Genomic DNA, 65,544 nt, shown 5'->3' on the forward strand with positions numbered 1-65,544 from the left:
ATCGAATGCAATAAGAATAATCCAAATCGGTTGAGTTTTCGCCGAGATACAGCCGGATGAAGTTGCATTTCCAACTTTTTTTACCCATGGTGCTTCGCGTAAGTTTTGACCCCGTTGGTGCTACAAGTGTTAAGACAGCTTCTGAATTCTGAGAAACTTTGAAAATTGGTCGAAATGGCATTTTATCAGAGAGGAAAATGTTCGCGTGAAATTTCCTACAAGCAGCATGTATTGGTTTTACTGGGAAAAATTGACTACTATGAATTAAATGAGCATTTCTGAAAAAGTACGATTTTTCGACATAAACCCGCCTGAAAGGGGGGTTTGCAGGCCAAGGGTGCATGATACTGATGAAACACCCAGGCGAGGAACATCCCGGAAGGAGCCCAACTACATCCGTAGTGCTGTTTGGACAAAACAGCATGGCTCTGGTTCCTTGCAAGTGTCCTATTTTCTTACCTTCACGTTGTCTTGGTTCAGTCATCATGATGTCAAGGTGTAACCTAGCTGGTGGCCTGTGGAAACGACTCGTAAACCTTTGACCAGCGAGGGTCAGAGTTGAGACGGCTGAAAGAAAGGGGCGCGTCAATGTGGGAAAGGGAAGTTATTTGTGATTGTAGACGGTATTGTTTTGATTCACAGTATGTTGAGTCAACTGCTGTGGATGTACCTGAACGTCGCAGAACGGGGTTTCTCTTCTTTCCATTTCAGCTAACAGCTATCTTCTGTTTATTTTGTTTCACTGATTTTCTAAAACGGCTTCTGTTTACTATCCTCCATTTGATTTCGATTTTACTTATTTGATTCTCTTATTTCTCAACGCTTTTCCACTCTATTTTACCAATTGATGCTGCTGTAACAAACTGTCTGCTTTCCCTTAATTTGGCAGCGATGTCAATTTTGTTTATCATGTGCATTATTCTTTATTAATCTATTTGAATAATTTCTCATCTTCTATTTACTATTGATTCTTTACAAAGAATTTTTCCTTCACTGTCCATTGTTTTGAAACTTCACCTTTTTCTTAAGCAAGTGAGGTTCGAGCCCTTACTCAATTTATGGAATGATTAAAGGATTAACACGAATATTACTATTGTACTTTTGAAAAACTTTTCTAAAATGCTTAGGCCCAAAATATTGTAACAAAACACCGCGACAAAAGAAATAGCAACAGATAAACACAATTCAACAATAGGGAAGATTTCAGGAGAAAACAATACACAGTTGTAGGGATTATGGGTTGCAGGATTGAAAGAAATGAGTATTTATATAAGATTGATATAATTCATAAATAACAGCTTAGAGCGCAACAAAAAGTGCGCACCTTCATGAATATTGCCTTGTTAGCTGACAGATTGCGTATTGAGTGCGAGAGCGCGCTAGCGAGCTGCGAGAGAGAACAACGAGCGAGAAAACAACGAGATGCGTGCGGCCGGCGAAAGAGAGAATGAAGATTGTCAAATCAGTTTTGTGGTTAATTTGTGTGGAATAAGACGTGTTATTTGTTAATTGCAAAATATATGTGTTTTTATTATAAAAGAAAGTCCCCGATCACGACAACAGTAAATAACAATTAGTTTTTGAATTCAAACTAAAAATAAAACAGTTTTTGCTTTAATGAAAGTTAATAGGCACACTATAAATGGTTAGGCGCTTATACTTACATCAAACCCTACGTAATGTACCACCCCCGGCCGAGTTAAAATGCGTAACCGGAAAAGAAGGTGTGCATGCCTGGCACGAACACTCAAAGCGTGTTCTAGCGTGCTGCTCGTACTGACTCAGAGCAAGGGTGAGATGTAGGTGTAAGGGCAGTGCGTGTTCGTCGGGAACCTGGTGCATGAGATCGGTCAAGGCCCGTTCTTACACTGAAAATTGCGAATTACGAATAAACCCGCCTGGAAGGGGGTGGGCCGTATCATCCGACATATCAAATTCAGACTTTCCTTTTGACGGGTGCGACAACGGTTTGCTACGATACCGGTTTTTCTATGCGCACCATTTCTCGTCACGACCCAAAACCTGACACAGCTCGGTAGCTTGATCGGTGCACCGAAACCAAAGTTTGGTGTGACGGCGGTGTGGATGGGACACAAAACTTGACATGGTTTCTGCGCCTACCACACGGGAGAAGTTTGGAACTCTTGATGCCTAGCAAGCCAACTGAAGCCAACAGTTCTTAATGGTGTGGTTGTCTAAGGCACTGCATTAGTATTTTAAAGGTTCTTGGTTCGAATCTCGACAGCTATTATTTTATTTTTTAAATGTTTTTTTATTTGTTAGTATAATTCTTTAGGAATAGAACTTCGTAGTGTCATGAAATATAAAATCTAACTTCTCGTGCATATAATCCTGAAATAGGGATTTTCATTTAAACATGCCTGCATAATACAGAACGTTTTCTCTATTCCACTGCAAAAATCCATTCATTTTTTAACCCTTTGACTAGAGCGTCGCAAGTTCGAAGAAGTTTTTTTTTAATGTATATAGTCACTGATTTTGACAATAAATATTGAAAAAAAAACTCAAAAAGAGGTCGGGCCGAAGGCCCGAATGTCATTCGCCAGAATGTCATTCGCCAGAATGTTGTTTGCCAGAAAACCAAACGGCAGAAAATCAAATGCCAGAATGGATTAAATGCCCGAAAAGTTCAAAAAGCCGAAATTTCATGTGCCAGAAAATGTCATTCGCCAGAAAATCACTTGCCAGAAAACTGAATGGCAGAATGTTTTAAATGGCAGAAAAATCATTCGGCAGAAAAGGTTAAATGACAAAAAGTTTTATTAAAATTATAAAGAATATAACGAAACAATGCACGGTAGAATCATATATTTAACACAGAGCATGAATAAACGAACAGATGAATGTTTGAAAAAATGCAAAGTTGGTAACTTGAACGTTCCTAATTGAAAGTAAGAACATTGCTCGCTTACTTTTTCAAAAGGTTCTATAAACATAGGAAACCCATGGCGCATTGGTGGTTTTGAAAAAGTAATCCAGAATGTTTCTAATTCTAAAGTGGCAACATTGTGAGTTCACTGTTGAAATTGAATTTTAGATGTTTTATTCAAAGTAGTAATCTCATTTATTCAGAAAAATATCAAATAAAACAAAAAATTATAACATGGCCCTATAAACGTCGCAACACATGACCATGGTCATTAGATGACTACTATTAAAAATGGTCTTCTAATTTTCCTAATAAAGCCACATCTCCGAGAATTCGATCTCTAAGTCTTGGTGCTCCCAGGGTTAACTTCAACATGTTAACATAAAGATAAGAAATATATCCACTGACAACTAGAGAAACAACAATTGAACACACTTTTAAACGCGTAGAGGTTCGTGTTTGGGAAATGGCGACCTGTTTAAAACAGAAAAGAAGAACAGCATCATTTTGATAGTCATATATATAATATTTTTATTATTATTATCATATGTTGTCATTATATACAGTATAAGTTTCAGTAATCAATTTATTATTAATCATATTCATTCTTAGTTACCACTTGTTTTACTTTTTTTTTATTCTTTCCATTTTTTCTAGTTTTTTATTATTCATCTACTAACTAGAATTTTGTTTTTTAGTTTTCTTCTTCTTCTTACTTCTTGCTGCTGCTGCTGTCATAATCGATTAATTTATTCGTCTTATTTTTTTGTAGTTGTGTTTTTGGTTGTTTTTTTTCTGTTTTCCCAGTAACATACTAAACAGAAACAACGCGCAGGAAAAGGGAGTGTGTGCTTTCTAAAATGGGGGTTAGAATGTTTAGAAGGAACAAGAAGCTAACGCTTACATGCGGTATGATACGAGTAAAAACTGGAAACGGAACTTTTCTTGCTGCTGCTGATTTCTCTCTCTCTAAATTCTCTACCCGAGAACGCTAAACGCCAAACTACTACGACAGAATACGGTTGATTCTAGAAGGGATGATGGTTTGTCAAGTGAGAAAAGCGATATTTTTTTCAATTTTCAACAAATGGCAACTAACGTGTGTGTTGGCCCAGCGGAAGATGGTTTGCTCGTTTACTTTAATTATTATTTCTTGTTTGCTTCTCTATCATTATTCAACATATCACTTCGCGAAACCTACAGAATCGTTTATTTTATTGGGTTTGAACTTAACTTAAATTAACGTGTTTTATGTTTTCTTTTGATGATGCTCTCTAAAATGACTACCGGGAAGTGTAAAATGAAATCGGGAAAAACGTACACAAAATAAAAATATGAATAGAAAGCTTTTGATTAAAATTTTTAATAAAAAAAATAAAGAATTTGTTTCGTGTGATTTCCTTGTTTACCTGCGATTAACATTGAAAATATCAGTAGCGCTATAATTACGGTTGTTTTGTTGAAAGATATAACTGTTTTTTTTTTGTTTTCTTTTTGGGATATTTTATATACTATCAATTGAAGGTCAATTCACTCGCTCGCATGATCCACAACCACTCTCGCGCGGCGCGAAATAAAAAAACGCATTAAAAATCAACATTGCAACAAAAAACCCCGGAAATCGTGTCACAATTGTGTCCCTAAAACCAAAAAACGAAAAAAAAACGCGACCGCTCACTCAATCACTCAATCAAATGTTTCACACTTTTATAACAAACTGTTTGTTTTTTTTACTAAAAGCAGAAGTTTTTTTCGTCTAATTACTTTCTGCCAGTGTTTCTCGCGCGCGATTTTTAGAGGCTTCTTTTTAAGATTTTGTTGTTGTGAGGGGGCTTGTTTTTGGCGTTTCTTGATTGGATTTTACTCTGTATTTCACTTTCACATGATATTCAAATTCGTGTTCTTTGTTAATGCATTAAAATGAACGTAAAACTTAAAACAAACTTCTTTTTCTCTCCTAGCTTAATCTGCGCGCGCGCACACTTCTTCTTTCATCCGATGTGATCCCCAAAAGTTATGTTGCTCATATTGTTTCCTGCCTTAAAAGTTCGTTCGATTTGCTCGCTTGCTAAACTCTACGCGAATCGCACTTTCCTGCTGAGATTCGGAATCGGCCTTTCCGAGATATTTTGTGTGTGTGAGGAGGGGTTGCTCTTCTGGTGGATTCCTTGGTTGGTTTGAATGATTTGGGGATATTTTTTCTTTCTCTTGTCAGTCCGATCAGTCGCACGTGTGCCCACCCTTCTTTACAATTGTTTGTTTAGTTTCCGAAAAAAGTTAACGACTTTGGCTCTTGGAGTGAGCAATCAGCCACTGCAACGTGATGTCAATGTTGTCCTTCTCCTTGCACGAGATGCTGTAGCAGCAAATCTCCCGGTCCTGTATGCTGGACAGGTTCCTAAAATGAATCAAAAAAAAAATCTTAAACTGTTCTTCAAGTTGCCTTCCCCAAAAAAAATCTCACATTCTCTCAATCAGTCCAGTTTCATCCAACGCTCCGGAAATGTCCCGCTTGTTGCCGAGCACCAGCACCGGAATGCCGACCAGCTGGGGCTTGTCCAGCAGCGAGTGCAGCTCGTTCCGGGACGCTTCCATCTTGTCCAAATCGGCCGCATCCACCATGTAGCTGTTTTAACAACAAAAATAACCTCTGAATATAATCATCTTGAAACGTCTTAAAAAAAAAACTTACACAATCGCGTTCACCCCGCGGCAGTACCGCTCCCACATCGACCGGAAGCGCGGCTGGCCGCCGATGTCCCACACCTTGATCGTGACGTTGCCCTTCGTCACCTTGCGCATGTTGAAGCCCACCGTCGGGATCATGTCCTCGCAGAACTGGCCCGACTGGTCGGAAGAGAACGAATAAAACAACATAAGTAAGTCAGTGAGTTTCCCAAACACCGACTTCACACTGGAGTACCCCTAGCGATCCAAGATTAGTTGTAGAAAGTGATCCAGGTTACCTTTTGTATTTGTATTTGTTTATTTACAAAAACGACGAGCGTTTGTGAGAAGTTTTGTAAGAATCGTCTTCCGGTTTGTCACGCCGTGCTCATAAAACCGTGCCAGGTTTTCACGCAGCTCATCCGTCTGTTGTAGGGAGCAGTGACCGAGACACGGAAGAAGAGCTAACACCGTTTTTGATGGGTTTTGTCGTGGATTTCGTGGGTATTTTCTGTCATTCCCGGATGAACTCAACCACGCGCCCGTTAAAGATGGGATCAAGCAATCGACTGAATCTTTTATTGAACTCTCTTACAATTTCTCTCGCTCTTGTATTGAGCTCTACGTGTGGGAATCTTCACAGGTTCCTCCGTTACTTTTTTTTTTTTTGGCCCACCACAATCCCCCACACCAAAATGCTCATTATTCCAGAGCCCCCTGGATTGACGGGCACGGGATATTAAAATAACATGACGATTAGTTGAAAGTTTCGTTTAATTTTTGTTTAAATGTTGTTTGATTCTAGCATTAAAGATGGAGCGGTAGGTCCTGTGAACCTTATTCTATTTTGACCTCGTGTTGTATGTGCTCTAAAGCGTTGTAGGTTCTTCCTCTGACGAGTGCTACGGGAGCTGTTTGTAATTATTAACTGAATTGTATGATGGAATTTTGGGTTATTAATAACATCATGAACAAACAGCGTAGTTTGGATGTCACAGAGATTGGTTATTGTTGTATTTCGTGAGAGCTAAATTTATTTGCTTCTTGTTTGTTCGAGTGTCAGAAGTGGAATGATCGCTTGATTGATAGATGGTTGCTTCGATTGCTTGAATGGGTTGCTTCGTTAGTCCAGGGTGTGCAACATCTCCCCCTTAAGACCAGCACAGGGTGCGACTTAGTGTGATCCGGATCGCTCGCCATCTTCATGCGGTGAGATATTGTGAACAGTACCAGCGGAGATGTTCTTCGTGCCATGCCGTGGATTCGGACGGGCTGGAAGCTGCATCGGTCGGACCTAGACCTGTTTTCATGTTTGCCTCCCCTTGCGATTTGACTGCAAGAGAACGCTGCTGCTTGACGCGGTTGACCTTTCCAGTGACGCTGCTGCATACTGCTGACATCGGGGTGTCCCACAGCTCAAAAAGCTCGATCCAGTCGAGACCGAACAGGTTGATCTGCTTGTCAGTCACATAGAAAGTTCCGGTTCTGGTGACGCCTCCGAGTGTGACTTGGCATCGGAGCTCACCGAGTAGGGACAGTGACTTACCAGAGGCTGTTCTGGCAATCTGCTTGGTGGGAGACAGCGGCGGTGAATCCATGTTGTCGCACCACTGCTTCCGCGAGATCACTGTGATGTCCGAGCCGGTGTCGAACTGCAGAGATGCTTGGGAACCGTTGATGCTCACCGTCAGGAACTTACGCTTCGAGGTAGAGTTGACCCGGTTGGCGGCATACAGGCTGTTGACGTTCGTCTGTAACCTTCCTTGTGGCCGGTCTGCATGCAGTCCTGGCAGACGTGCTGTTTGTAGGCGCAGTCTCGAACGAAATGCATGTCGCCACAGCACCAGCAGGGTGATGGTGGTAGGGCGGACTGTGTTTTCGTTGACTGGCTGTCGCTGGAGCTGGAACACGTCGTCGGTGAAGGCTTGTCCCGATCTTGCTTGACCGCGCAGACTGAGCTTACCGGCTTGTGTTCCACCATGGCGGTGTCGTGCTTGAGGTTTTGGAGGCGATGGCATTCGGTGATCAGTGCTTCCAAAGTGCATGCGCCCTCCGCGTTGACCTCGAGCATGGACAGGAGTCTCGTGCGGATGTCGGCATCTCTTGAAGAGCGCAAACCGCAGATGAACAGCAGGCTCTTGAATTGGTCCGCCGTGAGTTTCTTGAGTTCGAAGTCCTCGCAGTGCTTGTTGACGATGCCAGCGTATGTCACGAAGTCGTCCGACTCGCTCTTGGACAGTTGAAAGCACTGGTATCGTTTGCTGAACAGCGAGGCTTGGACACTGAAGAGCTCGGTCAGCTTCTTCACCGTCTCCTTGAACTCGATGTCACGGGGATGCTTCGGGAGCACGAAGTTGACGTACTTGTCGTGCACGGCCACGTTGAGGCTTCTCAGCAGCAACCGGACTTTAGCTGCGTCGTCGAGCTTCGCGCCGTCCTTGAGGAAGAGGTCTTCGTACTTGCGGTACCACCGGTCAAATACGAGACCGTTGTCGGGATCGTAGACGAACTCCCGGATGTTGGACGCCAGCGTTTCAATGATGAATTCCGGACCGTTTGAAGTCCGACTGGAACCGTCTTGCAGGTTGAAGCGCTCCAGCATCTCCATCATCCTCGCGTTCTGGGCCTCCAGCCGCTCGTTCTGCTGCAGAAGTCGCTCGTAGAGCAGGTTACCGTCGGGCTGAATGTTGTCCCCTTCCGGCATTTTTGAGATCCGAAACTCTTCTTCGAGGTTGAAAATTTTGAGTTTTCCTCGTCGCCAATGTTGTATTTCGTGAGAGCTGATTTATTTGCTTCTTGTTTGTTCGAGTGTCAGAAGTGGAATGATCGCTTGATTGATTGATGGTTGCTTCGATTGCTTGAATGGGTTGCTTCGTTAGTCCAGGGTGTGCAACAGTTATTGGTACTGGTAAAACTGAGTGACAAGCATCCGAGTACAACGTTAAAGTTGAATATAACAAAGGTTTGTTGAAGATTACTTTTAAACGAAATAGGGGAACTATACCCTTTCTCAGCCTATTTCTATTATCGGCCTATCAGCACTTTGAACATGAATTGCAGCTTTCATAAAGTGTTTTTGACTGTTCCAAAGTAATAAATAGCTCAAATAAAAGTTAGCAAGCAACTCTCCATTGTTGATACATCTGAAAATGTTGATTTAATAGCGGAAAACGGCAAAAGTGATGAGAATTGGTCGAACGGCTTAGTGTGATTAAAATGGGTATATTTCCCCTAACATATTTTAAGAGATTTTTCCTCGAAACGAGCAATCTTACCCTCCACAGAATGCCTAAGTAGGACGAAACACGTTTTTCTAGGACAAAATGGGATCCAATTGTATGCCCAGATACTTTAAACAATTCACTTTTTCTATAACGGGACCAATGATTAAAAAAAGTAATTTTGATAAAAAAAATTCCATATTAATTACTTAAATAGTTGACAAAAACAAAAAAATAAATTTGTTTACAGTTGCTAATAAAACCACGCAAGTTTATTTTCAAAAAAAAATGTTCAAATATTATTTTAAACTTCAATTCTCGGATTAGTTTTCAAAAAGCCGTAAGAGCCATTGGTAAAGAAAGTCCTTTTTGCATCGGTATTCGACCTACTTGCGAAAAACCAACATCAAAAATGCTTGAGATTGTTCATCTACACGTCCTTCAAGTGCCTCATACTAAAAATAAATTAAATTTTGGAGAAAAACGAAAATTTGTGTCGGAGGTCACGGTGGCTCTTACGGCTTTTTGAAAACTCACCCGAGAATTATGATGCTTCAGTTAAGTACAATTAACTATAGTTTTGTTTTAATTAATTATACATTCTTACAGTTTCATTACACCAAGCATTTATTGTATGTTTAAGAAAAGCTTTTGCTTAAATACACCGTTTTCTTTATTTTTGTAGGTTAAATTAACAGGGGTCCACTTTTGGAAAAGTTACGATTTTCGTTATCCTATATTTTAGTAAAGTTCCTTAAACTTACATTATTTCGCCTTACTGAAGTGAAATAATCAGTCAACAAATGATTGGATATTTATAGACAAAAACATGCTTGAAACCTTCAGGGGGTCCACAATAGGAAAGGGGTCCACTAATGGATAACGTACCCTACAAACAATCCTGACTTTTTCCGCTACAGTCAACTGGGGCGAATCGGGACACATGGGGCGAATTGGGACAGCAATTTTAACCATGTAGGAGCACAATATTTCGATTTCTTTGGTTGGTTTCGGTTAGAACAGACTAAGACCAGCAAAGTGTGTACATCCATTTCCAAATTTAAAACCATTAAATGCTCTAAAAACTGCTGTCCATATTCAGACTGTAGTCCCGATTCGCCCCAGATGACGGTATCTTCACAGTGTTTTGCTACCTCGTTTGATTTTCCATTGTGATATGGAAATTGCGGTTTAAAACAATCGTATTAATCAAACACATACTTAGATGCTGGTCGAAAAAACTAACTTTTTTTCGTTTTAAGTTTCATCTACTTGTTCAAAATTGAGAAAAAAAAAAGTGGAAATTACAGACTACAGACCAACTTGATTGCATGGATAGTACTGCAGCAAATGCATGTTGGATGATTCGGAATATGCCATACAGTGCTGCGTCGAACGAGCTTGACAGATCAGCAGGAAGTGTTCCTTGAATAAAGCTAGAAACAAACGCGAACTTAAAGGTCTTTGTTTCGGGAAACTCAAAAGAAAAAATTGTTACGTGAGTTTGGTGTCGGCTTTGGATAAAGGTGAAAGATTCGCCCATCGAACCGAGCGAACACGATCGCGCTCGAGCTGCGACTACCGAAAAATTGAGAGGTGAGCACTCGAAACAAAGAAGAGATCAAGAGAACGCTGTTAGACATTGGAGGCAGCAAGAAACTGGCGTAGCGAATCGAGCGATTGGTGACCCGTGAGCACACCAGCTGCAGTCTGATCAATTATTTGATGACATCCTTCGCAGTGCAAGAAAATGATAGGATGCAATCTCCTCTAAGTACAGGAAATTGAGGTACAACCAGTCGAGGGAGTTTAGTTCGGCAAGGAATCGAACCATAATTTGAATAGGTGTGGATGTTATAATCCGCGGACCATGGAAGCCTTTAAAAAGGGAATGTTGAGCAGTTTTAAAAAGACGGAATCAATCACAAGAAAACGCTAAAAGGATTCGCTTCAGACACCGCCAACAACTGATGGGCTAGAGCAACTCTGTAATGCCTGTATCGAAAAAGACTGCCCCGATCTCAAAGTTGTTATGAGTTCGTATTACTGCCTTTGTGCGCAAGTTACGCTTGTAGGAAAATCCTCGCAAATCTGCTCCAAATCACCTACAGCTACATCGATAATAGTCCTAAAAAGGCCATGGAGTTCAAACTCATTCAGGAGAGTGTTGAACTCAAACCTGTGCGGATACCCGAACCCGGACACCCGAAGCGCTTTCTAGCTGCGATACCAAGAGTTGCGCACTCTGTTCAAGTTTCCAGCTCGTGTGGACAAAGTGTTTGTTCAGCGTGTTTTCTTGATCCTACATTCGTCAGGCTGCGTGAAGAAAGTTTTCTCTCAATACAACAACAATAAAACCAAATTACACCACCTTATCATAGAAACGATGCAGGTCATCCTCAAAGCAAACTGTGTGAAAGATCAGGATGATTGTTCTATAACCAAGAACCAGGTCAATCAGCGCTTTACAATAAGCATGTACAAACATCACAGTTCCTCCAACTAGTATTACATCTTATCTGCGGTGTCAATCCAATTTTGTTGCACCTTTCGTTTAGGCACTTTAAGTTCCCGTCCGTGTTTGGGAAGTGGTGTTTTATTTTATCTGGAGCATATGCAACAAAAATTACTTATTTTTAAGAGCTTTTTGCATTTTTTGCTAGTACTCATGTCTACGCTAGTACTCATGTCTTTTTCGTAGGACGACGCTGAATTCTCTTCACCTGTCGTGATGCTTTGCGAGGATAACACATACTTTTGTATCGCTCGAGATTTATAACAGACTGATCGAAACCCTTTACCGAACATGGGATCTGTTGTCCCCAACGATAGCAAATTTGTATGGTTATTGCCTGTCAAGCCGGTCGTGATGGAGCAAGGAAGGCAACCAAGAAGCTCATACGCTTTTAAACGATTTGAATGTTACATCTAGTGCTGCCGCTGCTTCCGAGTGCGTAAATGTTATAAGAAGTTGTATCATTTCTGCGTTGAAGAATTCCAAGAATGCATCCTTCGGCGGACGTATCTACGCAGAATAGAGGTTGTTTTAGCTCCATAGCATGGTTACGATATTTTTCAATAGAGGCTGTTCTGCATTGGCTTCGTTGTCAAATTCTTCTGGATCAAAAGGCAGAGGTTCGTCAATTTCATTTTCAATCTCGTACTCAATATACACTCAACGACTTGTCACACGTACCACTCAGTTATTTGAAATCAAATCTAGTTTTGCGGTCATAGAACATTTCAGATCTACCGACGATCAATTGGCTGCTGTGGTGACAAAGTACTTCTCCAAAAAATCAATAGTCTTTTCCAGGTTCTTATCAATCTTGTTCCACAATCGATCCGGATTAGTGCTTTTAGCCTCCAGATAGCAATCATACTCTGTTAACACCGTAATCGCAGAGCGAACAATTTATTTCCCAAAAATATATATTCATAAACATTCCCTCCTAGAGTTACAGCAATTGTATTCCAACGCCGTTATCGCCGCTGTCGCTAGAACTGATAACACGCACAAACACCCAGCCTCATTTGCTGCGCTCCAAGATTAGCCTCAATTTTCAAAGCCATGCTAAAATGCACTCAACCAACAAAAAGAAGAACACTCTGAATTCTTGCTTCAAGAACGAAGGAAACATGTTATGCGGGGCATGAATCACTAGCTTTGGTGCCCTCCCTTACCCCTCTCCCCTCCCCCTACTTACGGCAATAACGTTAACAAAGGTGGTCTTCCCGGAGTACTGCAGCCCGACCAGGGTCAGTTCCATTTCCTCCTTCCAGAACAGGCTCTTGAACCAGTCCAGGATCCGGTTGATGAGGGCCAACATTCTGCCGCGCTCTGTTTCTCCTAGCGCAGGTTCCCAAGGCAAATCGACGAAAAAGAGGGGTCCTTTTTTTCCGCACAGACTCCTCCCAGGTAAAAAAGAAGTCAAAAATTGAAAAGCTCGTTTTTTGTTTACGCCAAGCAAATCGAACGAAGCCACTTGGCCCCGTAACTGCAAGCCGACGCGAACGAAGCTGGGCCCCACGGAAAATACGGGATCGAGCCGGAGAAAGGTGGTGAAAAATAGAAATTACTGCAACCAGACTGCGTTTTTCGTGACTTTTTTTCCTCCCCAGCTCAGACTACGACGGCGATCAGCACTTTTTTCTCTTCCTCCCTGACACTATCACTTTTCTTTGCGGACACTGACAGCGACGTTGACGTTTGTAGGGAATGTGTAGTTGTGTGCGTGAGATCAAAAGCTGGCAGTAGAACAGTTGGAAAATTCGAACAGTTTTTGATAGCCGAGGGGTGCAGCAATTAAAATATATTTATAGGATTTTTGCATCTAAAATTGGGGAATTTTTAAATAAACATATCCAGAGTTTTTTTTTTAAAGGACCAATAAACTATTGTCTTTCAAATGTTTATAGGACCTAATAAAAACAAACTCTAGATATTCAAAAATTCTAAAATTTATAAACTCAATATTATTCCAAAAATCAAAAAAAAAAAATAAAAAATAATAATTTAAGAATTTAGGAATTTAAGAATTTAAGAATTTAAGAATTTAAGAATTTAAGAATTTAAGAATTTAAGAATTTAAGAATTTAAGAATTTAAGAATTTAAGAATTTAAGAATTTAAGAATTTAAGAATTTAAGAATTTAAGAGTTTAAGAATTTAAGAATTTAAGAATTTAAGAATTAAAGAATTAAAGAATTAAAGAATTTAAGAATTTAAGAACTTAAGAATTTAAGAATTTAAGAATTTAAGAATTTAAGAATTTAAGAATTTAAGAATTTAAGAATTTAAGAATTTAAGAATTTAAGAATTTAAGAATTTAAGAATTTAAGAATTTAAGAATTTAAGAATTTAAGAATTTAAGAATTTAAGAATTTAAGAATTTAAGAATTTAAGAATTTAAGAATTTAAGAATTTAAGAATTTAAGAATTTAAGAATTTAAGAATTTAAGAATTTAAGAATTTAAGAATTTAAGAATTTAAGAATTTAAGAATTTAAGAATTTAAGAATTTAAGAATTTAAGAATTTAAGAATTTAAGAATTTAAGAATTTAAGAATTTAAGAATTTAAGAATTTAAGAATTTAAGAATTTAAGAATTTAAGAATTTAAGAATTTAAGAATTTAAGAATTTAAGAATTTAAGAATTTAAGAATTTAAGAATTTAAGAATTTAAGAATTTAAGAATTTAAGAATTTAAGAATTTAAGAATTTAAGAATTTAAGAATTTAAGAATTTAAGAATTTAAGAATTTAAGAATTTAAGAATTTAAGAATTTAAGAATTTAAGAATTTAAGAATTTAAGAATTTAAGAATTTAAGAATTTAAGAATTTAAGAATTTAAGAATTTAAGAATTTAAGAATTTAAGAATTTAAGAATTTAAGAATTTAAGAATTTAAGAATTTAAGAATTTAAGAATTTAAGAATTTAAGAATTTAAGAATTTAAGAATTTAAGAATTTAAGAATTAAAGAATTTAAGAATTTAAGAATTTAAGAATTTAAGAATTTAAGAATTTAAGAATTTAAGAATTTAAGAATTTAAGAATTTAAGAATTTAAGAATTTAAGAATTTAAGAATTTAAGAATTTAAGAATTTGAGAATTTAAGAATTTAAGAATTTAAGAATTTAAGAATTTAAGAATTTAAGAATTTAAGAATTTAAGAATTTAAGAATTTAAGAATTTAAGAATTTAAGAATTTAAGAATTTAAGAATTTAAGAATTTAAGAATTTAAGAATTTAAGAATTCAAGAAAAATAATTAAACATTTGTATCCAATTTGTACCAGCCTTATTAAATAATTTCCAAATTTCCTGACATCCTAATTTCCTAGTTTCCGAATATCCTAATTTCCTTATTTCCTAATTTCCATATTTCCAAATTTCCTAATTTCTTAACTTCCTATCTTCCTAACTTCCTAAACTCCTAATTTCCTAGTTCCCTAATTTCCTAATTTCCTGATTTCCTAATTTCCTAAATTCTTAACTTCCTAATTTCCTACACACAAAAAAATATTATGGTAATGACAAAAGTAACTTACTTTTGAATTAATAAGTGGTTAAAATTTGCTACATTAAAAGTTTTTTTCTTGTTTTGAAAATGAAAACTTTTACTGCTACAGTTTTTGAAAATCTCATTGCTAACTTATTTAAAAGTTTTAACTTTTAATTCGACTGTATAATTTCTTTCATTTTGTCGTTCTCGTGAAACCGTGTAATACGTCTAAGTCCAAAATGTAAACAAACGTTTAGGTAATTCCGGTGGTTAGTGAGTGATGGTCCACGACGTCAATCAAAACAGAACGCGTCCGCAGCCAGGACTTGGACGCGGATACCTTCGAAGTAGGATGGTGCGGAACAAGGTTAGGGGATTAGGGGAAAGTTGGTTTTCAAAAGGATGAGGCCAGCTTCCTGCCGGATCTGCAGCGAAGGATGTGTACCCATCACGACCGAAATGGGTAAGAAGGAAGCTTGGGTGTTTGGTGGCGTTTGTGTTTGATTTTGTTAGTTTTTGTAGGACGCCGTTTATGCGGATGTGAATTTGCACGGGTTGTATTCGATAAAGTTAATTTTAACGGTGAGGAGAAGGATTCGACGGAAGAGGGAAACGACGAGAAGCGATCGTTGGTGGTCAGCGCGGATGTTGCACTCGGTGCCGGCGATTTACGACCATCAGCAGCATTATGTGCCGGAAGTGATGACGGAACAGTGTGGGATGTCCTGAGGGTCCGCAGTCCATTTCTCGGTGCGGGACATGTTTGACGAGTATTACATGAACATCCGAAAGAACAGTTTGCACCAGTTCTGGAAGAACCGTCTGTACGAAAGCCGCAGGTCCTGAAGCTGTCGTACTCGGATTACTTCCAGAGGTTGGAGCGAGATCCGACGAACCTGATCAAGAACATCTGCCTGGAATACCGAAGAAGTCACCGGTGAGTATTGAGAATGTGTTTAGTGTCTAGCTAATTTAATTTACTTTCAAACTCTTTCAGCAACTCCCGCCCGCAAACTCTCAACTCGCGACGGCGCAGCTTCGGCCGGGAACTATCGGTTCAGGCGCTTCAATGCCCAACTCCTCCAAGCCTGTCCTGATGATGGCCGGCAACGAGACTACCCTGTTCTCTACATCGCTGTCGCGCTCCAAAATGTAGGCCGCGATGTTAAGCAGCATAAGCAGCAGTTTTAATATTAAAATAAAAATAAAAATAGAAATAAAATCATACCATCACATTTTTCGAAAATAATCACTGTAATGTTAAATGTTATTTATTGTTGCCATAAAAATTTATTTCTTATAATAAAAGTAAAACACTTTTACCGATACAACGATTTTGTTCCAGAAGTGCATGGTAGTATAAAAAACTTTCCAACTTTTAAATTAAAAAGTTTGAACTTTCTACGAATATTCACCAACGCGAACTTTTAATCCAACGAACGATCTTTTTAAATTTAGAGTATTTTTTCTTTGTGTGTAGTTTCCTGATATCCTAATTTCCCAAATTTCCTAACTTCCTCACTTCCTAATATCCTAATTTCCTAATTTAATTTCCTAACTTCCTTACTTCCTAATTTCCTAGTTTCCTAATTTCAAAATTTCCTAATTTCCTAATTTCCTAATTTCCAAATTTCCTAATTTCTTAATTTCCTCGTTAATTTCCTTGTTTCCTTATTTCATAATTTCCTAATTTCTTAATTTTCTTATTTTCTTTATTTTACTAATTTGCTAATATCATAATTTCCAAATTTCCTAATTCCCTGATTTCCTAATTTCCTAATTTTTTTATTTCTTTATTTCATAATTACATATTTTTTTAATTTCCTTATTTCATAATTACATAATTTTTTAATTATAGTTTTTCTAGTTTTAGAATTTAAGAATTTCTAATTTTCTGTTTTTTTAAAAGAAATGTTCAATTATTGATTTCTTAATTTTGTTTATAATTGTTGTTAAAAGTTTTTGAATAAACATTTTTAATCTATTTAATTTTAACTTTTGAATATTTTTAATCTTTTTATTTTTTCCTCGAAAGAACCTCAATCGCGCTCATACCGAACTGTCAACTTTTCTTGGGGGGGTCACGAAAAGAACACGCAACATTTCTTGACCGCGTTCCTTCCGATCAGCATACCGTACTTTAGTTGTTCCAGGGAGTTTCTCAGCCACAACAGCTGCGTATATGTCAGATCGCCTGTTTGACAATCACTGATCACTTAGGGTGAGTGAGATGGAAGATAGGAAAGTGCGGTCAGATTTGAATTCGGGGTGGCACGTCAGTTTGTCGGTGCTAATACACCCTCACCAAAAATCATGATTTGCTGAGTTCAATATCCCACTTTTTCATACGAATTTCTGAGTTCAGGTACTAGAACCAAAAAAATGGTTATATGGGTTGAACTGAAAAATTCGTATGAAAAGTGGGATATAATCAAATCAAATCATGATTTTTGGTTAGGGTGTAGCTTCAAGAGAATCGTCGCTCCCCTCGCTATTGTGTAACAGTTTTCTTTTGAATCCAACCTTGCTGCTGACCCTTGCAACCTTGCCTGTCTACTGTCGACAGCTGTCATTCAACCTTCGAAGAAAAAAAAGGAAAACTTTTTTTCACTTCGGCCAAGTGTTTTTCGTTTTCACTTTTTTGCAACTTCAACAAGGGAGGAAGAAAAATCCTCGGAACCTGGAAGTAGAGGAAAATTTTCACTTCTAAACCGTGCGTGCTGGCCATTCACGGCGCTGTGTTGTGGACAATTGAGTGGATTAGGTGGCGAAGCAAGAAGATTGCCAGAACCGGCTGGCTCCTCCCGCTCCAGAAAAGTGGTTCTCTCCCCTAACGGTGCGAAGAAATTTTAGCTCCGGTGGACAATGCGCGAGACAGCAAAGCAATTCAGCGACGGGCGGAAGTCGTAATCAAATTGAGCAATTGAACTACCAATTCAAAGCCGAGAGGAGAAAGAAAAACAAACAGTTTTAAGCTTGAGGTTGAGCTCGGAATTTGAGCGTCGTCGTCGATTGAAAACGGAACTTTTGGAAGTCATCCCGGTAGAGCGATGGCGGAAGCGACGGAAACTTCGGCGAAATATCAAAAGCTGGCAGCTGAATACTCAAAGGTAAAATAAACAGCCTTTGTTTACTCGTTCACAGCAGAAAAAAAAAATCTGGTTTATTGTGCGGAGAAAGGAAGGCTTTTTGCTCTGCCTTATCAGCGCGAAAAGGGCGTTTTATTTCGTCGTGGCCGGCGTTTTCTTATCAGGCGGCAGCCGGTGTTGTTGAACTGACGACGTCGGTGGTTGTGGGGGCTTTGCAAGTAGGATTACGAACAAGTTGTGTTTGGTTTGCGTGCAAATTTAGTGATAAATTTTATCAAATCTTATAAATTTTTTAAACTGAACATTTCTGGAGTTTGTTTTGAAAAGGCCTTGAGTCAAGGGTATAAAAAAACACCCAAAAAGCAAAAACTGAAAATTTGGTTTATTGGACCTTTAAAAAAAAAAACTCCAGATTTTATGTTTCCTAAAAGACTTTTAGGAAGAGACTTTTTTTTAGCGTTTGTAGTGCTAGATTCACTCTTTCAAATGCAACCTGGCGCTTAAAATTTGGCTTGTGCCTTTTCGAGATATTTGAATTTCAAATTTGCATCTTTTTTACCTTAAAATGGCTGTAACTTTTGACCCTTAAATCCAAATTGACTTGTCAAAAAAATTGTCTTCGACAAAGTTGCTTGGATTGGCAAGCCCAACAACTTTCTGGAAGACAAAAAAATTTCCAAAAATATTCCTGAAAAGTTAGATTTTCAAAATCACCCTAATCGTGAACCAACCTAATTTTCAACCAAACCAAAAGTGAAGAACCCAAAACTCTAAAACTTCACCATTTTTCGGAAAATCAATTTTCCACTTTATTATGCGATCTGGGCGGGTGTACCCCATTTGGCATAATGGACATTTGGCATAATGGACATTTGGCATAACTCGTTCAAAAACCATCAAGGACGTTTGGCATAATGGACATTTGGCATAATGGACGTTTGGCATAATTATTGCTAGCTTTTTTTGTTTTGTTAAATTAGTATTTATTTTTTGTAAAGAATAATAATTTATAGCTTATTTTTCCTATTTTCTAAACAGATAATTTTACTTTAAAAGATGATTTTTTTTTAAGAAATCAAGTATCTATTTTCTTTCAATAGATCGTGGTGATTATTGCATTCGATCGTAATATTGCGATCGTAATTTCTCGACTCACGATCGAGATTTCTCGATAGTAAGATTACGACTTACCATCGATGAATCTCGATCTACCATCGACAAATCTCGATCTACCATCGACAAATTACGATCGTAATCTTACTGTTGAGAAATCTCGAGAAAAAAAAATATAAAAATTGAAATTACAAGCCTAGGTTTCAACATTTTGATGAAAAAAGTGTTTTAAAATGCATTTTACAGGCGTACAGTGGCTTTCCAAGTTTTGAAAATATTGAGGTATTGACGGATTTTTTTTTTAGAAAAAAAAAGCTTTTCATGGGACTTTACATTGGTATTTCATTAAAATTTAAAATGTTTTCAAACGAGTTCAAACATGCTAAATATGATTATTAAAATTTTGAAGTTTTTCGAAAAAGTATTTTTTCTCTTAGCAGAGTGTAGTTAAAATGCGACTGTTCAGTTTGAATGTTCAGTCCAGAATGTATTTCGTTTCCCAAATAGTTAAAAGGTAACTTCGATTGTCTTCAATCTTCAAATATTCCAGGCTTCTTCGATTCGGTATTTCTTCACTCCTCCTCGAACTCGAAGAATCCTAGTCCCAACGCAGCTCTCAGCTTCTCCAGCTTCACGCGGGTTAATGGTTTCGTCAGCGCATCAGCCACCATCGAATCCGTGGGACAGTACCGTACACAAATCGTTCCATTGGCATTCAGGTCTCGAACGTAGTTGTATCTGGTGTCGATGTGTTTGGTTCGTCTGTTCTCACCTTCCTTGTGTAGTATGCTGATACAGCTTTGATTATCTTCGTTAATGAGAACCGGAAGCTTGACCTCCTCTCCAACATCAGCCATCAGCTTCAGCAACCACTGCAGTTCCTTGCACGCCTCCGCAAGTGCCACGTATTCCGCTTCCGTTGATGACAGCGTGACACACTGCTGCTTCCGTGACGTCCAGCTGATAGTTCCAGTCCCCAACTGGAAGATGAAGCCTGAGTTGGATTTCCTGTCCGACTTGTCGCCAGCCCAGTCAGCATCTGCAAAGCCGATCAGATTTCCATCTCCACCAAGCTTCAAGTTCATCTCCGTGGTTGTGATCAGGTACCGCAGAGTTCTTTTGGCCTCAGTCCAGTCAGCTTCTGTTGGGTTGCTTACTTTACGACCGAGTATGGAAGTCGTGATCGCGATGTCCGGCCTGGTACATACTGCAACATAGAGCAAAGCACCTACGAGACTATGGTACTTATCGTTGTTCTTCATCGGTTTCTCCTCCTTTTGCGACATGTTCGGGTACCCAGGATCCATCGGAATTGCAGACGGTTTTGCATTCTGTTGACCAAAACGTTCAGCGATCTTTTTGATGTAGCAGGACTGGTTCAACATAAATGTTCCATCCTTGTTGCGTTCGACCTGTAGTCCCAGGTAGTGCTTCACGTCACCGAGGCAGGTCACTTTGAAATTCTCCGATAGATGCTTCCGAACACGCTCGTACTCATCCTCTCCTTTGGTGACGACCAGCATATCATCGACGTAGAGCAGGACAAACGACCGATCTCCACCATCGTCTCGCACAAAAAGGCATGCATCGGCTACTGCCGACTTGTAACCGAGTGTCTGCAACACCTCGGTAATTTTCTTGTTCCAGATCCTACCTGCCTGTTTCAGTCCATACAGGCTCCTCCTCAAGCGGCACACATCCTCAGGATTCCCGTTCTCGTAGCCCTTCGGTTGACGCATATATATGATCTCGTCTAGTTCTCCGTATAGGTATGCCGTCTTGATGTCGATCTGCTTAACGTCCATCTTCCTACGTGCAGCCACAGTCAGGAGAGTTCGAAGCGTCGTCTGCTTTGCCACGGGAGCGAATACCTCGTCGTAGTCAGTTCCAAACTTCTGACTGAATCCTTGCGCCACAAGTCTTGCCTTGTAGCGTGCCACGTTGCCATGTTCGTCGAACTTCTTCTTGAAGATCCATTTGCATCCAATCGGTTTGCGGTCCGGAGGCCTGGCCACAATTTCCCAAGTACGGTTTTCTTGAATCGAAGCAAACTCCTCCTCCATTGCACGAATCCACAGATCTCGATCAGAGCGTCGAAGCACCTCCTCGTATGTGGTTGGGTCATCCAGTTCCGCGACGTTGTTGGAAGGCTGAGGGAAAACAACACGGCCAGAATTCGTATTGTAACACTCAAAATCTTGGTACTTGCCTGGGACATGGCGCTCCCGACCGCTGCGCCTCGACTCTTGCTGCTCAACAGCTGGTCTGTTTAGTTGCGGTGGGAGCGCAACTTCGATGTGGTCCACCAAGGCTTCAACAGGTGCCGCCAGTGGAGCGTTCTCATCTAGAACTTCCACATCGTCACGCACGAACTCCATCCGTGCAATTGGTTCCTCTGTGACTTCGATTGGTCCAAACTGCAGTTCCATGAACTCAACCGGTTTTTTCACGAGTTCGCAGGTCCCGTTCGATCTCGGTGCGCCCTCGCCGACAACGATGACATCTCGGCTGATCAAGAAATCGTTCGTCTCTCGATCGTACACTCGATACCCCTTTGTGTCCTCACAGTATCCGACGAAAATTCCCTTGCGTGATTTTGGATCGAACTTGTGGCGTCTCACCTTAGGGATGTGGACCATGACACTAGAGCCAAATACCTTCAAATGCTTCAGATTCGGCTTTCTTCCAGACCATGCTTCTTCCGGAACAATCTTTCCAAGTGCTCGTGTAGGACATCGATTCATCAGATAAGCTGCAGTCGAGATTGCCTCCGCCCAGAACTCCTTGCCCAGCTTGGCCTCGTTCAACATGCACCGAGCCTTCTCAACCGCCGAACGATTGAACCGCTCCGACGCTCCGTTCTGCTCCGGAGTGTATGGGCACGTAGTTTGATGCCGAATCCCAAACTGCTCCAGCACCTTACGGAAGTCTGCGTTTACGTACTCCCTTCCGTTGTCCGTACGCAAGATACGCAACTTCTTACCCGTTTGCCGCTCAGACAATGCCTTGAATTTCTTGAACGCATCTAACGCCTGGCTTTTCCTTTCCAGGAAGTAGACTTTGACCCTCCGGCTAGCGTCATCCAAGAACGTCATGAAGTAACGGCTTCCTCCAAGCGAAGACACTTCCATCGGTCCACACAAGTCAGAATGAACCAGCTCCAGTAGTTCGGTGGCCCTTGAACTGCTACACGAAAAAGGTTGTCGAGTTTGTTTGCCTTCCAGACACGGGACACAATCTGGCAGCTCGCCGTCCTGGAACTCGATTCCGTCAGCCATTTTCTTCAGTTTCCGCAGGCTTCCCACGTTCAAATGGCCAAGTCGTTTGTGCCACAGCTCCATCTTGCTCACCAGCAACGATTTCTCCGGTCTGTCCAACCGGTACAGCCCACCGTCTTCGACTCCAGTGACCACCAGCTCACCGTCCGTCGACCAGACTTCGCACTTGTCCGCCGTGAACACCATTTTGTTCCCTCTTTTACAAATTGCGCTTACCGACAACAGATTTGTTGCAAGTTCCGGGATCTTCAGAACTTCGTCAACATTGACCTCACCTTCGCTTGTATTCAGTAGAACCGACCCTTTCGCTACGGTCATCATACTGCTGCTGTTCGCTGTTCCAACTCCATGGTTCATCGGCACCTCATTCGAAAAATTTTGGTCCGACCGTGCCATATGACTAGTTGCACCCGAGTCAAAGTACCACTCCTTCGTCATCACGTCACCCATGGCAAAAATACAGCACAGCCCTTTCTGCTTCCGTCCTTTCTGGATCACGTTCTCTGGACACTTGTTAGCGAAGTGTCCCACCTTGTTGCACTTAAAGCAAGCTTTTGGTCCTTTCGATTTCCTGGTATCGTCCTTGGCCCGGAAATTCCTCGACGAGCTGTAGAAAGCTCCGTCCTCGTTCGAGCATCTCGGACCCCGTTCGACCTTCACGTCCTGAAGGATTTTCGCCTTGACAGCATCCGCCGACATCGCCTTCCCGGACGCCTCGAGTCCCATGATCATTGGCTCGTAATGCTCCGGCAGCCCCATCAGCAGGATACCAGCCAGCCAAGAATCGTCAACCTTGAATCCGATCGCCGCCAAACGTTGACTCGCCGACATCACTTCATCGACGTAGGCCTCGACGCTGGCACAGTTGACCAGTCTCACGGATGTGAACTGTCGCAGCAGACCGATTCTTCGGGTTGAACCGTTATCTTGAAAAGCGTTCTCAAGATTCTCCCATGCCTTTGCGGCGGTGCCCGCATCCACCACATGACTGTAGTTGTAGGTCTCAAGACTGAGGCAGATTGCTGACAACGCACGCAAAGACATATCTTCATCTACAACTTGACCTTCCCGCGGCTTGACCGCGGACCAGGTTCCCTCACGAATCAGCGACATCTTCATCGCGAACGACCAGGTAGTGTAGTTCTCACGGCCTCGCAACTTCTCAATTGCAGGAAGCGAGATTGAACCACCGTAGTTTCGTCCGCCTCTGCCGGCTTGATTTCCAGCAACACCGTTCTGGTCTTCAAGTTCCCGGTTCGGAGTTCTTCTCAAAGACATCTCTTGAACTTCGTTAAACTTCTTGAAACTTCTTCAATCTCTGGGTTAGGGCAGGCCCATAACCTCTTAGCAAAGTGTAGTTAAAATGCGACTGTTCAGTTTGAATGTTCAGTCCAGAATGTATTTCGTTTCCCAAATAGTTAAAAGGTAACTTCGATTGTCTTCAATCTTCAAATATTCCAGGCTTCTTCGATTCGGTATTTCTTCATTTTCCCCCCCTGATTATTCAGGCCAACTTTGAAGGGAGGGGGGGGGGGGTTGGGGGGGGTTTGACATAAACTTTGAAAAATATTTGCAACGGCCTAAATTTAAAAAAAAAGAAATTTTTAAAATTTTTAATATTTTTAATTTTTTTAAAAATTTTGAAATTTCTGAAATTTTTGAAAGTTTAAAAAAATAATTATTTTAGAAATTTTTTTATTTTAAAATTTTTAATTTTTTTGAAATTTTAAAAGTTTTAGAAATTTTTAAAAATTTAAAAAGTTTTGATTTTAGTTTTTTTTTGAAATTTTGAAATAACTTGAATTTTTTAAAACACATATCGAGATTTTCTCGATCGTCAGTCGTAATTTGTCAATGGTAGATCGAGAAATTACGATCGAATGATCTCAATCTACTATCGACAAATTACGACTTACCATCGACAAATTACGATGGCGAAATCTCGATCGTGAGCCGAGAAATTACGATCGTAGTATTACGATCGAATGCAATAATCACCACGGATGTATTTTTCCCCTTTTTGGAATATTTCTTAATAAAGCTTTAAAATGCATTTTTTCATAAATTTATTCAAATTTTTTTAAGAGGGTGTCATATAATATTAAGATTTTTCTCCTTTTGAAATACTTTGCAGCTAATTTTTTGTATTAAATTTTTCCTTCTTTTATTTTAAATTCAACTAACAAAGAGATGTAAGTTTTGCCAGTCTTTAAATATTTTGCAATAAAGATTTTATACTATTTTCCCTTTTCCCTCCTTTTTTGAATTCAACCTGAAGAATGTATTTTGCTCTTCTTAAAAGAAATGCAATTAATATTTTTAAAGCAATATTCTCTTCTTTTATTTTAAAACTAAAAGAAGGTAAAATCTCTCAAAAGATGTGCAGTTTTTGTTTTTTTTTCAATATTTTGCAATTATTGTTTTTTATGCAATTTTCCCTTCTTTAATATTCAACCTTAATAAGGGATGTACATTTTTCTTTCTTTAAATATTTGGCAAATGAGTTGTTATGAAATTTTCCCTTCTTTTATTTTAAATTCAACTTTTAGAAGGGAAAATCTCTAAAAATAATACTTTTTGAATATTTGACAATTGAGTTTGTTTATGAAATTTTCCCTTCTTTTATATAAAATTCAACTTATAGAAGGAAAAGTCTCTTTAAAGATTCACATTTTGCCACTCTTCAAATGTTTGACAATCGCATTATTTTTATGTTTTTCACCTACCTCTATTCAAAAAATCAATTTAATTAGCATTTTTTTTTTTTTGAACAATTGCGCCTTCTTTAAGATTAGTTTTAAATAAATAAAAGAAGGAAAAATTGCATAAATAACTTTATTGCAAAAAAAGCAACCGAGAAAAAATGTGCAAAAATGATAGAAATTCTTAAAGAGAACATCTATAAGAGAATTTCCCTTCTTAAGTTGTATATAAAAAATATGGGAAAATTTCATAAAAAACTAAATTGCAAAATATTTAAAGAAAAGTAAAATCGAAATCTGCAAAACAATTAATTTCATTAATTAATTAAAACAGTAAATCTTCAACATGTCATACTTTGACATCTGACTACTCTTGTGTCTTTAAAGGTCCCTGGCTCAATTCCCGTAGACAACACTTTTTGTTTTGAAGGATGAACTTTTTCTTGAAATGGACTCGAGGGCATAATTCTCTCGGTCATCTAGAACTGTGTTCTCTGTATCTGTAAATCTTACCGCTACTCTCGTGTCGGACGAGTGCTGCCCAGTTCTGGGTGTTCTTTAGATTGAATTCGAAAAAAGGAAGGGAAAAATGTGGATTATTTAGAGATTTTTCCTTCTTCAAGTTAAATTATGATCAAAAGAAGGGAAAATTGCATTAAAGCAGCTCAATTGTCGAAGATTTGAAGAGGTTTTTTCATCTTTAAGTTGAATTTCATATAAAAGAAGGGAAAATTTTATTCAAAAAATATTATTGCTAATTATATTGAAAGGGGAAAATGTAAAGCTAACAAGAGATATTTCCTTCTTTAAACTAAATTTTCAATAAAAATATCAAAATTTCATTAAAAGATTTATTGTGAATTATTCAAAAAGGAAACAATTTACTATTGGGGAAAAAATATAGAGATAATTTCTTAAAGTTATATAAAAAAGGTAAATAAACAATACATTTTCATTCGTGAAAATGAGAAATACTTATAAAATAAAACAAAAAAAATCTAGTAATAATTATGCCCAACGTCCATTATACCAAACGTCCTAGATGGTTTTTGAACGAGTTATGCCAAACGTCCATTATGCCAAATGTCCATTATGCCAAACGTCCCTGATGTCTTGGACCAATTATGCCAAACGTCCATTATGCCAAACGTCCTTCTTGAAAACCCGTTATGCCAAATGTCCATTATGCCAATTGCCAAATTGCAGGAAAATCAGCATTATTTAAATCAAGGGACCTATCACGTTTTTTAACCGAACAAGCAAAAACACAACAAAAACTATCAGGTTATTATAAACAACAGTTTTAAAATGTTTGTGATTGTTATGAATATCGTTTTTGGCCAACATTATTTTAAATTGATTCTGACCTTGTTCCTGCATGGTCTTGTTGCTCGATTGGAACCCTGAGAGTAACATTTCGCCACTCCATATAGGCTCTCTAGTAGGGGCAGGGGGGGCAGAATGGACCGCCTTAGGGAAATGCACCAAAAACCATAGAAAAACATAAAAATTTATGAATCCAGTGTAGTAGGCTTATGCTTTGGGATGTTCCCTTCAATGTTGTATACTTGGTTGATGAAATTTTTTTAATTAAAACTATTTTTGAGCCACTTTAAAAAAAAAGTTTTTTCGACTAACTTTCCAGGGTGCGGGGCAGAATGGACCACCCTGCGGGGCAGAATGGGCCACCTTAGAAAACAAGCCATTTCTTCTAATACAACGTTGAAGGGTGATAAGAAATTACTTGAGGGACCTTTCCATTATAGTTTCCAGGAAATTTGATCACTTTTATAAAAATAGTAACTTAAAAAAACAAAGATTTTTGAAAATAGTGTAAATATGTCGAAAAAATACACTATTTTTACAACTAAGCGTCGAAACAACTAAAAAATCAACTTTTGTTGCGTTAATCGTGATTTGTGAAGCTACCAGGAGTGAACTAATCCATTTAGCTCAAATTTTTTAACTTTTCATTGTTTTTATAAGGCAGGAGAAGGGTGGTCCATTCTGCCCCCAAGTGGATTTTTATTTAACACTTCCACCACCAAGCCTCTAAATGATTTTAAGGTTCCGTCGTTGTTTGTATACCTTGGTAGTAGCATCTAGTAACGTTATAAGCATTGAGCGAACTTTTTCAAACAATCCAACTTTTCAGAAAGCTTATTTAAAAACCTCTAAATAAACAACATTTGCGAGGTTTTTCAATAAATTTACATTTTTGCTTATAATTCGAAAAATTCAATGAATTCAAACGTCGTTTTCGGTATGGTGATGTTATTTGACGTCCTTTATAAGACCCTTTCCTTACAGTTGGTCTAAATCTATTCTAAAGCCCAAAACCAAGGGTGGCCCGTTCTGCCCCCATGGTCCATTCTGCCCCCCCTGCCCCTAACCACGATACCAAACTCTTTCCTGAATAGACAATCAATCAAATCCTCACGACATACATGCTTCATTTTTTGTGTTTCCAACTCCGGACGTATGATTCAAGTACCTATTGAGGGAATGACTTGACTAGAGTTCAGGGTTATAGAAGGGTTTCTCTTTTAATGCGATTTGTTCGCTTGATGCTTGATACTAATATCTTAGTACACAAATCCGTATTTATCAAATTGCGATACATTGCAGCTGATTGTACCAATTTGGTCTGGTTTGTGGCCGACGTCTTCGCGTATCATGTTGTGTATCTGCTTTCGGTTAACAATTATCAGCCCTTCCAGAGAAAAGGCCCGTCGGCCATCACTTGGAGGATTTACTCCTGCAAAACGGTCAATTCTGATATCAAGGCAGGATCTAGACTGCTTTGGTAAGCACTTCACCGCTGTTGTCGTTGTTGTGCATCCAGACTGTTTTGGTCAATTTAAGAAGCCTTCCGAGATTTTTGTGTTGATTTCACCGCCGACATTAGGCTCGATTATTAACCGGAGTTCATAGATCGATGATACTGTCTTCCCCGCTGATAACATCTGCTCCGCTTTTTCCACCGCACAGCTCCGCGCCCAGGCCAGCGTCCTCAAGAAGGCCGTCCTGGAGGAGCAAAACAAGAGCTCCTCGCTGCGGGAAAACCTTCGCGTCAAGGAAGCCACCCTGCGCAAAACCGAACAGGAGGTCGACAGTCTGGGCTTCCGGAACAAACAGCTCGAACGGACGGTGGCCAAACTGCAGGAGGATCTGGAGCTGGAATTCAAGCGGGCCTCCGCGAAGGGTGGTGCCAAGTCAAAGTCTTCGACGGGAGCGGGAGCGGCGGATCCTTCCGGCGTCGATGCCCAGCTGTTGACCGAGGAGCTGCAGAAGAAGATCCTGGAGAATGCTCAGCTGGTTACGCAACTTGACGACAGAGGAGCCGAGGTTGGTCAGTGCCAGCTGCGGCTGGACGGGCTGAACCGGGAACTACAGCACCAGGCCTCGCTAGAGCAGAAGCTACGCAAAGAGATGGAGGCGCTTGCGCTGAGAAACACGGAACTGGAGGCCAAGATTAGCGAGGCTGCCAGCACGGTGGGTTGGAGACGGGTTTTCAGCTAAGTTTGTAGTTACAAACAACTTTCCTTCGACAGATTGGCAGCGAGGACGGGCTGAGCGTGACGGCCGACATGGAGAACCACTACAACAATCACTTTAGCAGCAATTCCAGCCAGGCCGGCGCCGTTGGTGGCAGTAGCAACAACAACAACAATAACAACCACAACAACAACGCCAGCTCCGGAACGAACAACAACTGTGATGATAGGATAGTGTTCCTGGAGAAGGAACTGAGCCACTGGCGGGCGCAGTACGAGCTGCTCAAGGTCGAGAGTGCCAGTCACCGTGAGTTGGGAGTGGCCGCGTCCGCAAGTGGTGTGGTGAGGGGCGAAGAAGTGTCCCAAGAGTGTGAAAAGTGAGGATCTGGATTGGTTATTGGTCGAATGTTTTATGACACTCTTCGGTTTCTTCCAGGAACTCCGAGGACAATCAAACCCAAAGTGAGTTTGAATCGCGGGAGGAAAAGCTGACGCAGCGGTTCACCAAGAGTATAGGGGATCTCTTTCATGACAAGTGCCGGGCCGAGTCGAAGCTGGCATCGCATTTACTAGAGGTGAGTTGTACCACAGGTTAGAAACGGCTGAGTAAAAGTCATCTAAGAGCCCTCAGGGATGTTCCGATGCATGGAAAAAAAAGCGTTGACAAAAATAGTAATTGAAAGAAGTTTACCTCTTGAACTTGTAGTTCTATGCAACTCAACATTTTATTAAAAAAAAAAAATCAAGCATGTACCATTTATAAAGTAACTAAAAATTAATTCTGCTTAGGTAGAAACTACACATTAGAAACAATTCAACACTTTTACGTTAGGTAAACAATTTTAGAAATAAGAGTTGCAGGTACGTCAATTTTAATTTAAAAAATTGGCAAGCAAAGATTTAATATATAAGGGATCATAAATATATGTTTTAATAGCAGAATATTTGAAATATAAATTTAGAAATTCGGAAATAAAAAAAAATCATAAATAAAAATATAACAAAAAACTAATATTTTCAAGTTAAGAAACTTCATAATAAAATTAAATCAGGTATTAGAGAAATTTTGCAAATATTTATATCAGGAAAATTAAACAAATCAATAAATCACCAATTCAAATCCTAAAAAATCAAATAATTAAAAATTATGTAGTTCAAAATGTTTAAAATTAAAAATAATATTGAAAAATGTAGAAGTTCAGAACTTCAAAAATTCAGAATGTAAATGCAAAGAAATTATAATTTAAACAATAAGTAAAAAAAAAACAAAAAAAAAATCAATAATTTTTAAATTCAGATGTGCAAAAATAGAAGACCTCGTTAAAATTCTCAAAATCCTCTAAATTTAAGAATTTAAGAGTTAAAGAATTTAAGAATTTAAGAATTTAAGAATTTAAGAATTTAAGAATTCAAGTATTTATGAATTTAAGAATTTAAGGATTTAAGAATTTAAGAATTTAAGAATTTAAGAATTAAAGAGTTTAAGAATATAAGAATTTAAAAATTTAAGAATACAAGAATTTAAGAATTGAGGAATTTAACAATTAAAGAATTAAAAAAAAAATACCTTCATAATTGATCTGCAAAATCAGGGGGCAAAAAAAAAAATTTTTCCAAAAAAATTAAAAAAAAAATCATGAAAATAGAAGTCTAATCAACTGAAAACAATCTAAAATGCATTTTTCTGCATTGATAATCATATTTAGCTTGTTTGGGCTTGTTTAAAAATGTTTTGAATTTTTATGAAATTCCAATGTACAGCACCGCAAAAAAAATCGCAAAAAATAAAATTTTCGTCGATATTTAGATATTTTTGGCAACTAATGATGGCTAAACAACTGGACAGGTGTATAATGCATTTTAAAACACTTTTTTCAATAAAATGTTGAAACCATGGCTCGTAATTTCAATTTTTATACTTTTTTATTTATTTAGAGCTTGCAGAAAAGTACGGGAACGCTCCGCTGCCGATTTCGTGCAGAATTGCCAAATTCTGCAGTATGGGAATAGACCTATTGTTTGGGCAATTTGGGTGTCAAAATTCATGGATTTTGATACACGGCCATTGACATTTGGACAGAAATGGCTACCTCTTGGAGTAGTTAGGATATTGAACCCCTATTTTCTGTTCCATTTAACAGTCTCAAAGGCTGCAATCTCATCTGGACATTATGAAGAACCGACTGAAAGAGTGCGAGGACGCCAAGTGTGACGAGGAGCACCGGTACCGGATCATCGAGGATGAACTAGTAAAACATTCCTCCCTCAACCTGCTATAAACAACTCCATAAGTGTTTTGTGTGTGTTTCAGGCCCGCACCCGGCTCAACTACGAGGAGCAAATCAGCGTGCTCACGGAGCAGGTGATAAGTTTGAGCGACCAGCTGGCCAACTGCAAGTGAATCGTTTTAGATTTAAGTTACAGTGGAGGAAGACAAGCCTGCCGTTTGTTGACGCCGTTTTCGAAGCCAGAACGAACAATATTGCAAAGCTTCGAATGCGAAGGAACGTTGCATTCCTTTGAGTGGCGCGGAGAAAGTGGTTAAGGTAGAGAGTATTAAAGGATATTTTTCGTTGTTTTTTTTTGGAGCAGTCTGCAAAGCTGCTTTGTGTGTGTATAAAAATAAGATATAGAAGCCCCTCCTAATATATCAAAAGAAGAAAAAACAAACTTTGTGAATGAAAATATTGAATGACGAATAAGACATTGAGCTACCTATTGTGTTACTAAAAAGAAGATCGAGTTGCGTTTCAATGGCTTTCGGAGCAATCACAAATCCCTGCACAGTTTAGCTTTAAAAAATAACTTGTATTATTTACCCTACATGTCCTCGTCGTCTTCGATGCCGTACTTTTTCATCAGTTCCAGCTTCCGCTTGCGCAGCAGTGCCGCCTCGATGTCCTTCTGGCTCGGAACGGGCACGTGCGCGGTAAATCTCGGCCCGAGCAGTCCCATCGGATCGTCCTTCTGCTGTTCGCTCTGCTTCGCCAACTCATCCGACGCTATCTTCGCGTCCGAACCGTAAATGTCCTCCTCGTCCGGCTCGACCTCCTTCCCTGCCTCCCCACCCGCTCGCTGCTGCTTCCACTCCTCCACCGCCCGTTGAATCGCCTGTCGCTCCGCTTTCTCCTCCAGTGGAAGCAAAATCCCATCGTCATCATCCCGATATCCGTAATAATCCGCGTCAATGTCCTTCATCAGCTCGGCCCGCGTCTTCTTCGGCGGTGGCGGCGGTTCCTGCTCGAACAGCTCCCGCACCCCCGGCAAGTCCTTCGCCGCACCAAAGTACTTGTACCCGCGATTCCCCGGAACTTCCCGCCCCTCGGCGTCGAACATCTTCGGACCATACCGCCGGTAGTGTGGCCCTCCCAAATCGGAAATCTGATTCTCCCAGTGGCGCTTCTCGCGCAGCAACTTGTTAATCTCGTCGTTCAAGTCCCGAATCCGAAATTCGCCCAAACCGGCGTTCTGAATCTGGGCCACCTTCTTGGAAATCTCCCGGATGATTTCCAACCGCCACTTTTCGCACTTTTGCAGATCTTTGCACTCCGAGGCGAGGTACGGCCGCCGTTCGTTCTTGCCCGTTTCGGCCTCCTTGGCAGCTCGCCACCGGGCCAGCGTGGTCCTGGAAAGAAATTCAGATTGAAACCAAAACAAAATCGACATTGTGAAGTGAAATACTCACATCGCCTTCTCCGCGTTTCGCGCCTGTTGATGGGAGAGAAATTTAAGGAATACATTAGTGAATTAGTATATAAATGATAATCTTTACAAAAACATACCATTTCTCCTCAAAAACTGCTACTTTTACTCAAATAATTTGAAATTAACACTAAAAACTTGCAGAAAACGTTGTTCCGATGACGACATGAGACGCTAACGACGACGTTTGTAAACATTGGTTGAGAACTCGAATTTTGAGAACTGTCAAATTTTGTTTTTTCTCCGTCAGCAGGGGTGTGCTCGATGCTTTTCATTTTGTTAAGGTGAAACGGGACGCCAGTTCTTGAAATACTTCTGTTCAACTTAAATTCTCGACTTTTTTTTGAATAGGTCCTATAAACATATGAAAGACAATAGCTTATACGACCTTGTCAAAAAAAAACTCTGGAATTAATTTCTGAACTCAACAGTTTGCTTGCCATCGACCAATTTAGTGTCTGCAAAAAAACAGAAGTTACGGCATTTGCCTTAAGGCTCTGGGAGGCATCATTCCAGATCGGTCGTTTGACCACAGAGTAACACAGAGTGAGCAGTCCGAAGAAATGTCATTTTATTTTTTGGCTCCATAAGGTTTGCTGGTAGCAGGCATGCGATGTACCTGCGATGTACCACAAAATGGAACCAAACATCAAATGGCAGTAGTGACTCTGTCTTACTCTGTGGTTTGACGGCCATGTTTGAAATTTCAAGGATCCAGCAGGATTCTAACAGAGCTGGATGCTTGGCTGGATGTAACAAAATGGTCGAATTTTGCGGGCATTTTAGGGCATGATCCCCGAGGCATGCCACTTATATGAAACGCCAAAACACGCGACTTCCGAAAGGCTAACAGCGTTTAAGCAAAAAAGTTCCACCATTCTAGTAGGATTCTGGCAGAACCAGCTCTGCTAGAATAATGTGTAACTGGAATACTGATGCGCTTTTGAGATTCTCTCATTAACTCCTTGAGAGTTTCTTGTCGCACGTGCATTTTGGGCAAAATTAAGTTAAGACTGCCATTTTGTTCAGCTCACAATGCCTCACATTATCCCCAAAATTCGATTTCATTCCTGAGATGTTCAATAAAAACACAAAAGCATTGTTGTCACTCTCCACATCTAGACACACCCTGAAAATTGGTGTAAGTGTGACAACTGGTCGAAGGGATTTCAGGTCAGAACGCGTTTGACCTAGCGTTTGACACACGTACATGCCTGCCTACCATGAACATTTTATAATTATAACTTTGGACCCCGGCAACAAAACTTCGGGACAATGCACTGAATGGTAAACCAAACAAAATGTGTTTGTTATTGTTTACATTGCGTGCTCTCGTTTTTGTTTATTCAAGGTCCGCTTTTTTCGGAACGTCAAAAAGCGACGTGCGACAAGATAGCACGACAACGTCGAAATAAACCAAATATTCAATCTTTGCTTTTTGGGTGTTTTTGAATCCGACTTGAGTCAGGGGTGTTCAAAAACACCCAAAAAGCACAAAATTAAAATTTTGTTTGCTATTTCGAAGGTTATTATGTAACTTTTTTTTTCAGTAGATTTACTCGATTCTCTGAGCATACGCAAACCCAACTTTGAATTAATATTGTACGTTTCTCTCAAAAGTACACGCCACGTGGCATTTCTTTCTGTGCCGTAGACATTGTTGCCAGCAATTTTCTGCACTTTTGGTGCAATAAAAAACATACCTGGCAACAATGCCAGGCGATTCGAAGAAGAAGATCAACAAAAACAAAATGCGCAGTCACACCAATTTTTTTGTTGCTGAAATTCAGTAAAGTTTTACTGAATTTTCATCTACTGTAATTTCAGTAAACGAGTCAGTAATTTAAATTTTACTGAATTCTCAGTTAACTGATATTTGTCACTTTGACAGATGATTTGCTGAAATTTACAGAAACAACTGTAATTTCAGCAAAAGAAACGTCAAATTATTTTGCTGAAAATTCAGTAATTTTCTTGTAGCAGTTTGACAGATCATTTGCTAAAGATTCAGCAACGTTTGCTGGTATTTCAGTGATCAAAATTAGATTTTGCTTGTAATTGAAAATGTTTCCAGTACTGTTATTTGTACATTTATTTCATCAATCGTCCAAACCTAAAAAACAGGTGGTTAGCATCGATCCATTTGTTATTAACAGTTTTTTTACTTTTGTTTCTAAAGATCGCAATACAAAATAAAAAAAACAACACATTTGGAAGAGGATTTTCTCTCGGCAGCATCCAAACAATAAGTCATAAGTGACATTTCAGTTTGACAGATATGCAGTTACTGATTTTTCAGCAATTTTTTTGTTCATTACCGAATTTCAGCAAAAGTGATGATTACTGAATCGCATTCAGTTAATTATTTTACTGAAATGGCAATCCAAAATTTGCTGTGTGGGATTTGACAGCGAGCATTTGGCGAAAGTGCGGCGCGTCGTTTCGAGGCTGATGTGCCGCGTGTCTTTCTCGGGAATACGCGCAATAACCTGTTAAAAAGTAGTCCACATCTCAGCTAAGGACAGTAACTTCTTACAAGTCATGCTTAAACTATACGAAATAAACTAAATCTAGAGTAAATTTTCAAAAGGTCCTATGCGACAAAATTAGGCAAACTGAGTTATTTATTGCATCACGTTCTGCAAGCCAGAAACTACACTATCCGCTGATCCAATTTCTTAAAAGCTATTTAATTTGTAAGTTATTGATAAAATACAAAACAACCTAAAATCAATCTCAATAAATTCTACACCAAATAAATATAGGTCGTTTTACCTCATGTCCTATGTGCATTCGATTTAATTTAATTTAATGAAAAATTTTGTTTAGTGGTCGACCCGTTTAAAAAAAAAACTCCGCAATATGATTTTTACATTTTTGATATGAATCACCCTACATCATCCCACCCCTGCGTCCCTGATTGCGCAAGCACCAAAACATCCAAAAGTGAGAACTGTCACCCAGAATCACAAAAGAAAAACGTCAGATTTGTTTTCATCACCCTTTTTACTTTTTGCTCGTTCGACTTTTTTTCTCCTCTCAGCAGCTGTGCAAGTGCCCGTCCGTACATCTCCGCGATTGACTCATACGATTTTTGTTATTTTGCTGCTTTCCTTCGCGTTGTTCCGTCCTCCCTGCCTTCGTCGGTCGTGTGGTCAATTTATTATAATTAAATTTGATTATATTAGAATTGCGTGTGCGCTCGTTCGCTGGTTGTTGGAAGAGCGAAAAATTTGCCTAGCGGGAGGTGTTTCGGGAACCATGTTCCAGCAGGTCGTCGTCGCGGTTTGGCCACTATCGATTCGAGGAGCGTCGATTATTCGATAAGCAGCAATAAATCTAGGGGAGAGTTGATAACGCGCGAGAGATAAGGACGACGGACGGACGGAGTGCGCGCTAATCATGGGCACCGAAAACTCGGATAAACCCGGTGGCGGTTCAGTCGACGGCACGATGGCACCGATGGCGGGGGTGAGCAAGATTTGCAGCGTCTGCGGGGACAAGGCGCTCGGGTACAACTTTAACGCGATGACCTGCGAGAGCTGCAAGGCGTTCTTCCGGCGGAACGCGCTCTCGACGAAGGGTTTTACGTGTCCGTTCAGCGAGAGTTGCGAAATTACGGTGGTCACGCGGCGGTTCTGCCAAAAGTGCAGGTTGGACAAGTGCTTCGGGATCGGGATGAAGAAGGAGTACATCATGTCGGAGGAGGACAAGGCGTTGAAGCGGAAGAAGATTGAGCAGAATCGGGCGCGGAAGCGGATGTTGAACGCGGACGGGAGTGTGGTGGGGGAGGTGGGGACGGTAGGGGGTGGACTTCTGGAGTCGGCGGATCTTCCGATGAAGATAAAGCGCGAGGGTAGCGAATCCGCGGACTGTTGGAGCAATTCTCCGTCGGAGTTTATGACGGCCACGGCGACCATTCTGCAGCAGCAGCAGCAGCAACTGACGGTTCCAAATGTGGCCATGTTTAACGGAGGGGTGCCTTCATCGCCGAACGATATAAGCAATTCATCAACTTCATCGTCGCACAATCTAACGATGATGACTTCAACGACGGCGTCCGGGTTGGATGGGTCAGTAGGAGGAGGAGGAGGAGGAGCGGCAGACCTGTTATCAGCAATGACAGCCGCGTTGCCACCTCAGATGGGCAGCGGCGATTCGCCTGCGAAATCAAACTCTACTCCGTCGTCGTCGTCGACTTCGCTGAACGGGGAACCGCCCCTCACGATCGATTCCAGCGCCGAGGAGATCGTCCATCGGATCGTCACCTACCCGACCCAGGCCAGCCAAACGATTGCCTCTCTCATGAAGACGCCCCAGGACGCCGTGTTCGTCATGTCCAAAGTGATCAGCTCGCAGTGCGACGCCCTCAAGCTGATCTCTCACTTCATAACCGCTCCCGGCGACGCCCTACAAATCATCAGCAAGATCATGAACTCCCCGCTGGACGCCCTGACCGTCTTTGCCCAGTTCATGTCCTCCCCCACGGACGCCCTTCAAATCATCGGCAAAATCATGTCCTCTCCCGCCGACGTGCTCCAATTCATCCAACAGCTCATGAACCAACCCGAAGACGCCGTCCAAATCATGAACAAATTTATGAACACCCCCGCGGAAGCCCTCCAGCTCATCAACAAAATGATGAACCACCCGGAAATAACGGAAACCATCAAGGAAGCGGCCGCCGACACGTCCCAACGGGACGAAGACGACGACGACGATGAAGACGAAGACCCCAACGTCCACCCATCCATCCCGCAACCCCCCGCCGACATCAAACAGTTCATCCTGAACGCCACCCAACCCGCATCCCCCTCGTCAACCTCCCTCTGCTACGACGCATTCCCACTACCGGAACCTCCCCAACCGCCCTCGACTGATCCGCCAACCGACGACCTCTTCGCGGACATCGAGAGCAAGTCGATCCTGCCCAACACGCTGGAATCGATTCTCGTGCAAGCGATCCGGCTCGAGTACGAAGGGTACAACGGGTCGACGTCGTCGGGATCGAGCTCCGGCGGAAGTGGTGGAAGTTCGGGGGGAGGTCAGGCGCAGCAGCATCTGCACGGGATTGGCAACAGCATCGAGCTGAACGATGCCGAGCGGGCCAAGCTGAACGAGCTGATTGTGGCGAATAAGGCGCTGTACGCGCCCGTGGACGAGGATCTGGGCTCGCTGATATCGGAGGATTGTCGGATAAAGGTGAGTGCACAGGTGGTTTCGATTTGGTTTGTGTCTTTGCAATGTTAGCTTATGCTGCTGGTTGGTGTCCCTGCTTAAAAGAGAAAACAATACGTATAGTAACCAAAGACGATTCAATTTGCAAGCAGATTTTTATTGGATATCCACGATTTGTCTCGATGCTATAAATAAGTTTTCTGGGCGTCAACGGATTGCTCGAGACGTTTTCCGTGAAAGATGCCATTACTAGGATAAAGATTTTCGAGTGTGTCAGATCGTTTGCTACATCGGGCCTCGTGATGCAACATCCGGGAGTGTACTTGGTCTGGATATTTGACGGTGTGAGGATCCATTGTCATTATGTGATCATCGCGTACCTTTCTATATTCCGATAGACCTAATGTTAGGATATCTTAATCGGTACTTTGATCGTACGTGCGTTGAAAACAGCTCAGATGATCTTATAGTGGTGATTGCGAAGGCGCTCAAACAATGAAAAAAATTAGAAATTTGTTCTATGACACGGCAACTTCTTAGAGGACGTTTTTTGGTTGGTGGCGGTGGCGACCGGAAAGGACCTGTTTTGTAACACTTTCAGGTCATAGAAGTGTACAGCGTAAGCAAGTCTCCAGATCGTAACCAGATAGTTTAAGCGAAAGTGGATGAGGGAGAAGTATTGTGGCAACTGATAGGCAAGAACGATGACTGCTTCCAAAGTAATCCACAGATTGGAGCTAGTTTCTTTTTCAACTACTTTTTAAATTACTTCTTAATCTGTTGGCCATTGAAGACTAAGGACTGGCGAGCTGGAAGCAACTTCCGGGGTGATCGAATCAACATGTATTTTGTCTTGGACAGATTCATGGAGAGCAGGTTTGTTTGGCGATAGTCGTCCAGGAGTTCCAAGTCCTGGTTAATTTGGCATTGAATCAGATTGTTTTACTGTGTTGATCAGCCGACCTGGTTGTCATCGATGTAGAGACCAATCGTACCACGAGTGATAGTTGTGGCTGTTCAACTTGAAGTTTGCAAACTTCTGGTCCGCCATCTTGCCGAAAGAATGTTTCGCAAATCTCAGCGTGACTACAGCAAATTTTTGCGCAGGGCTGTCTTCGCGCACCATCGCTTTAGAACCTTTCATTCCAAAGAAAAATGATTAACTTTGTGTTCCTCGTCCCAAGATCTTGCAGGAACAAATCCATCGTTCGTCCACGAAGTTCACTATTACACTGAAGCCACGTCGGCTTTTTTCTTCCCCGTCTCCCTTTTGGGTTAGATTCCGTTGACGAAAATGACACAAACACCCGAAGTTAAATATTCGTATATCTTAAAGAAACAAGTTTATCAGTGTTGATCAGCATTGCTGTCGGTTACGCTGCGTACCAATTCTTGGGAAAACCTGGTTTTCCGTTAGCCTGCCCCTCTCTAGCAGAATTTCACTGTGGACCGGCACCCCGATGAAAATAATTCCACCAAGTGTTTTGTGGGGGAGTCGTTGATCAAAGCTGCTCGATTTTCTGTAGACATGGTGCAGATAAAGTTGGCTCCTTTCAGTTCTGAATTTACAGCATTAACCGACGAAATCGCTTCAGCATTGGACTCAAAAGCTTCTCTTTCGGCAGAGTCCATCGTGGCATCGAGACGCCGGAGGAGTGCAGTTCTCAGCCACGTTTAGCACAAAACCTTGCCGAACAGAATAGAACTGTTGGCCAAGGGAGCAGTCAGCACTGGATTTTCGGTCACAATGGTGAATGGATTCACAATCGCCATTATGTTCAGAAATATCTGCTGATCTCAAGTGTCGCCGTCTGCCGTAGAAATCTTTATCGTACGACTCCGATTGTAGGGTTGAATCAGTGTCGTTCTTTTTGATTTTATTTCCATTTTGGTACTAATCGTCGTCAGATCAGGCACATTCTGAGACGTCTTTGATCTGCCAACCATTGCTGGTAAAAATGAATATATTTTCCCGACCTCGGCGCTGGTCGCTCTTATCCGGACTGCTGGAGTATTCCAGGAACCTGTGGAATGTCGCGATTTGGAGGATGGTCCTGGTGGTGATTGAGCTTCTAGGGGCAACGGCTTCGGCGCTGAAAAAAAGAAGGTGCACCTGGTTATGTTACACAAAGAACAAAGAACTTTGAAAAAAATCTCATAAAAATAAGTAATAGGTTCAAATCTTGAGAGCGAGTCCACGAACAGGGCATACCCCTTTGTATGGGACGTCGTTTGGACCTCACCAATCTGCCTGAAATTTTCAGGGGTTGTTTGTACATATAAAACTAGCATCTGGCCAAAATATGAGCATTCTAGGTCAACGAGAAGTGGGGCAAATCGGGACACAAAGTTTGAAGGTTCAAAAACGACAAAAATCATAAAATGGCTATAACTTAAGCAAAATTCAATTTAATTTCAAAATTCAAAATGCATCTGAAAGGGCTTCAAAAATGCAACAAAATGCAGGGTAGAGCATCCCAATTGGTCAAATCTAAAGGGAGTTATTGGCATTTTAGTGAAAAAATAGCATAATTTTCAAACTGAAATAAAAAAATGTTCCATCCAGATATCAACTCGGTTCGACCTGCAGCTTGTAGGGGACATCTCTAGAGTTTTTTTTGATTAGGTCCTATAAACATATGAAAGACAATAGTTTATTGGTCCTTTTCAAAAAAAAGTCTGGATCTGGAACTACCATCTGAGACTGAGAACGCTTTGGGTAAGGCAGTTTAACATATTGAATAAACACTTTTACTTTTAGTGAATTTTTTGGTTGTAAATTTTTACTCGGGGGACCCCTTAGATCCCATTTTCTGGTGATAATTTTATCATATTCGTGTTCCTGAGACAATTTCACAATTTCCCTGGACTGACCGAGCCTGGTTATAAAGGCTTAGAATGGAGACGTATGCCCCGCCCCTTGGCGCCGGTTATCCTATACCACTTTCGCTTTTTGTTGCAACGCTTCCACGCAACATGACCACTTCCCAAACACGGACGGGAACTTCAAGTACCTTAAAGTTTGCACCCTACGGTAACCCGACATTTTCCAGACATGGAATGACACCGCAGATAGAGCTTTAAGAAAAGCAATTAATTAGAAAATTTAAAAAAGCGAAGAATCATCAACAGCTTTGACGATTTTTTTTCTTTCAATCGCTATTTTAGTAAATTATTAGCCAATCAATGACCAATGACGTGGTTTTTCTGTCAGCCATGAGATGCAGAAAAACTTACCTTTTTAATGCGGAATATGATATTGATAGAAAAACTGAAAAAGATCGCAGCAATCCTTGGTCGCGGTTGGTTGACAAGAATTTGCGCTCCGCGTTTTTTTTTGGTTTCTCCTCGTTTCGAATTATTCATCGTGACGTTTTACGGTTCGTGATTTTTAGACTTTCCGGCGGGACATTCCGTAAGAAGTTCTTTCGGTAGTGTAGTGGTTTTGAGTGGTACAAGAATTCAGACGGATTTTTGCAGGTTTTCATGTGATTTGGGTGTTGTGAAGAAGTGACACTTTGATGAGAAATCTCGGTCACCGAACGGAGTTTTTTGAAGCCATTTGTTAAATTTTGGTCAGTAATTTCTGCCGATACAGGAGGTGGCCTTCAAGAGAAAAAATGGGTGGATTTTCCAAGTTTTTATTGTTGTAAAGTTGTGAAAATTGCTGAGGAAAATGTTGAAGGAGTTGAGTAGTGAGTGAAGGGGGCGGGAGTAGGCAACGTTTGCTGAGATTGGCGGCTCGATTTCTGAGCGGCTCAAAATGCAGGCGGCTCGAGAAGTCGCCGGATTCGTGACGAAATCGGAATGTAATCGCTGCCGGTTTGACGGATGATGCTGCTTTTCGGGTGAGAAACTTCCAATTGGAAATATGGAGCAGCCGTGACTGACTGGTTACGGTGTTCGCTTTGTAAGCGAATGATCCTGGGTTCGATTCCCATCTGCTCCAAACGAGAAAGATCAGGAAATATGAATTTTTGAAACTCTAAACATGAACGAAACATCAAAGTCGCTTGAACCGGGGTTCGATCCCCCGTCCTTTGGATTGGTAGAATTAGGAATACCACTACTACAAACTATATACGTGCTGGGTCTTTGTCCATTTGACAAGGACTCGGAAGTGCTAAATAACGTTTGAATCCGATTGATGCAAACGTTCTTTAGGGCGGGGCTTGTCGATTCAAGCTGAAGTACCTCGCGCACGGCTAGCCTGCGTAGAAATGGGTCACCGAAGCTCGGCAGAGCTAACACCTGCCAAATGCCTATGCGAGTTATTTGCATGTATAGGATTTAAAATCTAAAATACATGGAAACAACTCAATTTGTAAGAAGCGACCGCGTGGTCCCGTTTGGTTGGTTGCACACACACACACAATATGATATTGATAGAAAAACTTTAAAAGCAAATTAAAAATTTATCACATCCTTCTCGCAGAACAACTTCCCTCGATTCTTGCCGCTTTGGAATAGGCTGAAAATGAGAAAGTTCAAAATGGCAGCTTTGGGTTGAAAAAAAAAAGACCTCACAAATACACTGAAATTGATTACACGTACATAGTGTAAAACGAGAGAGCTCGTGCTGTGTGTTGATAGGCAGTTTTTTTTTTTATGAATATAAAATTGATATATTTCCTGCATGTTTGAGTCGACTTGACCTTTTTTCTCTCGTAGGTTCCAAAAGACTCTCGAAATAAAAAACGGTAGCCGGGGCCGAATCGTGGGTGACGATGTCATCAGCACAGAGTTATCTGCCTTGACGAAATCGCTCCAGCACCGGCACGATCCTTTTGCATTGGACTCAAAAGCTTCTCTTTCAGTTCAGAGTCCATCGTTTCTTGCTCGTAACCGATGCAGGATCACAGACACAGCTTTACCCTCCCAGCTTATCGGTGACATCGATACGTCGGAATAGTGGAGTTCACAGCCGCGTTAATCAGCGCAGAATCTGCATAATAGTGACACACACATCCACACATCTCCACCCAACTTCTGCATCTGCGGAAGACCTCTAATTAGCTTCTTTCAAAAACTTGAATAAATATTTACAATTTCTCATCCTTCGGAAATGTGTAAAATGGCTTGTCCACATTAATCCCTTGCCGATTTCGACAAGTGTAATGCTAACCTGCTTTCGTCCTATTGCGCTAATTAGATATCATTTCTGCAAATCAAATAACATTTTCACCCACAACAAACGATTAAAAACGATGTACGTAAACAACAAACCTGACGGCGGAAGGAAAATGACAGCGAGCGGAAAGCGATATTTTGACAGCGGTCAATGTGGGATATTTTGACAGCGACGAAAAGAGCTTTATGACGTTTCGCGTACGCACAGTAACGCACTATCTGATTTTACTGGCCGGACAAAATTTAACTCTCTTTGATTTGCCAACCATTTCTGGTAAAATGTATTCAGTTATAATATAACGGGATCCACCGGAAAACGATGGAACACGCACTCACGATTCTTCTCTCACGTCCGGGTCACTTCAACCAAAGATAAAAAAAATAAGTCATCCGCATGCTTGAGCACTGAGTTGAATGACAACATCAAGAAAATTTAAATTTTCAAGCTGTTTTAATGACAGATTGCTTAACACCTAAACTCCCAAGCTCGAGAAAAAGGGGGAATTCGTATGGAAATTCCCCCTTTTTCTCGAGCTTGGGAGTTTAGGTGTTAATTATTGTATTCGATAAAAAAAAACTTGCAAAATTACAGAAAATGAATACAAATCAAAACATTTAAGGTGAATCGGGAAGCCTGTCTCAACTCGAGTTTTTGGAAGCATTTTTATAGAAAACACCGTATATAACATAACCTATGTATTCTGCAGACGAAAAAAAAAAAAGGTGCAGGTGGTTATGTTACACATGACCAGTATGACAAAGAACTTTGCTAGATGATTGTTGAAATTTTCGATTAGAACGTCCGATCCAAATTTCCCCATGATTCCCTTATAATTACACAAGACAACTCTGTTGTGGTCTATTTCGTAGCTCTGAAACAGGCTGTTTAATTTGTAAAGTTTTAAGACATAATATCAACGTCTTATCGAACTAAGGGGATGAAAATTGCAAGTGGAGCTGAACTGCCCTATTCAGGGCTCTAATTGATTACGAAATAGTTATTCTAAATTTCCAGAAACAGATTTTAGAAGTTTAACAGTCATTTTTCCCCAACTCTTATGGTTCGGCAAATGTCCCCCCATCGGAACATCCCCGGGGCCTCCGGCCACTTCGGAATGTGGCCACTACTGCCGAAATTTCAAATTTCATGTCCAGTATCAAAATCCATAAAGTTTAATAGGGACCATCCATAGACCACGTGGACACTTTTTTGGGAATCTCAACCCCCCCCCCCCCCCCTTCGTGGACAATTGTCCATACAAAAAAAAACCTTTTGTATGGAGCGTGGACAATCGCTTACCCCCCCCCCCCCCCCTAAGTGTCCACGTGGATTATGGATGGTCCCATACCCATATTGCAACAACTCTTATGATTCGGCAAATGTCCCCCCATCGGAACATCCCCGGGGCCTCCGGCCACTCCGGATTGTGGCCACTACTGCTGAAATATCAAATTTCATGTCCAGTATCAAAATCCATAAAGTTTGATACCCATATTGTACCAACTCTTATGGTTCGGCAAATGTCCCTCCATCGGAATATCCCCGGGGCCTCCGGCCACTTCAGGTGGTTGCCACTACTGCCAAAATGTCAAATTTCATATCCAGTATCAAAAACCCTAAAGTTTGATACCCATATTGCCCCAACTCTTATGGTTCCGCAAATGTCCCCCCATCGGAACATCCGCGGGGCCCTCCGGATTGTGGCCACTACTGCCGAAATGTCAAATTTCATGTCCAGTATCAAAAACCCTACAGTTTGATACCCATATTGCCCCAACTCTTATGGTTCGGCAAATGTCCCCCCATCGGAACATCCGCGGGGCCGGCCACTCCGGATTGTGGCCACTACTGCCGAAATGTCAAATTTCATATCCAGTATCAAAAACCCTAAAGTTTGATACCCATATTGCCCCAACTCTTATGGTTCGGCAAATGTCCCCCCATCGGAACATCCCCGGGGCCTCCGGCCACTCCAAGTGGTGGCCACTACTGCCAAAATGTCAAATTTTATGTCCAGTATCAAAAACCCTAAAGTTTGATACCCATATTGCCCCAACTCTTATGGTTCCGCAAATGTCCCCCCATCGGAACATCCGCGGGGCCCTCCGGATTGTGGCCACTACTGCTGAAATGTCAAATTTCATGTTCAGTATCAAAAACCTTAAAGTTTGATACCCATATTGCCCCAACTCTTATGGTTCCGCAAATGTCCCCCCATCGGAACATCCGCGGGGCCTACGGCCACTCCAGGTGGTGGCCACTACTGACAAAATGTCAAATTTCATGTCCAGTATCAAAAACCCTGAAGTTTGATACCCATATTGCCCCAACTCTTATGGTTCCGCAAATGTCCCCCCATCGGAACATCCGCGGGGCCCTCCGGATTGTGGCCACTACTGCTGAAATGTCAAATTTCATGTTCAGTAGCAAAAACCTTAAATTTTCATACCCATATTGCCCCAACTCTTATGGTTCGGCAAATGTCCCCCTATCGGAAAATCCCCGGGGCCTCCGGCCACTCCAGGTGGTGGCCACTACTGCCAAAATAATAAATTTCATGTCCAGTATCAAAAACCCTACAGTTTGATACCCATATTGCCCCAACTCTTATGGTTCGGCAAATGTCCCCCCATCGGAACATCCGCGGGGCCCTCCGGATTGTGGCCACTACTGCTGAAATGTCAAATTTCATGTTCAGTATCAAAAACCTTAAAGTTTCATACCCATATTGCCCCAACTCTTATGGTTCCGCAAATGTCCCCCTATCGGAACATCCCCGGGGCCTCCGGCCACTCCAGGTGGTGGCCACTACTGCCAAAATGTCAAATTTCATATCCAGTATCAAAACCCTAAAGTTTGATACCCATATTGCCCCAACTCTTATTGTTCCGCAAATGTCCCCCCATCGGAACATCCGCGGGGCCTCCGGCCACTCCAGGTGGTGGCCACTACTGCCGAAATGTCAAATTTCATATCCAGTATCAAAAACCCTAAAGTTTGATACCCATATTGCCCCAACTCTTATGGTTCCGCAAATGTCCCCCCATCGGAACATCCGCGGGGCCCTCCGGATTGTGGCCACTACTGCTGAAATGTCAAATTTCATGTTCAGTATCAAAAACCTTAAAGTTTGATACCCATATTGCCCCAACTCTTATGGTTCGGCAAATGTCCCCCCATCGGAACATCCGCGGGGCCTCCGGCCACTCCGGATTGTGGCCACTACTGCCGAAATGTCAAATTTCATATCCAGTATCAAAAACCCTAAAGTTTGATACCCATATTGCCCCAACTCTTATGGTTCGGCAAATGTCCCCCCATCGGAACATCCCCGGGTTCTACGGCCACTCCAGGTGGTGGCCACTACTGACAAAATGTCAAATTTCATGTCCAGTATCAAAAACCCTAAAGTTTGATACCCATATTGCCCCAACTCTTATGGTTCCGCAAATGTCCCCCCATCGGAACATCCGCGGGGCCCTCCGGATTGTGGCCACTACTGCCGAAATGTCAAATGTCATGTTCAGTATCAAAAACCATAAAGATTGATACCCATATTGCCCCAACTCTTATGGTTCGGCAAATGTCCCCCTATCGGAAAATCCCCGGGGCCTCCGGCCACTCCAGGTGGTGGCCACTACTGCCGAAATGTCAAATTTAATATCCAGTATCAAAAACCCTAAAGTTTGATACCCATATTGCCCCAACTCTTATGGTTCCGCTAATGTCCCCCCATCGGAACATCCGCGGGGCCCTCCGGATTGTGGCCACTACTGCTGAAATGTCAAATTTCATGTTCAGTATCAAAAACCTTAAAGTTTGATACCCATATTGCCCCAACTCTTATGGTTCGGCAAATGTCCCCCCATCGGAACATCCGCGGGGCCTCCGGCCACTCCGGATTGTGGCCACTACTGCCGAAATGTCAAATTTCATATCCAGTATCAAAAACCTTAAAGTTTGATACCCATATTGCCCCAACTCTTATGGTTCCGCAAATGTCCCCCCATCGGAACATCCGCGGGGCCTCCGGCCACTCCAGGTGGTGGCCACTACTGCCGAAATGTCAAATTTCATGTCCAGTATCAAAAACCCTAAAGTTTGATACCCATATTGCCCCAACTCTTATGGTTCGGCAAATGTCCCCCTATCGGAACATCCCCGGGGCCTCCGGCCACTCCAGGTGGTGGCCACTACTGGCAAAATGTCAAATTTCATGTGCAGTATCAAAAACCCTAAAGTTTGATACCCATATTGCCCCAACTCTTATGGTTCGGCAAATGTCCCCCTATCGGAACATCCCCGGGGCCTCCGGCCACTCCAGGTGGTGGCCACTACTGCCGAAATGTCAAATTTCATGTCCAGTATCAAAAACCCTAAAGTTTGATACCCATATTGCCCCAACTCTTATGGTTCGGCAAATGTCCCCCTATCGGAACATCCCCGGGGCCTCCGGCCACTCCAGGTGGTGGCCACTACTGCCAAAATGTCAAATTTCATGTGCAGTATCAAAAACCCTACAGTTTGATACCCATATTGCCCCAACTCTTATGGTTCGGCAAATGTCCCCCCATCGGAACATCCGCGGGACCTCCGGCCACTCCGGATTGTGGCCACTTCTGCCGAAATGTCAAATTTCATATCCAGTATCAAAAACCCTAAAGTTTGATACCCATATTGCCCCAACTCTTATGGTTCGGCAAATTTCCCCCCATCGGAACATCCGCGGGTTCTACGGCCACTCCAGGTGGTGGCCACTACTGACAAAATGTCAAATTTCATGTCCAGTATCAAAAACCCTAAAGTTTGATACCCATATTGCCCCAACTCTTATGGTTCCGCAAATGTCCCCCCATCGGAACATCCGCGGGGCCCTCCGGATTGTGGCCACTACTGCTGAAATGTCAAATGTCATGTTCAGTATCAAAAACCTTAAAGTTTGATACCAATATTGCCCCAACTCTTATGGTTCGGCAAATGTCCCCCTATCGGAAAATCCCCGGGGCCTCCGGCCACTCCAGGTGGTGGCCACTACTGCCGAAATGTCAAATTTAATATCCAGTATCAAAAACCCTAAAGTTTGATACCCATATTGCCCCAACTCTTATGGTTCCGCTAATGTCCCCCCATCGGAACATCCGCGGGGCCCTCCGGATTGTGGCCACTACTGCCGAAATGTCAAATTTCATGTCCAGTATCAAAAACCCTAAAGTTTGATACCCATATTGCCCCAACTCTTATGGTTCGGCAAATGTCCCCCTATCGGAACATCCCCGGGGCCTCCGGCCACTCCAGGTGGTGGCCACTACTGGCAAAATGTCAAATTTCATGTGCAGTATCAAAAACCCTACAGTTTGATACCCATATTGCCCCAACTCTTATGGTTCGGCAAATGTCCCCCCATCGGAACATCCGCGGGACCTCCGGCCACTCCGGATTGTGGCCACTTCTGCCGAAATGTCAAATTTCATATCCAGTATCAAAAACCCTAAAGTTTGATACCCATATTGCCCCAACTCTTATGGTTCGGCAAATTTCCCCCCATCGGAACATCCCCGGGTTCTACGGCCACTCCAGGTGGTGGCCACTACTGACAAAATGTCAAATTTCATGTCCAGTATCAAAAACCCTAAAGTTTGATACCCATATTGCCCCAACTCTTATGGTTCCGCAAATGTCCCCCCATCGGAACATCCGCGGGGCCCTCCGGATTATGGCCACTACTGCTGAAATGTCAAATGTCATGTTCAGTATCAAAAACCTTAAAGTTTGATACCAATATTGCCCCAACTCTTATGGTTCGGCAAATGTCCCCCTATCGGAAAATCCCCGGGGCCTCCGGCCACTCCAGGTGGTGGCCACTACTGCCGAAATGTCAAATTTAATATCCAGTATCAAAAACCCTAAAGTTTGATACCCATATTGCCCCAACTCTTATGGTTCCGCTAATGTCCCCCCATCGGAACATCCGCGGGGCCCTCCGGATTGTGGCCACTACTGCTGAAATGTCAAATTTCATGTTCAGTATCAAAAACCTTAAAGTTTGATACCCATATTGCCCCAACTCTTATGGTTCGGCAAATGTCCCCCATCGGAACATCCGCGGGGCCTCCGGCCACTCCGGATTGTGGCCACTACTGCCGAAATGTCAAATTTCATGTCCAGTATCAAAAACCCTAAAGTTTGATACCCATATTGCCCCAACTCTTATGGTTCGGCAAATGTCCCCCTATCGGAACATCCCCGGGGCCTCCGGCCACTCCAGGTGGTGGCCACTACTGCCAAAATGTCAAATTTCATGTGCAGTATCAAAAACCCTAAAGTTTGATACCCATATTGCCCCAACTCTTATGGTTCGGCAAATGTCCCCCTATCGGAACATCCCCGGGGCCTCCGGCCACTCCAGGTGGTGGCCACTACTGGCAAAATGTCAAATTTCATGTGCAGTATCAAAAACCCTACAGTTTGATACCCATATTGCCCCAACTCTTATGGTTCGGCAAATGTCCCCCCATCGGAACATCCGCGGGGCCTCCGGCCACTCCGGATTGTGGCCACTACTGCCGAAATGTCAAATTTCATATCCAGTATCAAAAACCCTAAAGTTTGATACCCATATTGCCCCAACTCTTATGGTTCGGCAAATGTCCCCCCATCGGAACATCCCCGGGTTCTACGGCCACTCCAGGTGGTGGCCACTACTGACAAAATGTCAAATTTCATGTCCAGTATCAAAAACCCTAAAGTTTGATACCCATATTGCCCCAACTCTTATGGTTCCGCAAATGTCCCCCCATCGGAACATCCGCGGGGCCCTCCGGATTGTGGCCACTACTGCTGAAATGTCAAATGTCATGTTCAGTATCAAAAACCTTAAAGTTTGATACCAATATTGCCCCAACTCTTATGGTTCGGCAAATGTCCCCCTATCGGAAAATCCCCGGGGCCTCCGGCCACTCCAGGTGGTGGCCACTACTGCCGAAATGTCAAATTTAATATCCAGTATCAAAAACCCTAAAGTTTGATACCCATATTGCCCCAACTCTTATGGTTCCGCTAATGTCCCCCCATCGGAACATCCGCGGGGCCCTCCGGATTGTGGCCACTACTGCCGAAATGTCAAATTTCATGTCCAGTATCAAAAACCCTAAAGTTTGATACCCATATTGCCCCAACTCTTATGGTTCGGCAAATGTCCCCCTATCGGAACATCCCCGGGGCCTCCGGCCACTCCAGGTGGTGGCCACTACTGGCAAAATGTCAAATTTCATGTGCAGTATCAAAAACCCTACAGTTTGATACCCATATTGCCCCAACTCTTATGGTTCGGCAAATGTCCCCCCATCGGAACATCCGCGGGACCTCCGGCCACTCCGGATTGTGGCCACTTCTGCCGAAATGTCAAATTTCATATCCAGTATCAAAAACCCTAAAGTTTGATACCCATATTGCCCCAACTCTTATGGTTCGGCAAATTTCCCCCCATCGGAACATCCCCGGGTTCTACGGCCACTCCAGGTGGTGGCCACTACTGACAAAATGTCAAATTTCATGTCCAGTATCAAAAACCCTAAAGTTTGATACCCATATTGCCCCAACTCTTATGGTTCCGCAAATGTCCCCCCATCGGAACATCCGCGGGGCCCTCCGGATTATGGCCACTACTGCTGAAATGTCAAATGTCATGTTCAGTATCAAAAACCTTAAAGTTTGATACCAATATTGCCCCAACTCTTATGGTTCGGCAAATGTCCCCCTATCGGAAAATCCCCGACACTCCAGGTGGTGGCCACTACTGCCGAAATGTCAAATTTAATATCCAGTATCAAAAACCCTAAAGTTTGATACCCATATTGCCCCAACTCTTATGGTTCCGCAAATGTCCCCCCATCGGAACATCCGCGGGGCCCTCCGGATTGTGGCCACTACTGCTGAAATGTCAAATTTCATGTTCAGTATCAAAAACCTTAAAGTTTGATACCCATATTGCCCCAACTCTTATGGTTCGGCAAATGTCCCCCCATCGGAACATCCGCGGGGCCTCCGGCCACTCCGGATTGTGGCCACTACTGCCGAAATGTCAAATTTCATATCCAGTATCAAAAACCCTAAAGTTTGATACCCATATTGCCCCAACTCTTATGGTTCCGCAAATGTCCCCCCATCGGAACATCCGCGGGGCCTCCGGCCACTCCAGGTGGTGGCCACTACTGCCGAAATGTCAAATTTCATGTCCAGTATCAAAAACCCTAAAGTTTGATACCCATATTGCCCCAACTCTTATGGTTCGGCAAATGTCCCCCCATCGGAACATCCCCGGGGCCTCCGGCCACTCCGGATTGTGGCCACTTCTGCCGAAATGTCAAATTTCATATCCAGTATCAAAAACCCTAAAGTTTGATACCCATATTGCCCCAACTCTTATGGTTCGGCAAATTTCCCCCCATCGGAACATCCGCGGGGCCCTCCGGATTGTGGCCACTACTGCTGAAATGTCCAATTTCATATCCAGTATCGAAAACCCTAAAGTTTGATACCCATATTGCCCCAACTCTTATGGTTCCGCTAATGTCCCCCATCGGAACATCCGCGGGGCCCTCCGGATTGTGGCCACTACTGCTGAAATGTCAAATTTCATGTTCAGTATCAAAAACCTTAAAGTTTGATACCCATATTGCCCCAACTCTTATGGTTCCGCAAATGTCCCCCCATCGGAACATCCGCGGGGCCTCCGGCCACTCCGGATTGTGGCCACTACTGCCGAAATGTCCAATTTCATATCCAGTATCAAAAACCCTAAAGTTTGATACCCATATTGCCCCAACTCTTATGGTTCGGCAAATGTCCCCCCATCGGAACATCCCCAGGGCCTCCGGCCACTCCAGGTGGTGGCAACTACTGCCGAAATGTCAAATTTCATGTCCAGTATCAAAAACCCTAAAGTTTGATACCCATATTGCCCCAACTCTTATGGTTCGGCAAATGTCCCCCTATCGGAACATCCCCGGGGCCTCCGGCCACTCCAGGTGGTGGCCACTACTGGCAAAATGTCAAATTTCATGTGCAGTATCAAAAACCCTACAGTTTGATACCCATATTGCCCCAACTCTTATGGTTCGGCAAATGTCCCCCCATCGGAACATCCGCGGGACCTCCGGCCACTCCGGATTGTGGCCACTTCTGCCGAAATGTCAAATTTCATATCCAGTATCAAAAACCCTAAAGTTTGATACCCATATTGCCCCAACTCTTATGGTTCGGCAAATTTCCCCCCATCGGAACATCCGCGGGGCCCTCCGGATTGTGGCCACTACTGCTGAAATGTCCAATTTCATATCCAGTATCGAAAACCATAAAGTTTGATACCCATATTGCCCCAATTCTTATGGTTCCGCAAATGTCCCCCCATCGGAACATCCGCGGGGCCTCCGGCCACTCCGGATTGTGGCCACTACTGGCAAAATGTCAAATTTCATGTGCAGTATCAAAAACCCTACAGTTTGATACCCATATTGCCCCAACTCTTATGGTTCCGCAAATGTCCCCCAATCGGAACATCCCCGGGGCCTCCGGCCACTCCAGGTGGTGGCCACTACTGCCGAAATGTCAAATTTCATATCCAGTATCAAAAACCCTATAGTTTGATACCCATATTGCCCCAACTCTTATGGTTCGGCAAATGTCCCCCCATCAGAACATCCCCGGGGCCTCCGGCCACTCCAGGTGGTGGCCACTACTGCCGAAATGTGGTGGCCAATTCCAATTCCCGCTCATGCCGGCTGGCATGTCTTGGCGTGTCCATGCCTCCAGGCTATCTGCTCCCGGGCCTCCAGGCCATCTGCAAACGGGCCACCAGGCCATCTGCTCCTGATGTGGTCTCGTCGACGGCCAGCAACAGACTGAATTTTCGGGACCGACCGAGCCGAGTTTTGTTAATTTAGATCGGGGACGTATGCCCCGCCTTTTTGCACCCATTCTCCTACATCTCCTTATTCGCTTTTTGCCGCGTCGACGATCCGAAAATTATGAGGTAGAGTGGGGGTGATTTTAGATACATCAATCTCACGTCTCTATATTGACTGATTGGGAAACGTTTGTTCAACCAACCAGCGTGCACCAAAAAGAGGGGAAATTTGCCGAGAGGGGAATTCGTCACGTAACGTTTTCGCTTCGCGAAAATTTTGGATTGACACCCCGTATAGAAACCTTAGGACAAAGTTCTTTGTCAAAAACGATAGCTAGCAATCTGTCGAGTCCAGAAATAGATTTTAGTTGACAAAGAGTTTGGTAGTTTGGTGGCTGTAAATATCACTTCATACTTCATTCTATCTGAATCACCCAACGACCAGCGGTCAGTCGCAATCTAATCTATCTTTTTTTTTTTTTTTTGCTCGTCGTCGTCGTCGGCAAAAGTGCCACCTGTTCAAGCAAGTACATCTGTTAATGACCTTTTTTACCGACAATTCGACAACGTTACGTTGCGAGCAAGAAGTAAACAAAATAAATCTGCACTTGCAAGCTGCGGTCGCGTTATCGCACCGGACTGTCCAATCCATTCAATTTGCTTTGTGTACGAAATTACGAAAAAAAAGAAGTTGGTGCGTGCCTGCACCTGGAGATAGCTTTGGGCAGCACGTTTCTCCAGGACATTTTCGATAATGTTCGCTCACCGCGTCAGCGCTCTGTCTGCTTATCTGGACTCAACTTTATTGTTTTTCTTTTTTTCCAGTCCAATCAAAACCAGCACGACCCGCTGCTGCTGAAGGTGATAAATCTGACGGCAATCGCGATCCGGCGGCTCATCAAGATGTCCAAGAAGATTAGCGCCTTCAAGAACATGTGCCAGGAGGACCAGCTGGCGCTGCTGAAAGCCGGCTGCACGGAGATGATGATCCTGCGGTCGGCCATGCAGTACGACTGCGACCGGGCCAGCTGGAAGGTAAGCGAGGGTCGGAGGGGGGGACATTCGAACAATTGCAATACAGTCGACTCTCTGGCTGTCGATCTTCTCGATATCAATATTGCTCCATGTACCGATGAATTCTTCTGTCCCTTCAAACTGCATACTTCGATTGTCTTTATTCCTCGATATTTTCTCTTGCTTGAAGGATCTCTTCCTCGACGGTCCCTTGGATTCTATTTGCTTTAAACATCTATTCCGGTTGTCAATAATTTCACTTTCTCATGGCTTGCATAGACATTTTTCTATGAGAAACGAAGCTTTGAAGGGTGTTTGACATCTCTTTGTTTTTGTTTGCTGGACGTTGCCATGATTCTCTCCCATAGCTGGTTAGCAAGAAAAAACAAATTTCAATCGAGTCTTCATTGTGCATCGTTCTTTAAACTGATGCTTCTCTTCCTCGACGGTCCCTTGGATATTGACAACCAGAGAGTCGACGGTATTAATGATTTATAAAATTATATCCAGATTGACATTGGCCCTATAACATTGTTTTGCTAGAATAATGCTTAATTTGTGTTTTTGTGATGTGCTGAAAATCTGTCAACCAGGCATCTCTGCTCACACTGTCATTTGACTCTCACCTCACCTTCCAATCACCTGGCCCATGACTGCATTCAAATGATTGCTGTCACCACACTTACCCACACAAGCAAGAAAGAGATAGGAAAAGAGAGCAAAAGAAAGAGCATGTGTCGTCGTGTCGCCCGGCTGTTTGAGTATGGGGCTCGGCATTCTCTAGGCGCTGTCAGTGAAAATGCAACGATGATTGCTGACTCCCGAGCTCTTTCAAATATTAGCTATTTCTGTCAGTGTTTCAAGCATTGTTATTTTATGGGTTTTTTTTTCTTCCGTAGGTTCATCTTTACAGTTGACATCCCAATTTTGATTAAACAAAATTTCATCAAAATTGTTTTTAACATGCGATAATTTCAGGAAAACCGACATTTATAAAAGTTTCGTCTACAGTTAAACTTTTATCATTTTTTTTCCAGATACCCCACAGCCAGGAGGAGATGTCCAATCTGCGGGCGGACGTCCTAAAGCTGGCCAAGGGAAACGTGTACCAGGAGCACGAGCGCTTCATCCGGACGTTCGACAAAAAGTGGCGCTCGGACGAGAACATCATCCTGATCATGTGTGCCATAACGCTGTTTTCGCCGGACCGGCCGAAAACGGTCCATTCCGATGTGATTAAGCTGGAACAAGTTGGTTGAAAAATTGGGCTTCCTTTAAATCAGTTTAATTACGCAATTTATTGTTCCACTGCAGAACTCGTACTACTACCTGCTGCGGCGATACCTGGAGAGCATCTACCCGGGCTGCGAGGCGCGGTCCATCTTTCTGAAGCTGATGCAGAAGATCTCCGAGCTGCACCGGCTCAACGACGAGATCATCAGCGTGTACCTGGACGTGAACCCGGCTCAGATCGAGCCGCTGCTGAGGGAGATTTTCGACCTGAAAGTGCACTGAGCGCGCGACAACCGCTACTGTAACACATAGACATCACAAAAACGTTAGCTCTTTATCAGAAATGTTTGGTATAATCGTTATTTCATAGCTGGTTCTACTGAAAGTGAAAATAAAAACAAGTTTTACGCTGTAAGTTAGCCCCTATTAAGAAGATCGCCTAGTGAATGTTGTTTGTTGAGAAGCTTTAACGTGGAGTTTGTAGAGTTTATTGTATTTATAGATAAATAATATATATTTTTACACCCGAGTGAAATCGGAACAGAAACTACGCAGTACTAGTTGCTTAGGTCATAAGAACAATACTTTACTGTTGTAACTGGTACACATTTGCAGTAATGTGAGAATGTATACTGAATAAATGCTATGTTTATAACAACGTTAAAATTTATTCTTATTTATCTTTATGCGACTTTAAGTCACTTCAATTCTGGTATATTGCTGAATAATCAAGAAACAATAAGTTCTTTTACAGTAAATACATAACAAAGTTTTGGAGTTTCTTTTAGCTGTGAGTTGCATCATAAAGCCTTTGTAGATGCGTTTAATAATCAGCTTCCCGAGGCCCAGAAATTGCTCCGCCTTGTTACGCAGCTCAGAAACCACGTCATCATCTCCTCCGCGAGATCAAAGAACTCCGGCATGGTAAAGAGATCTTTCCCGGTGACTCCTTGCTGGGCCGCATCGCCGCTACCGGCAGCGACCACGCTTGCAAACGACCGCCCCCATCCAGGAGGGAACGCTGGGTTGTCCGCTGGATCCGTTTGCTGGCCAGCTGCAGGAACGGCTGCGATCGTACTTCGCTGAGGAGGATGGGACGCTGCTGCTTTCTTCTTCCTCTTTTCCTGCTCCTCGAGGTAGGCCCTGCGCGCGACGCGTCCGCGGTAATTACCGGTATGGTTGCCGTCACAGTTGGCGCACTTAATGCGTGCACACGCCTCAGAGATGTGTGATTCACCGCACTTCACGCAGCGGGGCTGGCAGTTGCAGTTCCGCGAGCAGCCGGCTTTCTGGCATCGGTGGCATTGCACTGCGTCCGTCGGGTTTTTGGAGTAAAACTGCCAGTTTGCCCAAAAGACACCCTTAGTGTTTGATTTTTGACGGTGCCGCGGTCGAGGTACAACGGGTACAGAGTATTAATACCGGGGACTGTTATCTTCCCCGAGAGGACTTTTATTTCCAGTGGAGTTATTCCGGCACGGTCAGGGATCGGGCGGTCTTGGTACCCCTGCAAGACGACCTGAACAGCTGTATTCTTAAGACTGGTTGCAACGCGGCTCTACTTTGTTCTAGCTGTTTCATTTTTCAAATAGAACTGAAACAGACCACCCGCAACGCGGAGTTGCAGTTTTATTTTTCGAGCAGTATTTTGAAACCGGAATAAAACTGCTCGACGAGTTTGTTTCAAACGTGAGACGATTTGGAACTGGAATAGAACTCAGTTTCAAAAAAAAAAACAGATATATAGAGATATCCACGTATTCTTACACACACACTATGATGCTGTGTTGATAATCATACGCACACAATTAAAAGCATTTTTTTGAAACAACATTTAGATCAGCGCGTTGCGAGCACCGTGTTCTAGTTTCATTTCCGCCAGTTCTAAAAATTTAAAACTGCTCGCAATTTGAAACAATTATAAAACTTCGCGCTGCAGACAGTCTAACAGCGTCGAATGTGTAGAACTTTTTACGCTTCAATAAAGATATCCACGCGCGAGAGTGTGTTAGTTTGGAGTTTAGTTACACGCAGACATAGGCAAATCGAGTAGAATGATTCGTCTGTCAAAATCCTGTCCTGTCCTTTGTTATATTTTGATTTTGACAGACGAATCATTCTACTCGATTTGCCGATGTCTGCGTGTAACTAAACTCCAAACTAACACACACTTGCGCGTGGATATCTCTATTGGGTTCTAAAATGGAACTTAAATTTGTGTTATTATTGTTCACAACCAGTGCTGAAAATGTCAGGGGTCATGACACGAAAAACCGTGACATAAACAAACCCGGCGCAGTCGTGAGTGCCCTAACTCATTGAGCAAAGTGATCAGAAATCTAGTCAGAAATGGTTTTTGATTGTGTTTTTACCGTTGTATATAAAAATTGACATTGGCCTTAAGGACCCTATTCTTCCACAACCAGGTCGTAGACGACTCGTAGTTTTTTTTCTGTCAAATGGTTACAGAGCGGATTCGGTACACGCAAAAAAAATGTTTTGTAGAATCAGCCTGTACGAGGTTTGAACAAGGGGGTTGACACTCGATCATTCTGGAATCATTCCAGTTTAATTCCAGAATGATTGGAATGATGAGAATGTTTTGCTCTATAGTATGAGTTTTTCATATTAGCGTGTAAACGTCGAATAATCAAAACAAAGCAAACATGTTGTTTCATCACACACGTGTCTTTAAACGATCCTGTGTTCGTTCGATTGCTGCCGTGACGGACACTGTCTCAAGGTGGACCCGGTGGAGAACCAATTCGGCGAGGACGCCCCGACACGTACTGGCCATACTCGGAGACCTCGAACGGTGACCGGGGAGATGCGTCCGATTGCTCTGGTGGGGATGTTCCGCGGAGGAGATGACCCTGGCCAGGACGGCAGTGTCACCGGCAAGTAACAGTTCGCGGACGCGGAATCCGAACTAGCCGCATGCTGCGCGGAATACGTTTCCGGCCGTGCTGCCGATTGAATGTCCGTCGGAGGATTGCCGGATGAACAATTCTGGTGGCCGTGACGCGTGGCTCCAAGTTTATTAAGTTCCAGGAGAAAACGATCCAGGAGCATAGCAGTCGAATTCCCGTGGGACACATTCCGCGCCTGTTGACCGTCGCGGTGAAACGCAGTCGCGATCTGAATAAGTCCAAGGATAGCGAGACGAGCAACGAACTGGCCGAATTGGCCAAGGATGACGCGAATTGAGAGCAGTTTGACGCCGGAGATTTACGGCCTTTTGGTCGTGAAGAAAACGCTGTAGATAGGAGATCACGGTGTGGCCAAGGCGCAGATGATGGGCTACATCGATCATGATTGTATGAACGCTCGTGTGGCGATTCCGGCGTACGGCCGTTACAACTCACCATCTAGCAGAACATCCAACTGCCAGCCGCTCTGCTTGCCCGTTTGACCTTTGCTGGCTCATCCTAGACAATCCGGACCGCAACATCTTCGTCTGGCCAAACACATCACCTTCGTCCATAGCTACGGAAAGCTGCCGCTATCGCGCATCAAATCTCTGGACATGTCTCTGATCCGCGGGTGGACATTTCCAACAGACGGAAGGGCCTCCTACATGTCATCCTTGTCGACTTCGTCGGCCAGCCGAAACCGAGTTAGGGTCAGCGAAGATCATATCGCAGTTGTTGTGTCTTCGTATGCGTTGACAATGTACTCGGACAGTCCCAGCGGAATAACTGCCACTTTGCGCTAGGGGACCATCCACAAACCACGTGGACACTTTTTTGGAAATCTCACCCCCCCACTTTTCCCCCCCTTGTGGACAATTGTCCATACAAAAACAATTTTTTGATATAGAGCGTGGTCAAACGCCGTACCCGTAAAGTGTCCACGTAGTTTATGTATGGTCCCCAAGCTCAAAGTGGTAGTTATTCTGGACAGTCCCTCATTGTCAACGCATACGAAGATACAACAACTGCGACATGATCTTCGCTGACCCTTACCCGGTTCCCGTAGGAGGCCCTTCCGTCTGTTGGAAATATCCAAAGACTCGCTGAAACAAACCGAGCAAAAAAGAGCAGTCCAAGAGCAGTCCGTAAGCTACTTTATAAATGACTCAAATTACTCCCGTCACTAGCGTGCCCAGGGTGGGGCAACATGGGGCAGTTGCCCCACCATCCTCGGAAATTTGTTCTAAAATTGGGCAGGGGGTGTCCATAAACGACGAAATTTTCAAAACTCTAATATTTTTGCCCCACCTTCCTTGAGGACCTGGGCACGCTAGTGACTCCCGTACCAACAAATCTTTCTTAATTCACAGCATCCAAAATACGTCGGACAAGATTTTTGCGCTGGTGCGGAGGTTGGCCGGGGCGAGCAATACGGTCAAGGTCTCAGACGTAATGGAGCGCTGCACGACCAAAGGCTACAAGCCGGGCCAGGAGGATCCTGCATCAAGGAGTTAGAGGATCTGATCGTATAGCAGGTCAACCAGACGCGGATGAAAATTACCTTTATCTAAACGAGATTTGTGTTTTTATACTTACACTCCAATTTTTGTTCAAAAAGATTTGTTTCTTTTAGCGATTAAATGCCTTTTTTGTACCTGCATATTTTTTCACCTGGATTGAACTATAAATCATTCAATATCTAAATTCTCCTCAGACTTTTTCATCCAAATGGTTCACGTTTTTCCTTGTTACAATGTACAAAGACTAGATTAAGTTTTAAAGGCAGTAAAACTTGCCTTTGAATAAATTTTATTTTTTTTTTAACCCTGTAACGCCCAGAGCTGTTCACTTAGCGTAAAAAAGTTAATGGTAACATTTTGGTACAATAATGCAGCAAATAAACTACTTCGGCCCAAATCTGTGCTCAAAAATTGAACTTCTGAGCATGTTCTAATTGTTTCTACGTGATGAGCTGTGACCTAGACTGCGACAGCTTCCGGTCACGTTACTGTTAGTTGTGCGGATGCGTTTGCGGCTGCTGACCCGCGAAAGCTTCATTGCATCAGTCCATCAGTGCAGGGAGAATACTCGACAGAACCTGGTAGTAAAGGGAAGGACCGGTACCAACGTCCGCCAGGATGATCGGCTACCTCGTCGACAGGTTCACGGCCTGCCTGTCGTGCCTGTTTGACGACCTGCCTGTCGGACTCCAGGATTGCGGCGATGATGGACAGTTCAGCGGCAGCTGCACTCGATAGAACTCGTGTCACAGACGAGGTCCTTCTGGGTCCAACCAACGACGTCCGACCCTTAGCACAGTCAAATGTCGTGGTTCAGGCCTTCCTCGCTAAAGCGGTACTAACTGTAAGAAACGTACACAAATAAAAAGAACATTCATTAATTTCATATGTAATCAAGTCAACCTGCACGGCCTTCCGGTGCTCACCTGGTCCTTCCCTACAGCGGCGCCTTCTGTAGTAGGACGTGCCTCAAGAACGCGATTCAATTTCCGGCAATAACACCACCATCCTGACCAAAGTCATCTCCATCATTTGTCAGCGGGAACTCCCAACCAGAACCAGCGGACGCTAGAGCGGATGCATCTCCCCGGTCACCGCTTCGGTGTCCCGGAACACGACCATCACGTGTCCAAGAAGGTCCTCGCAGGACCGGTTCACCACGAGACAGTCCTCCGCCAGGGCAACCTCCAAGTGGAGACGAGACAGTGATCGTGATGGTGGCGGCCGCGACAACCTTCTCCACCATGCTCGTTACTGGATTTTCTCCAAAACTTACTCCTCCACCGACCAGCTCCGCGAAGTACACCTCCTCGTTGGGTAACACCTCCGCAAGGGCATCTGCTTGCCACAAACGACGACGGAACACACGACGCATGATGAACAGGTTGATCGGATTTGATTTCAAAAACATGTTTACTTTTTTCTCCAAGAAAATGACAGCTTCAGGTTGCTAACACGCAAAAACAAAATCAAGTAGAAACGGAATAATCACGTTTATGCCGGCATCATTCCAGAATAATTCTGGAATGAACAGAATGATTCGAATGAAAATATTCGATGTGTCAACCCCCTTGGGTTTGAATCAACAAAATTTTTGTTGAATATAATCAACGCCGATTTTGCGTTGAAACAAACCTTGATTTTCTTAATTCCACAAAAGTCTTTTGTTGTTTTGAAAAAGCTGCTTTGACGTTTAGCGTTGATTCAACAAAAAACATGATTTTCAAATCAACAAAACGTTTTGTTGATTCAAATATGCCTTATTTTTCTGCGTGTAATTCAAGCAAAACAATGTAAAAGGAACGAAGCCGAAGTGTAAACAAAGAGTCTATCCTACTCACGTCAGTTGATGTTTACATTAGGAACGAGTAGGCTAGACTCTTTGTTTACACTTTGGCTTCGGCCCTATTACAATGTTTTGCTAGAATTTGAATTTCGCTACTTCGAATGCCCGCTAATTCGAATGCTCGCTAATTCGAACGTATCCGAATTAAAAAGCACTCAATCGTCAAAACTAGTTGTCAAACTTCGACAATTTCTGACCACGTGGTTTCAAGCTTTTTACAGCTGTCAGCCGCTCTGTATATACTTGTACTGACGATTTACCTACTTAAAGTCAATTGATATACAGTTAACAGGACAACAATGTCTTTATATTATATTCAAAATAGAACGGCAATTCATACACTGAAAGAAATGCACATAGCAATATCAAATGTTTTGCACATGAATCTACCTATATTCCACAAACAAACATTACGTTCACCAATTAATACCAAATGCGCAGCAATTACCTGCCCGAGTCAATTACAACTTTTAGGAACTGCTCACTAATGACGATGATTGAGTTGGATGATACTTTTTGGGGTGGAAATTCTCGGTTTCACTTTAACTCGTTATTTTTCTAACCCCAGCACCCATAAAACCCATCCATTTCAAATAAAAATAAAAACTTCCTCCTCCACCCTTGAACCCAGCCAACCAGCCACCAGTTATGATAAGCGCCCGCCTTAAAATTGATATCCCAAAAACAGCCCTCAGGAAAACGGGCAATCGCATAATCAAAACGAATTCATTTCGTAACGGTTCTTGATCCTTTTTACGGCACTTTCTAGGAGTCCCGAATTGGTGTTGTTTTACGCACAATAGCGGGAGGAGAAAAAGAAAAGAAGAAGAAAAAAAGTACTACTTGGGATGGATGATCCCTTCGAGGAGCCCACAACGTAAAGTAGCGTCTTGTGGGAGGAGTGCGGGAAAATGAATTTAATCATTAATAAAAAAGGAAAACTTTTTATCCTCTTCTTTCCGGCGGTAGCGGTAGCGGCATTTGAACGTGCATCCGGAAAAGTTTTCGGGGATAGAAAAAAATAAAGAGTGGAGCTCCTATCAGAAATATGGTTTTCTTTTTTTTTTGATAAATTTAATGAATGTTTAACTGCCCATTTACAATAAAAAACTACTTTCGAAAGGTACATAAAATTTCTCTTTTAATAAATTGTCCCTTACTTTTTTCGGTTGAATAATGACAAATGGCAGAGGTTTTCAAACTTATTTTAGTTGTTTATGAGACAAGTTGCAAAAAGAAAGTTTTTAGCTTTTTTTGCTTGCAACTTTTTTTCCAATTCCGAAAAACGCTTTCCGAATAGAATTTTATGTCAAACATCCATGTGTTAGTAAATTCACCGTTCAAATCAAAAATATACTGAAAAAGTGACTTTTCGATACTAGTGCTGAAAAGTTCAACTTTTCGAATCATCTTGCAACCTTCATAGAATTGTTCCCCAGACCATTCCCTTGGACTCCATGGTATGCAAAAATCGTCATTTATTAGGGACTGACTTGTACAGAGCAATTTACCTAAATGCTCAAGTTTAACGGGTTAATTTCCATTTGAACTTGTTCCTGCTTAAGGCAAGCCAATTTTCAGCCAAATGGGCTGAAATTTGGGTTGGAGGCCCCACTTTGAGTGCTCTTTCGGGCAATCTGATATAATTTTTGAGCATTTTTAATTTTTTTACCCGGGCTTATTGAGATACAGATATTGATTCCCGGGAGGCTTTGTATGACCTAGGACATCCCAACATATCATCAAAGTAGTCCACCATACTCTCTGAAGCATTACGGATATGATCCGGGTTCAAAATCCAGCGATCTCTTGCTCGTAATGACCGTAAACACTTGGGCTATAACTCCAGGAAGTATTCGGATGTTGCAAGGGAGTTTCACACAGCTTACCCCAAAATAAAGAAATAATCAAAAATAATAAAAAATAAATATTTATTTTCTAATAAAATCTCTTAATTATTTTTCCAACATTCTAAAATGCTATAGGTGACCCCCCCCCCCCGTTACTGGCAGAATGGACGTGTATCTGTGAGAGTAGCAAAAACAAGGGGGTGTAAATGGAGGCGCATGGTGGCTTAAGTTGATTCCATAGCATTTATACCCAAAATTTTAAAAGTTATTTATTCACAGAAAACACATTTAAATTAAATTCTGTCGATTGGAGCGTGTTCAGAGAGTATCTTAAAATACTTTCCAAAATTTATGGAAAATAGACATCTTTATGGTGTGCCTTCACTGCTTCTGTGCCTTTTAAATAAGATTAACAAATATTCCCGAGCAGGGGTAAATAACACAGGAATACAAAATTTTGGTATTACTTGTGCAAATACCAGCGACCAAAATGTGCCCTTGGTTGCCCAGTAATAGATGGTTAAATACCATGAAATCATACCAAAATCATGTACACGGAGAGACTGTGCCCAGATATTTTAACAATTAAAATTGTTGATTTTACTTTCTTAAATTTTAACAAAAACGTACTTGTCACTGCCAATTTTCAGTTAAATTAACCAAAATTCAAATTCAAATTTAATAACCTGTTTGTTGAAAATGTTAAAGGCAAAAAGCTAACAGATTTCCCGAACTCGAATGAACGTGCTCGACTGTTAGCTTTGGTTTTGGGAAAATCAAAAATTTTGTTGGTTGAATATAATTAACAATTGGTTGAATATTTAAAAGATGAACTTGGGTTTGTTTACGTCTGTCATTTGAAGTCAGGATTCGAACGAGAGCGGTCGATTTGTTGAGTTTGTGTTGTTAATTGTGAAGTGAGAGGATGTCAAAGGTGAAAAATAACATTATTTGGCTATTGTTGAAGTGGCAAATCAAAGTGTTGCAACTGGTGAGGTGGAATTGGTGAGTAGGTTTGTTGATGATTTCTTTGCGGGTGATAAACTATGAAGAGCAAGAGGACGACCTTCGCCATGAGGACCTCTGATGCGAGTGAGTTGAACACGTTATAAGAATGTTTGAAGGAAAGAGAGGGCAGTAGAAGGGAGACGCGGGCCAACTCATCACGGATAGAGCAGCCCGGGCAAATTTAACAAAATGTTGGCTATTCCGAGTAAGAATTTATCTAATGTGATTCTTATTATAAAACTGATAAAAAATGAATTAAAAAACTTCGTGCTTACGACGGATAAAATCGAAATGAACCATTATTTTTTTCAGAATCATCAATTATAAAATACATAGAAATGCGTACACATGACAACATAATAAATAAAGATGAAGCAAAAAATCGAAAAAAAATATAAAAGTATATAAAATATATAAAAGAAGATAATTATTATCTTGAAAGTTTTGTTGCAATACGACTGCTCAATAAACTGGTAAGTTAAACTCATAATATTTTTTTCAGGAATCGGAGTACGATGAATAAATTGAATCAAATGTAGTGAAAGTGTATTGCCAAAAGTAATTGTTAAATTAATGCAAGCTTGGTAAGTAGCATTATTGATATTTTTTTTATAAATATTGCTAACAACAGCTGATTATTGACTACATGTACGAATATTTTTCTGTATTCAAGTAAGACATTAGTTAAAATATAGCTAGAAATTCGGCCCAGCCTATATCGTTAGATAATTAAAGAAAATATAAATCTACATTTACATAAATTATGTCTAATTAGGAAATGTTTTGTTATAAACCACTAATAATTTGCTGCATGCAAAAATATTTCGGTTGATATAACGAAAAAAAATATTTGAAAAATAGTTGAAAAATATATCCCAGCCAGTTTTTAACAGAATATTCCTCAATATTTCAGCTGAAAACAAGAAATTTTTAGTTAATTTTCTGAAAAAAATATTCTAGCAGTCGACTGCTAGAATTTTTTTCAGCCATTTAGCCAACAAAAATTGCAATTCCAACTATTTTTTTAGTTAATTTTAGTAACTGGTGGTCAGCAATTTCGGGTTAACAAAATCAACAATTGATTGTTGAAAAAAAGCTGTGTAAAAAATTAACCCATACTTTTAGTTAAATTAACCAAGATTTTCTTAGATTTGCCCCGGCCGATCTCTCCGTGTATGTGGAAGACCACAGCAATATCAAAATCTGATTTTCCAAGGACGCGGGAGTACCTAAAAGTAAAACACTGGCAACACCAAGTTTTGGTAATCAAGCAACGTTCAAAAATCCAGAAGACCTCAACTTGGTATTGAAATGGTTTTATTTTGTGGTATTATTTTAACCTTGGAATAACATGGTTTGGTTGTTGTGCCCTTCCACATAAAAGACTTTGGTATGATTTCATGGTATTTTACCATCTATTACTGGGCAACCAAGGGCACATTTTGGTCCCTGTTATTTGCCCAAGAAATAACAAAATTTGGTATTTTCATGCCATTTTTTAGTGCAGCAGTTGCAGTTAGTGAAAAAACGGAAATGATCCATATCTAAATCTAAATCTAAATTATTCGCTCTACAGCATTGCCCGGGTGTTCTCGATTGCGAGATTTCTACTCGAAACTATGTGTCCGAAGGCTTGATTGTTCAGGCAATTTCAAACCCTTTACAACTTAGAGCTTCCATCCACCCCGGGATTCGAACTGACGACCTTTGGATTGTGAATCCAACTGCTAACCAGCGACTCCACCGAGACAGGGACCCAGGGAGACGACTCCTACCACGATTTAAA

At 42.0% G+C, this 65,544-nt stretch overlaps 6 protein-coding genes and 1 pseudogene across 6 annotated transcripts; 4 read left to right on the forward strand and 3 right to left on the reverse strand.

The window, feature by feature from the left end:
- Positions 1–4,703: 4,703 nt before the first annotated feature.
- LOC120422026 (ADP-ribosylation factor-like protein 8) lies at positions 4,704–12,954 on the reverse strand. Its single transcript, XM_039585350.2, has 4 exons — positions 12,486–12,954; positions 5,583–5,737; positions 5,355–5,516; positions 4,704–5,288 (listed from the first exon to the last, which is right to left on the reverse strand). The coding sequence occupies exons 1-4, from the start codon at positions 12,606–12,608 to the stop codon at positions 5,168–5,170; spliced, it is 561 nt and encodes a 186-aa protein (XP_039441284.1). The 5' UTR covers positions 12,609–12,954; the 3' UTR covers positions 4,704–5,167.
- A 1,823-nt stretch (positions 12,955–14,777) lies between these two features.
- Positions 14,778–15,821, forward strand: LOC120422028 (uncharacterized). Its single transcript, XM_039585352.2, has 2 exons — positions 14,778–15,244; positions 15,304–15,821. Exons 1-2 carry the CDS (start codon positions 15,184–15,186, stop codon positions 15,546–15,548), a joined length of 306 nt encoding a protein of 101 aa, XP_039441286.1. The 5' UTR covers positions 14,778–15,183; the 3' UTR covers positions 15,549–15,821.
- Positions 15,822–17,352: 1,531 nt separating this feature from the next.
- LOC120422018 (flagellar attachment zone protein 1) lies at positions 17,353–30,883 on the forward strand. The gene is made up of 6 exons (XM_039585342.2): positions 17,353–17,891; positions 27,955–28,458; positions 28,518–28,837; positions 28,897–29,035; positions 30,602–30,709; positions 30,772–30,883. Exons 1-6 carry the CDS (start codon positions 17,832–17,834, stop codon positions 30,859–30,861), a joined length of 1,221 nt encoding a protein of 406 aa, XP_039441276.1. The 5' UTR covers positions 17,353–17,831; the 3' UTR covers positions 30,862–30,883.
- Positions 30,884–31,033: 150 nt separating this feature from the next.
- LOC120422019 (pre-mRNA-splicing factor ISY1 homolog) lies at positions 31,034–32,363 on the reverse strand. The gene is made up of 3 exons (XM_039585343.2): positions 32,243–32,363; positions 32,146–32,168; positions 31,034–32,085 (listed from the first exon to the last, which is right to left on the reverse strand). The coding sequence occupies exons 1-3, from the start codon at positions 32,243–32,245 to the stop codon at positions 31,281–31,283; spliced, it is 831 nt and encodes a 276-aa protein (XP_039441277.1). The 5' UTR covers positions 32,246–32,363; the 3' UTR covers positions 31,034–31,280.
- A 2,834-nt stretch (positions 32,364–35,197) lies between these two features.
- LOC120422017 (nuclear hormone receptor HR96) lies at positions 35,198–55,282 on the forward strand. The gene is made up of 4 exons (XM_039585341.2): positions 35,198–37,364; positions 53,201–53,410; positions 54,427–54,639; positions 54,704–55,282. Exons 1-4 carry the CDS (start codon positions 35,565–35,567, stop codon positions 54,902–54,904), a joined length of 2,424 nt encoding a protein of 807 aa, XP_039441275.1. The 5' UTR covers positions 35,198–35,564; the 3' UTR covers positions 54,905–55,282.
- Positions 55,283–57,201: 1,919 nt separating this feature from the next.
- Positions 57,202–58,337, forward strand: LOC120422022 (uncharacterized; annotated as a pseudogene).
- Positions 58,338–59,325: 988 nt separating this feature from the next.
- Positions 59,326–60,624, reverse strand: LOC128092380 (uncharacterized). Its single transcript, XM_052706098.1, has 2 exons — positions 59,981–60,624; positions 59,326–59,896 (listed from the first exon to the last, which is right to left on the reverse strand). The coding sequence occupies exon 1, from the start codon at positions 60,463–60,465 to the stop codon at positions 60,037–60,039; it is 429 nt and encodes a 142-aa protein (XP_052562058.1). The 5' UTR covers positions 60,466–60,624; the 3' UTR covers positions 59,326–59,896; positions 59,981–60,036.
- Positions 60,625–65,544: the final 4,920 nt, after the last annotated feature.

The sequence above is a fragment of the Culex pipiens genome, chromosome 1, assembly GCF_016801865.2.
Source record: "Culex pipiens pallens isolate TS chromosome 1, TS_CPP_V2, whole genome shotgun sequence".
NCBI lineage: Eukaryota > Metazoa > Arthropoda > Insecta > Diptera > Culicidae > Culex > Culex pipiens.

What these genes read in the sequence shown, in the direction of transcription:
- LOC120422026 (XM_039585350.2), bottom strand. Translation starts at nt 12,608, where the DNA reads ATGTTGGCCCTCATCAACCGGATCCTGGACTGGTTCAAGAGCCTGTTC. An exon ending in CCTTTGTTAACGTTATTGCC is followed by an intron (nt 5,738 to 12,485) that starts GTAAGTAGGGGG and finishes TCTTCCGACCAG; the next exon opens with TCGGGCCAGTTCTGCGAGGA. An exon ending in ACTGGACTGATTGAGAGAAT is followed by an intron (nt 5,289 to 5,354) that starts GTGAGATTTTTT and finishes GATTCATTTTAG; the next exon opens with GAACCTGTCCAGCATACAGG.
- LOC120422028 (XM_039585352.2), top strand. Translation starts at nt 15,184, where the DNA reads ATGAGGCCAGCTTCCTGCCGGATCTGCAGCGAAGGATGTGTACCCATC. An exon ending in ACCCATCACGACCGAAATGG is followed by an intron (nt 15,245 to 15,303) that starts GTAAGAAGGAAG and finishes TAGTTTTTGTAG; the next exon opens with GACGCCGTTTATGCGGATGT.
- LOC120422018 (XM_039585342.2), top strand. Translation starts at nt 17,832, where the DNA reads ATGGCGGAAGCGACGGAAACTTCGGCGAAATATCAAAAGCTGGCAGCT. An exon ending in TTAGCGAGGCTGCCAGCACG is followed by an intron (nt 28,459 to 28,517) that starts GTGGGTTGGAGA and finishes TTCCTTCGACAG; the next exon opens with ATTGGCAGCGAGGACGGGCT. An exon ending in GTGTCCCAAGAGTGTGAAAA is followed by an intron (nt 28,838 to 28,896) that starts GTGAGGATCTGG and finishes GGTTTCTTCCAG; the next exon opens with GAACTCCGAGGACAATCAAA.
- LOC120422019 (XM_039585343.2), bottom strand. An exon ending in CGAAACGCGGAGAAGGCGAT is followed by an intron (nt 32,086 to 32,145) that starts GTGAGTATTTCA and finishes ATTTCTTTCCAG; the next exon opens with GACCACGCTGGCCCGGTGGC.
- LOC120422017 (XM_039585341.2), top strand. Translation starts at nt 35,565, where the DNA reads ATGGGCACCGAAAACTCGGATAAACCCGGTGGCGGTTCAGTCGACGGC. An exon ending in GCGACCGGGCCAGCTGGAAG is followed by an intron (nt 53,411 to 54,426) that starts GTAAGCGAGGGT and finishes TTTTTTTTCCAG; the next exon opens with ATACCCCACAGCCAGGAGGA. An exon ending in ATGTGATTAAGCTGGAACAA is followed by an intron (nt 54,640 to 54,703) that starts GTTGGTTGAAAA and finishes GTTCCACTGCAG; the next exon opens with AACTCGTACTACTACCTGCT.
- LOC128092380 (XM_052706098.1), bottom strand. Translation starts at nt 60,465, where the DNA reads ATGTTTTTGAAATCAAATCCGATCAACCTGTTCATCATGCGTCGTGTG.